At 39.1% G+C, this 72,089-nt stretch overlaps 1 protein-coding gene and 1 long non-coding RNA gene across 2 annotated transcripts; one reads left to right on the forward strand and one right to left on the reverse strand.

Annotated features, from left to right (window-relative positions):
• Positions 1-4,785: 4,785 nt before the first annotated feature.
• Positions 4,786-8,635, reverse strand: LOC110899263. The gene is made up of 2 exons (XR_002570046.2): positions 8,408-8,635; positions 4,786-5,141 (listed from the first exon to the last, which is right to left on the reverse strand). It is a non-coding gene; the product is annotated as an uncharacterized LOC110899263 (long non-coding RNA).
• A 2,120-nt stretch (positions 8,636-10,755) lies between these two features.
• LOC118485946 lies at positions 10,756-13,504 on the forward strand. The gene is made up of 2 exons (XM_035982491.1): positions 10,756-12,669; positions 13,259-13,504. The coding sequence occupies exons 1-2, from the start codon at positions 11,011-11,013 to the stop codon at positions 13,274-13,276; spliced, it is 1,677 nt and encodes a 558-aa protein (XP_035838384.1). The 5' UTR covers positions 10,756-11,010; the 3' UTR covers positions 13,277-13,504.
• Positions 13,505-72,089: the final 58,585 nt, after the last annotated feature.

Below are 72,089 nucleotides of genomic sequence, written 5' to 3' on the forward strand. Positions count from 1 at the left end.
CCTGGTCATTGTTTCGTCGGCTTCAAGTGTCCTTCGTCAGACATGAAGTTTCGTCTACTCCTTTGACAGTTCGTGGAGGACAGGGGCAGAGGTGGAAAATAACAGGCTGAATTGGTTGTTCACTAAAGAAGAAAGAGCTGCTGTTGCTAGGTTATCGAAGAAGAAGAAGAATAAGAGTCCGGCAAATGTTGTTGCCGTTGAAGGTAGCAGCAGGTTGGATTTGATTGGAGTTTGAATCTCTGATGAAGATGTCAGCTGCTGCTTGTCTGGATATCGAAGAAAGGAGAAAAGTTGTCGGCTGCTAATTTTTTATTTGGGGATTTGTTGTTTGGATGTTGAATCATAGAGAGAGAGGAAGACAAATGATGTTAGCGGCTGACATTAGGTGGGGAAGGTGATGATCGATTAGGGTTAAAAGGTGGAATCGCAGGGTTTTGGATGAGGATGATGTTTGATTTCAGAATTTTGGGAGTTTCACTAGAGATATCGGCAGAATGTTGAACTTCTTTTTTAGGGGATTGTTGGATATGTATGTATCGCAGTGATTGTAGATTGTTCTTCGAAGAGAGTGGAGAGATTTGAAAGTGGGTAGGTTGTGGATGTTGTGTGTAGCAGAAGATATGCAACTAATAAAAAAAATCAACACTCACTTTATATGTTTATTTGTCTTATTCTGTGAAGCTTATTGGATAAGTGAGCTGAATATCAAACACTTAGTCCATTTCGTGGGCCTCTATTCTGATCCATCAAGTTGTTCTTTGTTTGGGCTGGAGAAAGATAATTAATTTGTGGAGCCATTTTAGATTATCATTCTTCGTGAGATGTCTTTAGTGGGCTGGAAACAAGTTGACTTGTGAAAGAAAACACATCATATTTTTCGTGGACTTCCATCAGGTGGGAGTAGGGTCGGGTGTTCGTCAAGTTGTTTTGAATTACACTTCTAAATATCAAAGTCAAAATTCGTCTGGGTTTTGGGAGCGCACGGGATGATGCGGAATGTTGAAAAGAAAAGATGATATTTAAAAAAAATTGTGGGGTAGTCACGGTTACCGATGCAAACGTCAAATGTGGTGACTTGACTACTATGGGCCAAAAACCAAAAACGGTATGTTCACTTCCGCACGTCAATGTTTATGATTGTTATCGGTTATTAGTAAATGTTGGAAAGCATTTTGTTTATTGTCATATTCTCGCATTTGAAAACGAACGTATGAACCTGGAATGTCAATACCGGTCCTAATGAGTTCACAAAGGCTTTGGAGGGTTACAAGTCGGATCCTACGGGGTACTAGGGGACGTTCTTATTCAACTAGAATATGCAAAGAAGAAAGTCGTTTTCATGATTTTTCGAAAAACCGAGAACATTCAGTGAAAGATTGACGACAGTTCCGCTCAGTGGAGGGAATTGGTGAACATTTGAAGATAAATTCTACTCAGTGGAGAGAATTTGTTCTGTGAAATTGACGACAGTTTCTTTGAAGTGGAGAGAATCTGTTAAGGTTTAGAAATCTTACCAAAGAAATGGGGGGATAAAAATTTTCATATGTTGAATTTCTTCGGTAAATTTCTAAACGCAATCACAGGTGGTAGAGTTTGTGATTTTCTGGTGATACAAATGGTTCTGCGTGGAATGTTTTGCACAGACACATATTTGAGGATTTTAATTAATTCTCCAGCCAGCGTGAAGGGTTTTGCACGGAAACATACAGGTATCTAAAGTCAACAGTAGTTTCAAAGCTTTGTTCACTGAAGACCTGGGGGAATCTTTATGAAAGCTGATAGTTCAAAGCTGAAGACCTGCAGGATTCGGTTTTGGGTTTGATGTTTCTTTGGGATTTTACAGGGATCTGGGGGTAACTCAATTCGTTGAGTTTGCAAACGATGTACTTAGTCAAGCCGACTTCCTGAATACTGATGCTGAAGATCCGTAGTGCATTACGTGGTCAACTTCACAAAGGCGAGACAATGAGATCTGGATGTAGTTCAACTAAGCGTGCTGTTTGGTTGAGCTTGCAAGGGATACACTTGGTCTAGCTGACTTTCCTGAGTGTTGATGCTAAAGAATAAAGTGCATTACTTGGTTGTTTCCACAAAGACGGTTTACAGAAGACAGTTCACCAGAAATCTCTACCAATGTAGTATGCTTGAATGAAATAGAGTTCTTATGACAGATCAAGACTTGATGCAGTTCTTAAAGAACGGAACCCTTATCAAATGTCGGTTGGAGTATTGGAAGATCAGCGGAAGATCGGTCAATTGAGGAAATTGCACAACACCCAACACGGATACGCGTACTTTGAGGGGGAAATATTATACAAGGAGCGTCAAGATACTACTTACCTGGATCATCGGTCAAGGGGGAATTTGTTAACACAGAGAAGATAAATACTTGACTGAAGATCGATTGCAGTTGCATTTTCAGCATTCGACAGCAACGAACAAGGGGGAATTTGTTGATGCAGATTTTGTGTCCGATGCTTGTCGAATAGATTAGATTTATTTTATGCTGAATATGTAATAGTTAGTGAAACGGTCAAACGAATGTGTATTGACCCGCTCGTTTGAAGTGGTCAAACGAGAGGGTTATGTGTTTGACCATGTGTGTTTGCTAGACAAGTGGGTGTGGGTATAAATACCAACCCCTTGTTCATTTGCAAACCAGAGAGTTAGAGTGAGGGAGCTCATTGTGAGAGTTCTCTGTGAGTTTGTGTGGTTTGAGGGAGAGATCACCACTTGGTCTCTCTCCGGATGTATACTCCTTTGGTATTAGTTCGGTTAGCTTGTAATCAGGCCGATTTTTAAAGTTTTAGTACCGATTAATACAAAGAAGTTGTGTTTATCCATCTCTAATCTCTCCCGTCTTGAACTAATCTCACACTAATCACGGTTTCGGTCCCGAAACACGGTCCTACACAAGTTATTATTATTTACTAAATAATAATACATAATATTTCTACATGTAACTTTCTATAGTTATTCAGGGTCGGAAATACGGGTTGTCACAAGACCGGATGAGAAATGAAGTTTTTAGAAAAAGGTTAGGAGTGGTAGTTATCAGATTAAATAAAGGAAGAGAGATTGAGATGGTTTGGGCATGTAAAGAGGAGGCAGACGACAGTACCATTTAGAGTAATGGAAAACCTCACTGTGGAGGGGGGAGTGTTGGTTGGCAAAAATTGACTTGTGATGGGCAGATTAGGCAAAATTTGCTAGAGTTGAACCTCTCTAAGGATACGATACAGGATGGGAGTTCGTGGAGATGTATGATTTATGTTAAGGACTTTTAGAGGGATGGTACATTTGTGCCTTAGCTTTATTTTAAAAGACTTATATTTTTTCCTCTACTTAAAGTTTTGTTTGTTTAAAGACAGAGGTCTTTTTAGAAGCAGACTCTCTGTCTCAAGAATAGACGTAAGCTTTGTCAAAATCTCATTCTCCTTCCTCACACCCTACCAATATCTTTGCTAATTGTAGGATTTACAAGATAGGGTTGGTGTTTAGGTTTACAATATAACCACCACATAATTATATTTGGTCGGATGCCCGGAGAATGTGGAACATCGTTTTACTTCCTGTACAGTTGCAAATATGGTTTGGTCAGTAATCAGTCAGAGGTGCAAGGTTGCATATGATTGTATTTGGTCGAATGCCTGAAGACTCATCCATCTTTGCCTTCACATATTGGGGTTTGATGGAATATCACAAGTCTGTACACGGGAATGTTACTTGTTGATGCATTCGGACAATGGCGAAGCTTGAGATTTCCGACGGGGGTTCAAAACGTATATACCCAAAAATTTCTATAGAACTAGGGGGTCGAAAACGTATATACCCAAAAATTTCTATACGAAAACCACATATATTACACTACTGAGCGAAAAAATCAGGGGGGGTCCCCCCCCCCCTCTTCTAACTTGCGCCAATGCATTCGGAGATCTAGAAACAATAAGGTGTTCTCAAACTCGCAACCTTCGGTTCACAAAATCATTAAAGAAATAAAGGCTCTTGCTGTCCCACTGGATGAAGTATTTTGATAGATACCAGAAATCTCAAATTGTAAATTGATAGAACTGACAATCAGCATGATTCGAGAAGGGCAATTCTCCGATTACAAGATAAATTCATATAAAGAAATAACCAGACAAGAATTAAAATGCACGAAACCGATATATTAAGCTAAACTTTAGGTGGGAACAGTTATAATATCTTCCTGATTTCTTCTTTACGACAAGAGAGTTTTTCCTTGATATCGTTGGCAGTGCTCATGAGAGATTTTCCATAGATTATAGGCATAAAAATGGCTTTTATGAGCTTACGATCAAGGCGAATGCTGACAATAGCAAATAGATTCCCTTCTATATCATCCGATAATTTCATGAAATCAAACAGCTCTTTGCGGATATGAACATATATATCATTGACATGAGCTGAAACTGTTCCCGCTTCCAGAGCATTCATTAGATTCGTATTATATTTATTCAACTCGTCTAACTAAAACATATATATCATTGACATGAGCTGAAACTGTTCCCGCTTCCAGAGCATTCATTAGATTCGTATTATATTTATTCAACTCGTCTAACTAAAACCTTGATAACCACACACAGGTGATGTTACTATTTAACCGTTTAACCTCAACCTACCCTTTTCGCATTGAAACTTAGGTGTTGAATTCTTTTGGAAATATTCAAGAAACATAAACAACAATTTGTCTAAACAAAGTTAAGCTCACAGCCCACTGCACAAAAGCTATTGAACACAAAAAAAAAATAAATAAAAAAAAAATAAAAAAAATAAACCATGATCTATATTTAACCTTGACTCACAATTTTCTTTACACACAACTCAACAAACGATCCAGTTTATGCAACAACGCAAATGGCAAAGTAATAGAAACACAAGACTCATATGAAAAAATGGAATGTGAATGCAAAAACCCACACGCCCAACTTCACACTATTGACCCTCGTTCAGTTTCATGTAGATGAGTAAAAAACACAACGTTTACCACAAAACAAGACGATCACAACATCATGTTCTGCAAAACAAGATACCAATCATTCAGAGTTGCTTGGAGGCTTCTCCTTTGGATGTTTGGAGCCGTAATGATCACCCAGCTGGTTTTGATTTGCTAATTGCACCTGCAAATCCCAATGCCTCGAGTTAGTATGAGCCAAAAACTAAAAAGAAAAAAACATTATATTGCAACAGTATGCAAGCACAGAAATGAACAGAAGTCAACAGTCAACGACTCAACGCATCGCTAGTTCGAGTGTTTAGCCACAAATCCCCTTCCATCCCAAAAAAATGCCCATATTCAACTTAAAATCGCCAGGTGAAATACTTAATGACTTTTGAAACTGAAATAAATAAAACAGTCACATTTTGGGTATAATAAGCTTTGATTAATAGGCTGATTAAGTGAAGTCTCTATCAAAGCTATTAGTACACATATACACACACAGATATCTAGAGGGTCATTCAACATCAAAATAATTTTAAGAGTAAATTAAAAAAATCGTCCTTTATGTATGTCACTTATTACAAATTGTGTCCTTTGTCTTCGATAATTACAGAAAACGTACTCGATGTTTGCAAACCCTTGCAAGTTATGTCCTTTAGCCCTAACTCAGTTAAATTTTTTGTGGTTAAATCTGACCAAATGGACCCCACATGGGGGTATTTTTGTGGTTAAATCTGACCAAATGGACCCCACATGAGAGTAAAATGACCAAAATACCCTCATGTGGGGTCCATTTGGTCAGATTTAACCACAAAAAATTAACTGAGTCAGGGCTAAAGGACACAACTTGCAAGAGTTTGCAAACATCAAGTACGTTTTCTGTAATTATTGAAGATAAAGGACACAGTTTGCAATAAGTGACATACATAAAGGACAATTTTTGTAATTTACTCTAATTTTAAATACCGAACTACGAGAACCACGCAAACACATGTACGTATTATTATTTTTTTCATTTATAAGGCATTTATGTAGCTGCATAACCACCCCTCTTTTTCTCTCCCATTGTATCTAGCCTGCAGTACGTACGAGTGCTTATACAGTTCTCGTGGTTCTCTACTTAAAATTAATCATGTACTTAACGCGCCTATATAGTTATAGGATAAGCTATTTCACCAAAAAGTAAAAGAAATCATATTCAAATTTATTACCAAAACAATAAAACAAAGAATTATCTCATATTTCCTACATTAATATATAAAACAAACACATGCTCAAATCAAACTTAAGTCCTACCTTGCATTTACATTTATATAGTGCATCGGTCAATCTTAAGTCTAAACCATCAAGTAAAAAGTGTTCCATGAGTCACATCGCCTTCTTCTAGCTCACGAACATAAGATGCAAGCAGTAATCTAGATATTTGTTTCCGTAATTCAAATTTTATAATTTATAAAAATTTCAAATCTCCTGGTTGTTTAAGAAGGATCAAGCTGTCACCTCTCGAGCCCTGATCTGGTACCCGTACCCCATACCCAAGTTCAACAATTAAGCAATAAAATCAATTTAAACCCCGTTTTATATATTCACCCCTGAAGCCCATATCAAAGAGCAAAAGTAAAACCTCAATTGTTTTAACAAAAAAAAATGGTTCCGCTAAACTAATACAAGGCCCGTTTAAATTGCTGCAGATTCACCGATAAACCTTAGATCATCCTTTTTTCAGATGCCGCGTCTAAACCGCTTTGAAAAAAACTTGGAAGCTGGTGTAACACAAGCACGACTTCTTCCTGTTAACTCAAACAAATAGCTCATAAAAAAACCTCGCTCTATGGTGCCCAAACAACTTCCCAAAGGTGCTGCTACACAGTGCCTGTTCCAACCTTATACCTGAGTGACATAAACTTGCCCACGCTTCAGAAGACCAAAAAATATAGTTCTACACTTCAAGAAAAAGACAGTTTCGCATCGGTGCAATGTTATCCTCTACTTTCGGTTTTTAACAGGACTTGTTCAACTTCAATCTCCCAAAAACGGTCACTAAGTTATTGAACCTGACTGGGACGGGTATACTACTAGTTTGTAAATGTTAATAGGTTCTGTTATATATATATAGGGGAAGGTTAACGTACAATAGCTCTTAACGTGCGACCTGGACGACCTATAATTACGCACGTTATAAATTTCAAACCCTAATTATGCATGAAGAAGAAAAATCACGCGTGATTAGGGGAGGAGGGTGGTTCACTAGTGATAGTTTCTATCACTCCCACTATCCAATCAAATCACACCATGTCATCAACCATTTTTTCATCACTCACAACCTTTTTTAGTGGGGGTGGTCATCACTCATCACCACACCCAACAATTTCCCCCCAACCAACAATTAACCTCCCAAAACAAAACATTAACGCGTGATAAAGATAACGAAAGTTGGATTTCGTTGAAGATTAATGCGTTGAACTTGTTGCCGGCGGTGGAGTATAACGCGTGGATGTTGGTGGCCGTGATACTTTAACGCACCGCCCCGGGTGCTCTTAGGGTTCGTTTCAATTAGCCTGGGATTCATCAATTGTTTGATCAATTTCGTCCAATTCGTTTCAATTTTCTTTTCGTTTCAGTTCAAATTGGCCATTGTTCGGTCAATTTCATCGAATTGTGTTCAAATTCATCTTTGATTTTGAAATTTTTCATCAAAATGACGACTCGAAAAACAGCCCGTAGAACAGAGGATGCAGGAGCATGCGTGATTATAGGTTCAATAATTACGCACGTTATTTTTTGACACAAAATCACGCTTGGTTGGTTTTTTACCTAATGACGCATGTTGTATCAATAATTACGCATGTTATCTTTTGGTCGTGTAATGGTCGCACGTTAAGTAATATTGTCGTTTACACTCTCTCTCTCTCTCTCTCTATATATATATATATATATATGTATGTATATATATATATATATATATATATATATATATATGAAGTTTCAATATATTAAAATAAAATAGTAAAATACCAAACTAACACATCGAAATAGAAAGCAAACCAGCGCCAATAGCCCCTTTTGAATAGCAAAACTAAGCCTTTTAAAAACTGACATTCATAGTTATCAAAGTTTTAGGGCAATTGACAGTTCATCCATTCTAATAAACTAACCCTAAAATCCCATAACTTAACATCATAACATACATATATATATTCTTATGACCAATCACAAACCATATATAATAATTCAGCCAAAATTGAATTTTAAATCCAGATACAACATAAAAAAACATTCAATCTAAAACATCAAACATTAAAATTACAACTGTTCATATAAAAAAGATTCATCTTTTACAGATGAAAACTCAAACAAACAACAATAGATTCAGTAAAATCGAAGTTAAACAAGCAATTAATTAATCAATGAAATCATAGAGATCGTGAAAAGGGGGGGACTTACTTTACAGATTGGACAGGTAACTTTGAGAGCAACAGCACGATGTTCTAATTGAGATCCTTTTGATTTCTGATTCTTCTCTGCGTTTTTTCTCTGTGCTTCGATCTTCTGTTTTCCCCTTGTCATCCTTTCTTCTTCTTTCTCTCTAGATTTCTTCTCTCTCTGGATTGCACACACAGGCGCCGGTGTTGAGTGAGTATTTGGAATTATATGCACAAAATACAGAAATAGTACGTCAACTATTTGCATCCTGACATTTTTTGGTCCCCTTAAAATTTAACTTTTGAATAAATTACAGTTTTGTCCTTTATGTTTGTCCCAAATTTCAGACGATGTCCTTTACTTTTAAAATTGATGACTTTTGCACTTAATGTTTCAAAATCTTGCACGTTATGTTCTTTAGGCCAAACCCAGTTAGGCTGGAGGGTATAATCCTCGGTGACTTGATCGGGGAGTGGGTGTCACCGATCGGGGAGTGGGTGTTACCGATCGGTGACCACCCCCACCTGTTTGAGTTGGGTGTTTGATTTGGAGAGAGGGTGGGAAATTCGATGTGTAGTCACCGATTGTGTTGAGAGGAGAGGTGAGACCAATCAAGTCTTTTTTTTTAATTGCGGGGTGTTTGACCATACCTAGTGATTGAGTGTAAAATGGGGAGTAGAATGGGGAGTTGACATGGCATAATATTATTGGGTAGGATTTCAATCAAACACCCTAGGGTGATTGACTATACCCTCCACCCTTATAATTTCCAGTTAAGTTATGTCATGTGCACTGCACATGAGGGTAGCATTATCTTTTCACATCCTAATTTATAAATGATTTTTAGAAAACAAATAAAGGACATCACCTGCCGCCACCACCACTTTCCATCACCTGCCGCCACCACCTCCCACCCTCACCTGCCGTCGACCACCCATTATCACCATCAACAGATTTCTCGTTTCTTTTCAGATTTTATATCTCTAACACCATTGAAGAACAGAAATCACAACTTATAATCCAAACTATGCATCACTATAGTCCTCAAATTCAATAAATAAATCAATAACTTCAACTTCTTCCATTAACATCTCACTCACAAAATAATCAAACTAACTAAAATCAGGAATACGTACATCCCAAAACAGGAATCAATAACTTCAATATCGCACACAATTGACACATTAACGCCTTTTCTGTACTCACCGATGCCCGCAATTTCCTCCACTGCACCAGTTCACACACAATCGACATTCCGGGCACCACACTAGTACCACTCTTGCACCACCGTCATCAGAGCATAACACCTTCTTTGGCACTCCTACACCATCGTCAGAACACCGTAGCACCATCGCCACCGCAACAATCCAATCATCGAGGTTCATCACCCACAGCCACCCCTGTTCAGATCTGAAAATCCGTTCGGATCCGATTCTACCCACCACAACAGTCCGATCATCAAAAAATATGCACCTACCTTCACCATGATCATCGTTGTCGTCGATTCATCTTGAAACCACCACCATCGTCTTTATCGTCGGCTATTCATCTTGAACCACCACCACCGTCATCGTTGTCGTCGATTTTGTTGGAACCTGAAGGTTTATTCATGTAGGTTAACAATGTTTAGGGATTGATTATGTAATTAGTTCTTTATATTTTGGGTTAATCTTTGTGGGTTGGGCTAGATAAGTGTCGCATGGGCCACTAGGTTGATTTCGGTCCAATGTGTTTAGTATATAAACAACCCTAATCATTTGATTAGGGGTTGTTGATTGCGACTAGAGTTGGGCGACACAAGCAAAGGAACCGAGTTCTGATCGAACACTTGTATCAGTCATTGGTAATCTTTGAATGCAAGTTTCGGTTTGTCTATTATCTATTGCTTATTGTTTGATCTTAATATTTATTCTTGGATCACCTTGTGTTTGATTTCCGCGCTCTCACAAGGTTAAGATTGATATCATTGATAGAGATCTTCACGGGTTTTACAATTGGTATCAGAGCCATTGAAGCCATTCAAGGGCTCGGTTTTGATATCAATCGGATTCAAGAAGTTTCATATATTACTGATCCGGTTTTGTTGAGTGTCTTGCAGATTTTTTTTATCAACTGTTCTTGACAGATTTATCGAAAAAATCACTGAATTTGGTTTGTTGATTTCAGTCTTGGTGTTTGCTGATTTTTCAGGAATTCGGTGGTCAACAGATTCAAAGATTACAATATCTTTGAATTTTGGAAATTGCTGAAAAGTAGGGATTGCGAGTAAACAGATCTTATCACTTATTGTTTTTGCAGGTTACGACTCGCAATCACTCAGTTGCGGCTCATCACGCTTAGTTACGACTCGCAACCATTGCTGGTTTCGGTTCATCTTGCCTCAGTTACGACTCGCAACCAGCAGTTTGATCTTCACTCGCAACCGTGGTTTCGGCTCATCCTGTCTTGTTACGACTCGCAACCTCTTCGGTTACGACTCGCATCCACAGTTGACTTGACTCGCAACCATCTCCATTACGACTCGCAACCCCGTTTCGACTCGCAACGACAGTGTGTTACGGACATTTGGACTGTTGACTTTGGACTTAATAAAATCAATTAATTAATTAACTGATTAATTAACCATGTCATCGAACAACAGTGAACTGTCTGCCCTAACTCAACAACAAGAACTGGACTCAAAGCTTGGAACTACAACACGTATTCCGAGATTAACTGATGCTAATGACTTTCCTGAGTGGAAGTGGCGCTTTGAACAGCATCTGAAGGTTAAAGATTACAAGCTATGGCGCAGTATCTTGAGAGGACCTAGGGAGATTATGATGGAAAGTCCTACAGAACCAGATGTTAAAATTAAAAAGCCTCGAGATAAATACACTGAAGATGATTTGCTCATTGTTGAAGAAGATGATCGTGCTCTTTCCTACTTAACTATGGGTTTAGGTCCTGATATTGCTATTGGCTTTCGCTCCTGCAAATCTGCCAAAGAATTGTGGGATTCTCTGATTGAAGTGTATGAAGGAAACGAAGACATGAAAGAGAGCCGAAGAAACTTGCTGCAACAAAACTTCAACAACTTCAACCATATTTATGGTGAAACAATAGATAATCAGATTCAGAGATTCGTGAAGCTAGTCACTCAAATGCAAATGGAAGAGATTCATACAACTAATGCATCCTCCAATCGACAACTTCTCAATGCACTGCCTAAGAGTTGGGATCATCATGTTGCAATGATCAAGAAGACAAAAGACTTAGCTAGATGTACTCTGTCTGAGATGATCTCTCACATCAAGGCATGCGAACTGGATGATAAGCAAAGAGAAACGAATTACAAGAACAGTATGCTAGCTGCCGGTTTCTCCATTGCTCCCGCCTCTTCCAACAACAACAACGCAGCCTTACTGTCTCAAGGAGGTTTTCAGATGTTTCGCAATAATTCATCCGCTCCTCAAACTTCAGCAAAGGTGCACTCACCTGGATCCTCAAATCAAGTTGTTTCTTCAGCGTCTACTGTTACTTCTGCTGGAAATGCTGGAAATGTCTCTACTGTCGCTCCTACTTCTGCCTTCGCTGCAAACAACGAAATGATAGCCTTCTTCGCCAGTCAATCAAAGGAAAAACTGGAAATAGCAGCTTCAGTGATCAACTGTTTGAATGCTTTCATTGCAGGAAAGCTTGATCCACCAAAGTGGAGTCCTAATGATCTGTCTCAGATTCATCCAGATGATGTTGAAGAAATGGATATCACTTGGCAGATGGCAATGGCTGCCTTCAGAGCTCAAAAGTTTGTGAGAAAAACAGGTAAAAACAGGTGGGGAAATGCATGGAATGGAGCTGCTAAAGTGCCCTTTAATCTTCGTTGTTTCAACTGTCATGAGGAAGGACACTATGCTCGTAACTGCCCAAAGCCACTTGTAAACAGAGATCAAGCTTCTGCAGAATTAGCGCAACCAGCAACACCTGGTCAACCTGCAACTCCTAATCGAGAAAGGGCTCTTGTGACCACTACCGGTATAGCAGATGCTGAAACTTCTGGAAGTCCACAGCCGCAAGGATTAGCACAAGCTCTGGTGGTACAGCCCAACATTCATTTTGATTGGTCTTCAGAAATTGAGCGTTTAAACATATCAGCTCCAGAGAATCAAACTGCTACATCCAACATTGCTTTCATGACCTCAAGCGAACATAGCTCTAAGCCAGAGGAAGAGACTGCAGCTGATGATTTTGCATTCATGACTCAAATCCTGTCAGCACCTGTCAAAGGTCTCACGAAAGAAGAGGTAATTTCTGTTTTCTGCACTCCTGAATGTAGAGAACGAGTTGAGTCTTATCGAATTCACAACGCTGAGCTAATCGAAGACTATAATGAAATTAAACGTAAAAATTTTACTTTAACGAAAAACGAAAAACTTTTCAAAGAGAAAATCGAAGCTCAGCGTAAGGACATCGTTCAACTCAAGGACGATGTCAGTGTAGCCGAGGCCCAACTCATGATAGTCAAAGAGAAATTGTGTGAGGTGACTAAAGAACTGGAGGATGTTAGAGATAAATACCAAATAAATGAATTGAACATTAAGAAATTCGATTCCTCCAGTAAATTAGTCAAAAATCTGTGCGATCAGCAATTGGCATATTCCAAAAAGAAAGGGTCAGGTTTGGGCTATAATCAGACTCCTCCTCCATACAATAATAATTATACTTATTTACCAATGACAGAGGAGGAGATACTGAACGAAAGTAAAATGACATATGGTTCAAATAACAACAAATCGTCTGTTCATAACAGACACGTTGAGCCACAAAAGTCCTCACCATTGAATTTTGTTCCTAAAGGAACAATTGATCCTAACGTTTCATTGTCATGTGCAGATGATAGCTCTGAAGTAAAATGTGGTGATGTTCATGGGAGTGAACCAGTCGTAATTTCAAATGTGTCTGAACCTTGTTTTGAACATTATTCTGAACCTACTGCGTCTGACATTGCTTTTACTGATTCTTTGTTTGCTTCGTTTTCTGCTTTTGTTTCGTCTTGTGAGCCTGTTGTTTTGGGCAAAACTGATAATGTTTGTGTGGATGATTTGAAAAATAAGTGTGGTGATGAATGTTTTTCTTCAAGTGTTTGTGATACTAACATACCAAATGTTTCAGCTTGTGAAAATGTTACAGGTGAGGTCCCTCAGGATGCATTCAGTGAAACCACTGAAACGCCTTCTCAAGAAAATCAAGTGTATCCTAATTCTTCTTCTGAATCTGTCTCAGTGGGCGTCCCTAATGTTGAATCTAGTGGGACCCCATTGGAAACTGTGTTAAACAATGAATCTGAATCTGTGTCACAAGATAAATGCTCTGAGGAAATGCATATTGATGAAAATTTTTCAGGATCAGAACAGAAACCTGAATCAGTTTCACATGATAAATGCATTGAGGAAGAGCATATTGTCGAGACTTCTTCTTGTTCGGGAAGTGAACCTGAATCAGCTTCAAATGATAAATGTGTTGCTAAAACGCATTTGGATGAAACTCATACATGTTCAAATTCGGAATCGAGATTAAGTGAAAATGAAAAGAATGTTGGTCAAAACGAGAAATCATCAGAAGAAAATCAGTTAAAAGAAAAACCACAAATCAAACATAGTCAGAAAACTAAGACGTTGAATCACTCGAAATCAAGCAAACAGAGTCCAAATGTCAAAAATATTCAAAGTGTGAAACGTCAAACATGTTTTAACTGTGGCATTGCCGGTCACATTGCCAGAAATTGTGGTAATCTCCCAAGGACACCGAACAAGAAACCATCAGGGCGAAATCAGAAGGCCACGTCCAATCGATATCACTGTTCGGAGTCCATGAAGTCTGCAAGGACTAAGACGATGAAGAACCACCATCATCATAGGACCAGACCTTCTGATCAGGATTGGAATGCAGCCAAACGCCATAATCAATATCAGAATAGACAAACAAATTTTCAGCGTAATCGAAGTAATTCTTTTGGTAACGTTTTTGAAAGTTTAAATTCTAACTGGTCAAGACAGTTTTGGAAACCTAAAGTCAATGGCATGCAATCCAATCCAAGGAAATCATATCATCAAAAGGTCGCCAACAAAAATGTTTCAAAATTTCTGAATAAAGATAACTTAGTTTGGCAGAGGGTAACGTATTTCGATGCTCAAGGAAAACCCAGATCCACTATGGGCTGGGTTCCTAAATCTAACTAATCCCGCTACTCGTGCAGGAACAGCTGTGGAGGACTACCGTGCGCCTCTGGTACATGGATAGTGGCTGTTCCAGGCACATGACAGGAGACTTATCCCAACTTGTGAATGTCAAAGAATTTAATGGCGGATATGTCTCATTTGCGGGAGGTGAATATGGCAGAATCACTTTGAAAGGAACTGTTCAAAACGGTGTTCTCAGCTTTGAAAATGTCAATTATGTTCCAGAACTGAAACACAATCTGTTAAGCATTTCGCAGATTTGTGATAGAGGGAATTCAGTTCATTTTACGAAGAAGGGATGTCATGTTCTGAAGCCTGGGATTGTAATTCCAGAAGACTGGTTCTTGATGACAGCTGAAAGAAAAGGAAATGCTTACGTCATTGATATGAACAAGAAGCCGTGTGAAGAGATCACTTGTTTATTTTCGAAGATTTCAGAGCATGATGGTTTATTGTGGCACCGTCGACTCGGGCATGTGAATATGAAAAATCTGAACCGTCTAGCTAAAGGTCAATTGGTACGAGATCTTCCGATCAAGGATTTCATGTTGGTGGAAAAGTGTGTTGCTTGTGCGAAAGGGAAGGCTCATCGAAAACCTCACAAGGCTAAACCAGTACCCTCGACAAAAGCTGTACTCGAACTACTTCACATGGATCTTTTTGGTCCAGTGAATGTGCTGAGCATCGGGAGGAAAGCTTACTGTCTGGTAATCGTCGATGATTACTCTCGTTACACTTGGGTGTATTTTCTCAGTCACAAAAATGAAACTGCTGCATTGGTGAAACAATTCATTACTTTGGCTGAAAATCAAGCGAGTACTAAGGTGAAGGTTATTCGATCAGACAATGGGACAGAATTCAAGAATGTTACTTTGGATACGTTCTGCGTTGAAAAGGGAATCGATCGACAGTTCAGTGCGCCTCGCACTCCACAACAAAATGGAGTGGCTGAAAGAAGGAATCGTACTCTAATTGAGGCGGCTCGTACCATGCTGGCTGATTCAAAGCTTCCTAGCTTCTTTTGGGCCGAGGCTGTTAGCACGGCTTGTTACGTCCAGAATCATGCTTTAGTAAACAAACGTCACATGAAAACCCCTTATGAGATTCTGGAAGGACGTAAACCTTCGGTTTCACACTTTCGCATCTTTGGTTGTCCATGCGTATTATTACTAATGGACTCCAACGGAAAGTTTGAAGTCAAAGGTGACGAGTGTTACTTTATTGGATATGCTAAAGGCTCTGCTTATAGGGTATACAACAAAGTAACTAAAAAGGTCGTCGAGTCGTGCAACATTGAGTGGCTTGAAGAGAATGCTACGGACGCTAGAGTTGGTCCAGATTGGTTATACGATTATTCTGCTCTGTTTAAATCATTTAACATTTTGTCAAGTGATGTTTCAGTTGCAGGTGTGTCTATTCCCAAACAACCATTGTCATTTGAAGATACAGAAGACGAAGCCCAGATGCAAGACAATGTGAAGCATCATACCGTTGATCCACCGGGAATGGTGTTTACGCAACATCCTACACCGACACCGATGGTCAATCAATTCCCTGAGGGTGCAGCAACTAGTGACTCTGCATTGTTTCCTGATCCAATTCCTGAGGATTGTACTGTCACTTCTCCTGTAGTTCACACTACAACCGCACCTAATGAGGGGGAGTCAAGCAACACCACCACTGAAGAGGAGACTGTACCTGATTTGGCCGTACCGACGAGCGTTCAACGCAATCACCCAATCGAGAATGTGATTGGTCCTGTAAATGCAGGAATTTTGACCCGGAGTCAATCAGGAACCATTAACACTTGCTTATATTCTTGTTATCTTTCTCAAATCGAACCTAAAACCATTGATATAGCTTTGCAGGAACCTGGCTGGGTAGATGCTATGCACGAAGAGCTGAACCAGTTTGAAAAACTTGGAGTATGGAAGCTTGTCAAGTTGCCTGCAGGAAAACGCAAGCTTGGAACTCGATGGGTATTTCGAAACAAGCAGGATTCTGCAGGCGTGATAGTTCGAAATAAAGCAAGGCTGGTGGTTCAGGGATTCAGGCAAATCGAAGGACTGGATTATGATGAAGTATATGCTCCGGTTGCACGACTTGAAGCCATCCGGATCTTTTTGGCTTACGCGTCATACATGGGATTCACTGTTTATCAGATGGATGTCAAGACCGCGTTTCTCTATGGAGACGTGAAGGAGGAAATTTTTGTCGAGCAACCGCCAGGATTTGTGCATCCAGATCATCCTGAGTACGCCTACAAGTTAGACAAGGCGTTGTACGGGTTACACCAGGCTCCTCGAGCTTGGTATGCCACACTAACAGAGCATCTGCTGGCTCATGGGTACACGCGTGGCACCATAGACCAGACTCTGTTTATCAAGAGGGTAGGACGTGATCAAATTTTGGTTCAAATCTACGTTGATGATATCATTTTCGGATCTACAAGCGAGGATCTCTGCAAGGAATTCGAGAGAGTTATGAAGAAAAAGTTTGAAATGAGTGCTCTGGGGGAGATGACACTGTTTTTGGGTTTACAAGTCAAACAGAGTTCACAAGGAATTCTGATTCATCAGGGGAAGTATGTGGATGATGTGCTGGCAAAGTTCAAGTTCACGGACGCAAAGCCTGCTGAGACACCTATGGCTGAGAGACCATTATTGACTGAAGATGAAGAAGGAGAGTCTGTAAATCAACGTCAATATCGGTCCATGATTGGGTCATTGATGTATCTCACAGCTAGCCGTCCGGACATCATGTTTGCTGTTTGCAACTGTGCACGCTATCAGGCTAATCCTAAAACTTCTCATCTTATTGCTGTTAAACGGATCTTTCGGTATCTTAAAGGCCGACCTCGGTTTGGCCTGTGGTATCCGAAAGATTCCAATTTTGACTTGTTTGCTTTCTCTGACAGCAATTTTGGAGGTACTGTCAGTGACAGGAAATCCACTTCTGCGGGATGTCAATTTTTGGGTGATCGGCTCATTTCTTGGCAGTGCAAGAAACAACAAACAGTGGCGATATCCACAGCTGAAGCTGAGTATGTTGCTGCTTCTGCTTCTTGCTCTCAAGTGGTGTGGATGCAACATCAATTGCAGGATTATGGTTTGATTTATCTTAACACTACTATTTACTGCGATAATGATGCTGCAATACAAATTGTTCGAAATCCTGTTTTTCACTCCAAAACCAAGCACATTGACATTAAGGTTCATTTCATTCAAGACTGCTTTGACAGAGGTCTGATTACTCTTGAACAAATCGACACAGATGCAAATGCTGCCGATTTGTTCACCAAACCTGTCAGCAGCTCGAAATTCAGAGTGCTTGTGGATTTTCTAAAAATGATCCGTTTTACTGATTGAGCATGTTTTGTTTTTCATAGGTAAATTTGGTCATAAAGTTTTCTATTCTTAGGTAGTTTTTATTTATGCACAAATTTAGGGGGAGAAAAATTGAAAAATACAAAAACATTGAAAAATTGAAAAAATACAAAAAGAGGTTCAAAAGGAAGTGTGGCTGGACTGGGAAATGAAATGAATTTTCACTTTATGGTCAAGGGCTGACTCATGTAAGACCAGTATCGAAATAGTTTGACTCTAGTGTGATATGTTGGTAGGCTCTATCCTTAAGATTGGAAACAATAGCTGTTTCTGTTCAGAACTAAACTAGTACATGACCTCAGAAAAGAAAATCACTTGGAATTAGCTCATGTCTATTTGAATGTTTGTATGTTTTTCCCGATACACACAATTTTGATCTGATTCTGAAATCTTATCTGAAAAAGTCGTGTACCTCCTCTGCTGCATCCAGATACATGCTGACCTGGAGGTGCTAGGCAACGTCAGCTTCTGCTGCATCCAGATACATGCTGACCTAGCTGTACGTTGTCGATCTGTAGATCAATTAACACCCGAAAGAGGCCCTCTAGTGCCCAAAAGAAACCCAATAAACCTATATCAAATTGAGAAAACTCATTTGATCTGTATATTATATCATCTCAATCTAAGATCTATTCTGTTCTTTTCTCAACCTATTCCCAGTTAAGATTTCAGAAATTTGGATTGGACTTGTGAAATATGTGGTAGGGAAACTGCTTGCATGATAGAGTGAGCTGTGCATAATTCCAGGATTTGATTAGTATTTGTTTGGGTGCTCATTATTAAAAATATCAAAACATGATAAAAAGAGATACAGGCAGTTATATGGAAAAGATCTAGGGAGATGAGTTTAAGAGGACAAATATACTGGCAATCGTCTAGATCATCCTCTAGTAGATCAGTGTTGATAAGTGAAGTCAAGCCCGAGACCTTGTGATTTGATCCCTGAGCATCTCTGCAAATTTCCTGTTTTATTTTGTAAAAAATATTTTATTATTTAATTTTGTTTTAGGTTTTATTTTGCAAATAAATGCTCAAAAGGTTTAATGGGTAATTTTTATTAAATCAGATTTTTGAATTGGGCTTTATTGAAAATATTTATTGAAAATTAATTTGAGCCCAAATCCATAAGGCCCAGCCCATAAGACATGGGCCCATGGAAATCTGTTGAGTATAAAAGGGGTGATTACGAGTCACATTCCATTATTCACTCGCAATCTTCTCTCAAAACTCTCTCATTATTCCGGCCGCAATCACGATTCCGACTCATTTCCGGTTGCGACTCGCAATCCGATTAGATCATCATCAGGTAAAATGACGTCATTGATCAAGTTTTGCAGGAATTTTGAATATCTTTTGAAGATTCCGATGAATTTTTGAAGACTCCGGCGATTATTTGATGATTCCGATGAAGTTTCCGATGAATATTTGAAGTTTCCGATGAAGTTTCAACTCGCAATCAAGAACAATATGACTCGAAACCAGAAATTACGACTCGCAACCTCAAGGTTGCGACTCATGGTTGCGACACATCTTGGTTTGTTGCGACTCATGATTGCGACTCGCAATCTTCTGGTTGCGACTCAGTTTTCCTGGTTGCGACTCATGGTTTCGAGTGAACAGTGCCAGTGTTTGTTTTATTTTTAATTTTTATCACTGTTGTTATTGGAAACTTATATGTTTTGTGTGGTGTGCAGAAAAATGGACTTAAAGTTTATCGCGTCTCACAATCAAGTAGCATATTTGGCACCTCCACCTGTGAAGCATAAGCAGCTGTTCACGTCATTGATCAAAGGCCTAAGTACATGCCGTATTGCTCACGCTCTTCGTGAAAATCCGGTCGTTTATGAAAGCCTCATTCGAGATTTTTGGAAGACTGCAAAGGTGGAAATCATTGAAGGAAAAGGAGCTATAGCTGCTGAGATCGACGGGACGAAGATTATTGTGACGGAGCAGATTATCAGGGATGTGTTGAAGTTCAATGATCAGGAAACGGATCCAATCGAGCTTGCTGCTGGAACCATTGAAGAAATTTTGCCACGACTGAGTTATGAAGGAAAATTTCCTCCCTTGGTTAAGAAGTTTGTTCATCCATACTGGCGTTTATTATTGCACATGTTCCTGTTGTGCATGACAGAAAACCGAGGGGGAATTGATCAATTAAACACAACACAGACGGCTGCATTGATTTGCGTGATTACTAATGAGCCGTTCAACTATTCAAGATATGTTTTGGAAGCGATGAAGAGAAATGCTATTGGGCTTCGAAAGGATAAGTTTCTTATGTATCCTAGATTTGTGCAGATGATTCTCAATGAGCGTTATCCTGAATTGAAGAGATCTGGTGATACTCTGGAGTTAAAGCCTATGGGCCCTTCGTGTTTTGGTGCTCTCACTACGAAGAAGGGAACAGAGAAAAAGTTTGAAGGTTTGATCGAGTTGGAGAAGTTTGGTCAGTTTGCAGAGACCGAAGACATTGTTGAGAATCCAGTCATGGCACAAGCCGTACCTGCACGTGCCATTGTTGCTGAAGAACATGACATTCAAAGGAGAGCTGAAAATGAGCCTGAGCCAGAGCGTATCACTATTAACTCTGACGATGAAGGTGTTGAGATTACGTGTGATTCAGATGATGATAACATAGAACTTCCTCCTGAAGTTAATGCTGATGCTGTTTCTACAGTTAATCCAGTGATTTCTGCTGAGAGTTTGGCAATGCTGATAAAGAAAGTGACTGACACGATGGGAAATCCTCCTCCCAATCTGTCAGTATCTACTGAAGAGCCAGAAGAAAGCCCAAGGGATTCTGATTCTATTCCGTTAAAAAGGAAAAGGAGGGATCCTAGACCCGGAATGTTTATCGAACAAGGAAAAGATCAATCCGTGACTGTTGCTGATGATACCGAAGGTTTGTATGACTTCGATTTTGAAAAGTACGTTGACGATGCTACCACCACCACTACAGAGAATATCTTTGAGTCTGGTGTTCATACTCAAGGTGATGATACAGTTATGACGAATGTTGAAGTTCAAAATGAAGCTGTGCCTAATGTTGAAGCTCACGTAGAAGCTGGGCCCTCTGGAATTGTTAGTGCTGGACCTTCTGGTACTATTCATGAAGAACCGAGCAGTTCAAGTGGTAAAAGGCCTGTAGAACCACTTAGAATGCCTTTTGACAGTGATTCTAGTGATGATGATGAGTTTATAAGCATGAGGGAAATAAAGAAACGTTTGGTTGTGCTTGAACAAGATTCAATTCATAAAGATGCAAAGATCATTCAGCTTGAAGACACAATTGTGAAGAAAGATCAACAAATTGAGCAACTGCAAGGAGACGTTAGCCTATTGTTCAATATTGTTTATGATCTGCGAGGTAAGCTTGAAAAGAAATTCGGACAAGAGTTTTCTGATCCAACAGATGTCGAAAACAGAAAGAAAGCTTTTGAGAAAGATAATGCTGAAAGGAGTGCTGCTATGGAAAAATACTTTGAAAGAGTTACTAATCCAGAAGCAGAGAAAGCTAAAGCAGAGAGGTTGAAGAAGAAAAGAGAGTTTGTGATTCTGAAGAACAAGAATGCAAATCCAGATGATGAAGATGCACATGCTACACATCATTTAATGGATGTTGGTGAAACTCTCTACGATAAGAAAGGAAATCGATCTGGTGTTGTTAGCTGGGGTTATGATCATGATCGTAACAGATGGTGGATCAAAAGGAAAGTTGGACCGGTCGAATGGTACAAACATTCAGGACAATTTCAATCTTTCACTAAGGTAGATTTGACAGATTTGACAAATAAACCTTATGTGGATGATAAGCCTAATGGTCCTGGTTATGCGTTCTTCGAGAGATTGAAAAGAGAAGTTGCTAAAGGTTTTCCCTCGATGCGTACAGCGGATTCTACTGTTAAACCAGCGAAAGGGATCAGGGATCCGTATACGAACAAGCGAATGAAGATTGTGCACTGGCCCGCTACTGACAAAGAGAAGACGATTCCGTTGGTGAGAAAGATTCCAAAAGGGGCGCTGAAGACAATGCACTTTTGGGCGTATGATGAACGTCTTGGTCAAGCAGTGATTGTTTGTGATGGTGATGCAAGTTACTGTTTGGTAGATCAGATCGATTTGTTGAATCTTGCAGTTGAAGATCTTGAAGTCTTGGCAAGCAACCAAATCCGAGCTACTGAAAAATATGAAGAAATTGCTAAGGGTTGGACATCTGCGGTAGCCTCTGTCATGCATATTCATAAGAAGGGTTTTGGTGGATACAAAGACAATATGAGTGGTGGTAATCAAGGCAGCTGAAGTCAGAAGAACCTGTATGCATAAACCTAGGGGGAGATTGTTGGAACCTGAAGGTTTATTCATGTAGGTTAACAATGTTTAGGGATTGATTATGTAATTAGTTCTTTATATTTTGGGTTAATCTTTGTGGGTTGGGCTAGATAAGTGTCGCATGGGCCACTAGGTTGATTTCGGTCCAATGTGTTTAGTATATAAACAACCCTAATCATTTGATTAGGGGTTGTTGATTGCGACTAGAGTTGGGCGACACAAGCAAAGGAACCGAGTTCTGATCGAACACTTGTATCAGTCATTGGTAATCTTTGAATGCAAGTTTCGGTTTGTCTATTATCTATTGCTTATTGTTTGATCTTAATATTTATTCTTGGATCACCTTGTGTTTGATTTCCGCGCTCTCACAAGGTTAAGATTGATATCATTGATAGAGATCTTCACGGGTTTTACAGATTTTAGCAGATTCTTCCAAATCTTTTATACGTATAACTTATTTCTCACTCAATTTCCTTTATTCTAGCAGATTCTTCCGTCGATTTTACCAGTGGGGGTGGTGGGTTTAATGGTCTTTGTTGTTGGTTTGGGTTGTTTCAGGTAGGGGTTAGGGTTCCGGTGGGGGTGGTTATGGTGGAGACGGTGGTGGTGGTTGTGGGAGGTGGCGGCAGGTGAGAGAGGAGGGGGAGAGAAGAGAGAGAGTGGGAATTTAGAGAGAGGAGGCAGAGAACATGAGAGAGAGAGAGAGAGAGAGAGAAAGGGCAGATTTTTTGTATTGATAAATCTTTTTATTTTTTTTACAAACTAGCCCTTAAACATAAGTTGTTTTACACAATAGCCCCTGAAGAGATGAAATGACAAAAATACCCTCATGTGTAAGGCACATGACTAGATTTCACCAAAAAATCTAACTGGGTTTGGCCTAAAGGACATAACGTGCAAGCTTTTGAAACATTAAGTGCAAAAGTCATCAATTTTAAAGGTAAAGAACAGCGCTTGAAATTTGGGAAAAACATAAAGGACAAAACTTATAATTTACTCGTTAGTTTTTAATATGGGTCAAATGCACGGATAGTCCCTGTGGTTTTGCAAAATAACACCTATAGTCTCCAACTTTTGGAAATTACACTGGTGCTCCCTGTGGTTTGACAGTTTGTTACTCGGATAGTCCCTTGAATGGATGTCCGTTAGTTTCTACGTTAACTGGATGTGAAATGACAAAATTATCCTTCATTTTCTCCACTCTATAAAACAAAAACAACCCCACCCTAACCCCACCTTTCTCTCTGTCTCTCCACCATTAACCACCAACCATCACCCACAGCCAACTCAAAAAAATTCGAAATTATTAATTCCTTAACGTAGAAATTCGAAAAACAGTCTCCGACTCAAAAACAATTCTAGTGCCAGGTGATAAATAAAATCAATAGTTGAAAACAAATTCTTAATTCGAAATTATTAATTCCTTAATGTAGAAATTCAATAAGTTGGTTTGGTTCCTCTGTTCGTCCACATTAATTGTCAATACTCGTTCTGTTAATCGGGATTTTGCTAGAAATTTAGAGGTAATTATGAGGATTTTTTTTAAGTATGCTCGCATTTAATAAAAAGGAACAATACCAACGGTTTTTGTTTTTTGAATTTAATTAACAAACGTACACATGTTACGTTTTTGTGTTGAGTTGGTTGTGGGTGGTGGTTGGTGGTTAATGGTGGGGGGAAACAGAGAGAAAAATGTGGGTTGGTGGGGTTGTTTTGTTTTTAGAGTGGAGAAAATGAAGGGTAATTTTGTCATGTCACATCCACTTAACGGAGAAAACTAACGGACATCCACTCCAGGGACTATCCGAGTAACAAATTGTCAAACCACAGGGAGCATCGGTGTAATTTCCAAAAGTTGGGGACTATAGGTGTAATTTTTCAAAACCACAGGGACTATCCGTGCATTTTACTCTTATATATATATATATATTTATTGTAGGGTGCCTGTGCGATGCGGCGGGAACGACACATTGCATTGCAATACTCATTTTTAGTAGTTTTATTATTCATATAATATTTATTGTAGCATCGTTGTGATAGATATACATCAAAAGCGAAGTAATCGGGTAATCCATTTCATTGTAGTGTGCATGGTTCGGTCGGTTCGGTTATTATCCCTAACCGAAGCTGAAACCAAAGTCATCAGTTAGTCTATTTTATAATTTTATTAACGAATTGATTTTCGGTTAATCACTTCGGCTTATTCGGTTAGATTGACGATTTTTGGTTTGGTTCATTTAATTTCAATTAATAGCAAAAAACTAAACTTAGACTAAAATTTTTGTTTAAAAATACATGAAATTGAGATATAAATACATAAAATGAAGGTATAAATATATGAAATGGAGATATAAAATATGATATATATATATATATATATATGAACCTAAGGTATAAAAGCTAAAAATATATGAAAATATGAATGATTCGGTTCGATTCAGCTAATTTTCGTTAAACGAGAGTACAAAAAAGCTAATAACCGGTTTTTGGTTAATTCGAGTTTTGATTTTCAGTTAATTCATATTTTGGTTGATTTCGGTTCGGTTTCGTCTGTTTTCGGTTTGGTTCAAGTTAACGATTTAGTTATTACTCACCGATAATATCGGTTTTGGTTAATAACCGAAGAGTGCCCGCGCGATGCGGCGGGACACACGGTGTGCATTGTTCGGTTGGTTCGATTATTATCCTCAACTGAAATCGAGGTCACCGATTAGTCTATTTTATTAAACAAAACGTTTTCAGTTAATTGGTTTGGTTTATTCAGTTAGATTAGATTGATGATTTTTGGTTTAATTTATTTAATTTCGGCTAATAGTCAAAACCAAACTTTGGCTAAAACTTTTGCTTAGAAATACATGAAATAGAGGTATAAACAAATGAAATGGATGTATAAGTACATGAAATGGAGGTATAAATACATAAAATGGGGGTATAAATATGAAATACATTAACTGGAGGTATAAAAGCTAGAAATATATGAAAATATGAATGGTTCGGTTCGGTTAATTTTGGTTAAATGAGGGTACAAAAAATCGTTAACCGTTTTTGTTAATTCGGGCTTTAGTTTTCAGTTATTGGTTGATTTCGGTTCGGTTTCGTTTGTTTTCGGTTTGATTTTGGTTAACAATTCAGGTATTACTCACCCTTAGACATTGTTAATCACGTAACATACCAAATTTTTAATTAAAAAAACTATAGCAATACTATACTCCAATTAAAAAACTATAGGACAATGCTAGACAGAAAACCCTCATTTAGGTAGAAAACTCTGTAAACCCAAATCTCCCCCCATTTTTACCCAACCTCCCGACATTTTTTTTTTTGAAAAAAAATTACACATGTAATATAGATGTTTTAGAGTGTTTTGGGCCAAAAAAAACAAAAAAGCGCCGAACGGATTTTTTTTAAAAAAATAAACAAATTTCAGTGCCTAACATGTGTTAGGCAAAAAAGACAGAAATTGCTGAAATTTTTTTTTTTAAATTATCCCATCGGCGCTTTTTTGATTTTTTTGGTCCAAAAGTCTTAAAAACATGTATGTTACATGTGTTATTTTTTTCAAAAAAAAAAAAAGTCGGGAGGTTGGGTTTTCTAGGGTTTTTTTATATAGATAGGGTTTTCTATATAGCCCAACCATATATATATATATATATATATATATATATGTATGTATGTATGTATGTATGGTAAGGTTCATGCGAGAACCACCTTTATTGCGAGAACCACGAGAACCAATGTGAACACAACCTAAAATAGCTAAAAAAATGTTGGTGCATACACCTGTCGATTTCGTCTTGTATCGAGTCTTAAACTAGATTGTATAGATCAGGGCTCGTTGTACGAGAAAGTAGCATGTTTAGAGTGGTTAAGAGACTGATTTCGCTCCTACAGCTAATTCCGCTCCAAATGTCATATGGACACTTTCGAGCGGAATCACAAGCTGTTAATTCCGCTCCATCTGGTGATGTGTCATTCCGAGCGGAATCAGGCCCCTATATATAGGTGGTGTCACACCCCGACCACGTAGGACATCAAATCGTGGCAGAAACGTTGGGGAGTGTTGCAATAGAAGCTATTGTTTCACAACCATGGATACAAAATAGTGTTGTTTTATTGATAAAATTAATCATTTCATTTTTCTTATCACATAGAACAAACTAGTTTTATATCGTCTATCATAGTTGTTATGTCACTAAGGCCTTGTCCAGATCCTATGTGACACATGCATCCTAGAAATCAATCAAGCATCAACACCTGAAACATATGTAAAAACTTAGTCAGCAAAGAAATGTTGGCGAGTACATAGGTTTTATAAGAGTATCAGAATCATGGCTCGTTTATATGTTGCAGTACTTTATTAGACTACAAGAGTCAAAATACAAACCTTGTTTTGAAAAGTGTATTGCAACATAGTTAACCAACTCAAATCAAGTGGGTTATAGTTTGTAAAATCCCATAGCCATGCTTCTTAACCCAAAAACATTTGTTTTAGGAAACCAACTTGTAAAACATCTTGTAAAAATTCGTTAAAAACTCGTATGGTATATAACCTTTAGAAAACATCGTTTGTGTGACATCGTTTCAAAAGCGTTTACCCAAGTGAACTAAATAACGCCACGGTATGTAATATATTGAAAACACTTATATATAAGAAGTACCAGCAGCGTATCTACCATGCTTTCACCATATTACACCCGTCCCGTTATCTATACACTAACCAAAAACTAATCGTTTATCCAATTCGTATATCTTGTTCAAATCGTTTCCAAATCGTTAACTCGTTTAAATCGTTTAAAATCATCCTTTTTTTAATTGTGAAAACTTATTTATGGTCGTCTCGCTAACAACATTCAAACCATCGTGACTCGATCACCTCGCTTCTCGCTTCTCGAATTAACAAACCACCAAAGGGTAAGTTAACAAACATCAGATTCAGTCGCTACCCACAACCCCCACACATAACCATGGGTGCAGTGCAATAACGGGATTTGTCAGATCCTATGGTACCACAACCTAATACTGGTCGGCTTGATCAATGCTAATGAATGTCATTTGTTATGTAACTACAACCATCAAGTTTCGTTCACATTATTGAAATCGTTATTAGTTTAGTAAAAATCGTTTTAATCGTTTTTGAAATCATCGTTTAAACCTTGAAAACATTTCGTACATATGAATCACCCCAAACGTTTAAAAACAGTAAAATAGGGGAACTATGTACTCACATGGAGTGAAAAGAATCTTCAATCAATAGAACTCAAGCAAACTCAAGTAAACCAGAGCAATCAAACAGCACCTAGTAATCGAACCACTAGTCAAACAATAGATGCCTAAATCGGAAGATCGGATAGAATGAAGTCTTGTAAACCAAATGAGTGTTGGAACTCATGTGATATGGTTTAACAAAGCTTACATCCTAAAATTGAAACCTATCCTAAGTGCTTTCGACCCATTGCGACCCATTAAGGTAGCTCACTGTGACAACTCGTATTTCGAACCCACTTTGTGTAACGTTACATGCTTATATGAACCTTTATGATTATTGAATGTATGATTGTATGCTTTGTGTATTAACTGTTTGTGTTAAGTGAACCGAATCGCACAACCATTCCCCGATCGCACAAGGCCGTTGGGCCGTATTGTTGTAACCGAAACCAGTAGGCAACCCAAGTGGGCTCGGCCCACCTCTCTAGTCCGAACACATGTCCACACGTATACACACCTTTGGGGTTTTACTTCTCACAATTCACAATCAAGAAAACACACACAAGTTGCAAACCCTAGTTTTCTCTCATTCTCTCTCAAACTCGACGGCAATCACCTCCCATCTCTCGAAGATTATCTCCTTGTTCGGTCCGAGTTTCCTTCTAACCGGTTAGTGTTTGTTATTGTTGATGTTATGCATGATTAGATGATTGAATGATATTATGTGATGATTGGTTAATCGGCCACGTTTGTAAGATGATATAAAGTCCATGTGAATCGGTTTTGATATAGATGTTAACCCGTTATATGTCCATGACCGGATGATGTTGTTGTTGATTAGGATGCATGATAGAAAATCAAGATCATGAACCGAGTGTTAATCGTGATGTGTTTGTTCACGTTGATCAGAGATTATGGTGCATGATAGTTCCTGAATCCGTTAATCATATGATCTGGTTACATGTTCATTAGTGATTTTGGAATTGATATGAATGTTTGACTATTGAAATAATTGTGTTTGATCTGATTGATGAAACTGCCAAAGATGTTAGCTGATATCTCGGAAATCATAAACGGCAACAAAGGCAATCAGTTACAGCATGGATTGCGAGTCGAGAACTCAATGTCTCGACTCGAGACCAACACACCAACACAAAACAGCACAAACCGAGACCACGGTTGCGGGTCCGGTTGCGACTCGAGACCGTGTGATCTCGGCTAGAACATGATGACTCGAGACTACCCTGTTGCGACTCGAGACTGTGAGACCAGTACAACCCGAGACCGTCTAGTCTCGACTCGAGATCTCTGGTCTCGACTCGAGACCACATACACATACACACTGTTGGACTTGCACACTGTTACGAGCCCAGCTGATTGGGCCGCATATTGGACTTTGTTTTGTGAAGCTACTGTTGAACTGCTATGCTTATACGTGAATGCAACTTGTTACAATACGTGTTGAACATACGTGCATAACTTGTATACAAACCTGACTTGTATGATAAACATGCTAGGACGTGGTTGATCACATTGTAGCTTAATTGAACCTTTTCGTGTATCATACCGAGCAATCCCAGGTGAGTTCACTACATTTCTCAAGCATGCGTCCCGGTGGTTTGGGACAACTAGTAAACGTTTGGAAAGGGAATCTTGGGTAAACAATGTAATTGGGTATTGGTTATTGTACATGGGATCGATCATTACCAATGCTTGGTTAGGAGCATTGGGGTTGTTAAGGGGCACACTCCCCGGATTCATATGGGCACATTCCCTAGGGTATCTAGCATGAGCAACATCGTAACGCAACATTGAATCGCATTAACATACATATGGTAACAAAATCCGTTAACAAAACCTTGAACTCACCAGCGTAGTCTGACACACTTGTTTGCATGCTTGTAGGTCGTTAACGTTTGGACATGAACTTGCTATCTGGGAGTGCTGGAGTGGTCATGGATCGAGGCTCTTGGATTGACATACATTTGATACATTGGTTTTAAGTATTATTATGAAACATTTACTAAACGATTATTTACATGCTTCCGCTACACAACACTTTGGGAATTGATATTATGTTTTATTTAAGTATTTACCATTGGTTCAATGTGATTGGTGGCTCGAACTCTGATGCGTAACACGCCTCGCGGGATTTCCGCAGGTGGGATTTTGGGGGTGTTACAGTTTGGTATCAGAGCCACTGGTTATAGTGAACTAGGTTTTAAAACGTTTTGTAAAACCAGACTATAACCAAACAACTTCGAAGATCGATCATGACACTCAGCTCCAGAATGCAAGGTTCGTCTCTCTCTCACTTTATACATTACTTGCTTAGCAGTCACACACTCACAACGTATATGAACTAAAACATTTAACACCATATTGACTTGATAGTGTGACACTACTCTTCGACTCATGCGAACTATAGACCTGTGATACCATCTGTTGTGTTGTCTGAACGGGGGAAGCTTCGAGCGCAAGCTAAGAGGCACTGAGATAAGCATGCAAATTGCCTTATTATTATGGGTGCACACTTAATAATAACGCGGGGTGCATGCAAGTCCCAGTGAGGCTTATCGAGCGTGAGGAGGGTTCTGCCTTACTATGTGTGAACTTGGTAGTGCGTAAATATCAGTATGATACTTGACCCCCATCTCGTTTCGATTTCTAAATCGGTTTATTCCCAACTATAGAAACATGAGTGGACGAGGACACGGACGTGGAAACATCAACATGACTCAGGCTGAGTTGACTGACCTAATCAATACCCGCGTGGCTGAGGCTTTAGCAGCCTATCAAGCTGGTACGGAATGTACCAAGTACTCTTACTCTCATACCGCGTACACATCTTTTCACTTCTATAACGTGTTTCCTTCCATCATTTAGGTCAGCAAGCGCAACCCCAACCCAACCAACCTGCTTATACATTCAAAATGTTTATGGACTGTAAGCCACAGACCTTCACCGGGACTGAAGGGGCTGTGGGACTTCTGAGATGGTTCGAGAAAGCAGAGTCTGTGTTTGCTATCTGTAACTGTCCCGCTGGGGACAGGGTGAAATATGCTGCGGGTACCTTGGCAGATGGTGCCCTAACATGGTGGAACGCCCAAGTTCAGTTGTTGGGCATCGAGGCAGCGAATGCCACAACTTGGGAAGACTTTAAAGAACTGATCAGGGAGGAGTACTGTCCTCGGGATGAAGTCCAGAAGTTGGAAAACGAGTACTACGACTTGAAGATGGTTGGATCTGAAGTCGAAGCATATGTGAAGCGATCGTATGAATTGGCCGACATGTGTCCGAACTTGTCCCGGCCTATGTCTCGGAGGATTGAGTTATTCATCAAAGGGTTGCCTCCGCGTGTGAAGAGTTTGGTCACTACAGCCCATCTCAACGATTTGACACAGATTGTACGTCTGACTCATAAGATTGTGGACCAAGAGGTAGAGAGTAATTCGTTACCCCCGCGCATTCCAGCCACTACTGCTGCGGCACCCACTGCTACTACATCTGCTAATGATAACAAACGGAAGTGGAGCGACTACGACAAAGCATCCAGTGCTAGTCAGACTCAGAAAAGGCCAGACAACAACACCAACCGCAACATCAGCCAGTCGTTTTATGTCAATCAAGGCCAGGGAAGTGGCCAAAGTCAGGGTTCGTATGCAGGGAGGAAGCCACGATGTAACAAATGTGGCTATCACCATTTCGGGCAGTGTGGACGGACATGTAACAGGTGTAGTAAGGCGGGCCATGAGGCCAGGGATTGTAGGGCCTCCCAGCCCAAACACCAGCAGCAACAGAACCAGCAAAACCAGAGACAACAGGGACAACCACCTCAGCAGAACCAGGGTTTCAGGAAGGGGTGCTATCAGTGTGGTGACGAGGGCCACTTTAAGCGGGACTGCCCTCAGCTAAACCAGAACGCTAACGACAACAACCGCCCGAATGATAACAATGCTGGGAACAACAACAACAACGGCAACAACGGGGGTAATGGTGCTCGAGGCAGAGTGTTCCAGCTTGGAGCAGGAGATGCCAGGAATGACGGCAACGTTGTAACTGGTACGTTTCCTGTTAACAATCGTATTGCTTCTGTATTATTTGATTCGGGGGCCGATTGGAGTTACGTGTCCCTAGAGTTTAGTCAATGATTAGGGATAACCCCAACACCTTTAGAAGTTAAACAAGTAGTAGAACTAGCAGATGGTAAAACGATAGAAGCCTCGAACGTCCTTTTTGGATGCAAACTAGATCTCGTGGGTCAAGTGTTTGATATTGATCTCCTTCCCGTTACGCTCGGTAGTTTCGATATAGTGGTAGGCATGGATTGGTTGTCCAAGCACCAAGCGGAGATTCTGTGTAAGGAGAAGATTGTGCGTATTCCTCTCCCTGATGGAGAGTCATTATTAGTTCAAGGGCATCGTAGTGGGACGATGGTTGGTATTATCTCGGCCATGCGTGCACAACAGTACCTACAAAAGGGGTACCTTGCAATGTTAGCGTTAGTCACTAACGCTCAGTCTGAGGAGAGAAAGATCGAAGACTTGCCAGTGGTGCGAGACTTCGCTGATGTGTTTCCAGAAGAGCTACCAGGGTTACCTCCTCACCGTCAAGTAGAATTTCAGATTGATCTTGCGCCGGGAGCGGCTCCAATTGCTCGAGCTCCTTACCGGCTAGCACCTGGAGAGTTACAGGAGCTGTCTAATCAGCTACAGGAGTTGTTGGATAGGGGTTTCATTCGACCCAGTTCTTCGCCCTGGGGAGCCCCAGTACTATTTGTAAAGAAGAAAGATGGGTCATTCCGTATGTGTATTGATTATCGAGAGCTCAACAATGTGACCATTAAGAACCGCTATCCGTTACCACGCATCGACGACTTGTTTGACCAGCTGCAAGGGTCAAGTTTCTATTCCAAGATCGACTTAAGATCGGGGTATCACCAGGTAAGGGTTAGAGAAGAGGATGTTCCCAAGACGGCTTTTCGAACGCGCTACGGACACTATGAGTTTTTGGTCATGCCGTTCGGATTGACCAATGCACCAGCGGTTTTCATGGATCTCATGAACCGCGTATGTAAGCCATATCTCGACGAGTTTGTTATAGTGTTTATTGATGACATCTTAGTCTATTCGAAGAACAGGGAGGATCACGAGCGTCACCTACGTCTCATCTTGGAACTTTTGAGAAGGGAACAACTGTATGCGAAATTTTCTAAGTGCGACTTTTGGATTCGAGAAGTGCATTTCCTTGGGCACGTTGTTAAGAAGGGATACATGTGGATCCTGCGAAGGTGGATGCAGTTAAGAATTGGGCGGCACCGAAGACTCCGTCTGAAGTGCGACAATTTCTTGGTCTCGCAGGGTATTATCGAAGGTTCATTAAAGACTTCTCGAAAATCGCGCAACCCCTCACCTCGCTGACACAGAAGAACACGGCGTACTTTTGGGGAACGAAGCAGGAAGAGGCCTTCCAGTTGTTAAAACAGAAACTTTGCAGTGCACCGATCTTGTCGTTACCAGAGGGTACCGAAGATTTTGTGGTTTATTGTGACGCTTTGATTCAGGGTCTCGGTTGCGTGTTGATGCAACGCGAGAAGGTGATAGCTTATGCTTCTCGTCAGCTGAAGGTGCACGAGAAGAACTACACGACACACGACTTGGAGTTAGGAGCGGTGGTATTTGCGTTGAAGATCTGGAGGCACTATCTGTACGGTACCAAATGCACCATCTACACCGACCATAGGAGTCTCCAGCACATCTTCGACCAGAAAGAACTGAATATGCGACAACGACGATGGGTGGAATTATTGAACGATTATGAATGTGCCATCAAGTACCATCCGGGCAAGGCAAACGTCGTAGCCGACGCCCTCAGCAGAAAGGATAATGCACCTAGGCGTGTACGAGCATTGCAACTCAAGATCCAGTCCAACCTTCCTTCCCAGATACGAGACGCTCAGTTAGAAGCGTTGAAACCAGAGAACGTTCGAGCTGAAGCTTTACGTGGCTTGAGGCAACGATTAGAACGAAAGGGAGACGGTGCTTACTACGTAACTGGACGCATTTGGGTCCCATTCTTTGGCAACTTACGAGAACTTGTAATGGAAGAGGCACATAAATCACGCTACTCTGTACATCCTGGATCAGATAAGATGTACCACGACTTGAAAACTACCTACTGGTGGCCCAGCATGAAGGCGCATATAGCAACCTACGTCAGCAAATGTTTGACTTGTGCTAAAGTCAAAGGAGAACATCAAAAGCCCTCAGGTCTACTTCAACAGCCAGAAATACCCACATGGAAGTGGGAACAGATCGCCATGGATTTCGTGACAGGACTACCAAGAACTCAGGCTGGGAATGACACCATTTGGGTGATTGTTGATCGCCTCACGAAGTCAGCACATTTCTTGGCAATCAAGGAAACAGACAAATTCTCTCAGCTGGCAGCAGTGTATCTTAAGGAGGTGGTTTCTAGGCACGGGGTGCCAACTTCTATCATTTCAGATCGAGATCCGCGTTTCACTTCAGAGTTATGGCAGTCAATGCATAAATCATTCGGTTCCCAACTCGACATGAGTACCGCTTATCACCCGCAGACGGATGGTCAAAGCGAGCGCACCATCCAGACACTTGAAGACATGTTGCGGGCGTGTGTGATTGACTTTGGGAAAGGATGGGAGAAACACTTGCCATTGATAGAGTTCTCCTACAACAACAGCTACCATACAAGTATTAAGGCAGCTCCATTCGAAGCATTGTACGGACGGAAATGTCGTTCACCTCTCTGCTGGCTTGAGGTGGGTGATAGTCAGATCACAGGCCCTGAGTTTGTGCTTGAGGCATCAGAAAGCATTGTGCAGATCCGAAACCATATGGCCGCAGCTCGCGACCGTCGCAAAAGTTACGCTGACAAGCGTAGTAAACCGCTGGAATTTGAAGTTAATGACCGCGTTATGTTAAAGGTTTCACCCTGGAAGGGTGTGGTGCGTTTTGGGAAACGCGGCAAACTAAACCCTCGTTATGTAGGACCATTCAAAATTATAGAACGGATTGGAAAGGTGGCCTACAGGTTGGAATTACCGGCTGAGTTGGGTAATGTCCATGATGTATTTCACGTATCGCAGCTAAAGAAGTGTTTGGTTGATGAAACACTAGTTGTACCATTTCAAGAGCTGAAGATAGACGACAAATTGCAGTTTGTCGAAGAACCAATTGAGATTATGGATCGGGAAGTTAAAGTTCGTAAACACAACCGTATACCGATTGTGAGAGTTCGTTGGAACTAAAGATGTGGTCCAGAGTTCACGTGGGAACGCGAAACTTAAGTATCCACATTTGTTCCCCAAAGACCAGGCAAAACCTAGCAAACTTAATGTTGATGCAACTAGTGAATTTCGGGACGAAATTCCCATTCAAGTTGGGGAGGATGTGACACCCCAGGAAAACCAGCAAACGATATAACTTACCTAGCTTTAACTTACCTAGTTTTCTCAGTGAGTGCGTACCAAATTTCGGGACGAAATTTCTTTTTAGTTGGGGATACTGTGACAACTCGTATTTCGAACCCACTTTGTGTAACGTTACTTGCTTATATGAACCTTTATGATTATTGAATGTATGATTGTATGCTTTGTGTATTAACTGTTTGTGTTAAGTGAACCGAATCGCACAACCATTCCCCGATCGCACAAGGCCGTTGGGCCGTATTGTTGTAACCGAAAAACCCAAGTGGGCTCGGCCCACCTCTCTAGTCCGAACACATGTCCACACGTATACACACCTTTGGGGTTTTACTTCTCACAATTCACAATCAAGAAAACACACACAAGTTGCAAACCCTAGTTTTCTCTCATTCTCTCTCAAACTCGACGGCAATCACCTCCCATCTCTCGAAGATTATCTCCTTGTTCGGTCCGAGTTTCCTTCTAACCGGTTAGTGTTTGTTATTGTTGATGTTATGCATGATTAGATGATTGAATGATATTATGTGATGATTGGTTAATCGGCCACGTTTGTAAGATGATATAAAGTCCATGTGAATCGGTTTTGATATAGATGTTAACCCGTTATATGTCCATGACCGGATGATGTTGTTGTTGATTAGGATGCATGCTAGAAAATCAAGATCATGAACCGAGTGTTAATCGTGATGTGTTTGTTCACGTTGATCAGAGATTAGGGTGCATGATAGTTCCTGAATCCGTTAATCATATGATCTGGTTACATGTTCATTAGTGATTTTGGAATTGATATGAATGTTTGACTATTGAAATAATTGTGTTTGATCTGATTGATGAAACTGCCAAAGATGTTAGCTGATATCTCGGAAATCATAAACGGCAACAAAGGCAATCAGTTACAGCATGGATTGCGAGTCGAGAACTCAATGTCTCGACTCGAGACCAACACACCAACACAAAACAGCACAAACCGAGACCACGGTTGCGGGTCCGGTTGCGACTCGAGACCGTGTGATCTCGGCTAGAACATGATGACTCGAGACTACCCTGTTGCGACTCGAGACTGTGAGACCAGTACAACCCGAGACCGTCTAGTCTCGACTCGAGATCTCTGGTCTCGACTCGAGACCACATACACATACACACTGTTGGACTTGCACACTGTTACGAGCCCAGCTGATTGGGCCGCATATTGGACTTTGTTTTGTGAAGCTACTGTTGAACTGCTATGCTTATACGTGAATGCAACTTGTTACAATACGTGTAGAACATACGTGCATAACTTGTATACAAACCTGACTTGTATGATAAACATGCTAGGACGTGGTTGATCACATTGTAGCTTAATTGAACCTTTTCATGTATCATACCGAGCAATCCCAGGTGAGTTCACTGCATTTCTCAAGCATGCGTCCCGGTGGTTTAGGACAACTAGTAAACGTTTGGAAAGGGAATCTTGGGTAAACAATGTAATTGGGTCTTGGTTATTGTACATGGGATCGATCATTACCAATGCTTGGTTAGGAGCATTGGGGTTGTTAAGGGGCACACTCCCCGGATACATATGGGCACATTCCCTAGGGTATCTAGCATGAGCAACATCGTAACGCAACATTGAATCGCATTAACATACATATGGTAACAAAATCCGTTAACAAAACCTTGAACTCACCAGCGTAGTCTGACACACTTGTTTGCATGCTTGTAGGTCGTTAACGTTTGGACATGAACTTGCTATCTGGGAGTGCTGGAGTGGTCATGGATCGAGGCTCTTGGATTGACATACATTTGATACATTGGTTTTAAGTATTATTATGAAACATTTACTAAACGATTATTTACATGCTTCCGCAACACAACACTTTGGGAATTGATATTATGTTTTATTTAAGTATTTACCATTGGTTCAATGTGATTGGTGGCTCGAACTCTGATGCGTAACACGCCTCGCGGGATTTCCGCAGGTGGGTAATTTACCAAAGGCATATAAACTACTTATCATGCGACTACCTAAACTAGGTGACCATAAGGTATAACCTCGGAAGGTTATTCCCTATGATACTATGGTCACTAAACATGTTTGGTCGGATCCTAAAGATCGATCAAACGGGTCGTGTTCGAAAGTCTAGGCGGGTGTTTAGTCCGCTTGACTTACGACTCTACATAAGCACTAATCTAAAAAGTGACGAGCTAAACATGCTAGAACATATTTAGTTAAGTTAGAAAACAGGTTTTGATATCAAAACAAACGGTTTTGATATCCTAGAGTAGTTTGGTTACAAAATACGCGAGAAAACGCATTTTGGCCGAAACTACGACTCGTCACTGAGTCTAGATAACGTGGTAATCAGTAGGTATAGTCACTAGGGACTCTGACCATCGTGATTACGCTCACGTTATGAAGTTCAAACGAACTTCGCATTGACCATAAACTGGTTAATGCAGAAAGTCAAACGCAGTTTGACTTTAACGATAGAAACGAACGAAAAACGCGAAAGAATACTTACAGAGGGTCCCCGCAAGATTGAATTCCAAGTATTTCTTAGGTATGAAGTGATAATCACTCCAACTTAGAGAAAATCTCAAAATTCAAGTGAGGAATGAATGAAATGAAGGTGGGTATTTATAGGAGAGCTAGAACCGTTAGGATCGTTTATCGGGAAACGAGCTTCGATCTAGACCCTCCACTTGGGCCCATGGTATTGCTAAACAATGGGGCACAAGAAAACCATCAAATTTAGCCCATGGTATTGCAAAAATTGCATTAAAACCCCTGAATTCGACCCAGATTGCAAAATCTGAAGTTTCTGTCTGACAGGCTCTCGCGCCCCGCGTAAGAATTAAGCTTGGCTTACGCGGGCCGCCTGGCCAACTTTGGCAGATTGTCAAAACAGGTCCCTGCACATCAGAAACTTTCATTTCGGCTCATTTTTGACACGTTTAAGCCCCGTTAACCTCATTTCAAGGCTCTAAAATGATGTTAAAGTATAGGGAACCCAAAACATGCTCAAAAATATCTCGGATGTCGGTTTGTTTGGTCGTACGATCACGTTGTTCGGTTAATTACGACGGGAGTCGTAACGAACGCAAAAATGATCCAAATTAAGCGACGAATGGAATTTTATCATGCCAAACACTAAAATAAAATATTTTAATACTTACATAAATTTTTTGATGTCCGGATATATTCAGAACGCAAAATATGCGCGAAAATGCAAACTTGTGCACTTTTTGACGCTTTTAGTCCCTATTGATCAAATAAAGTTTATTTTAGCAAACTTGTGCACTTCTAAGCTATGTAAAGGTTATTTAGGGTATGTCTAACTTATGATCAAGTTCCGGAATGTTCGTTACTATACAAATCGGTATAGTTTCATAGTTTGACACAAATAGTCCCTGCGATCGAACAAACTTGATTTCAACACACCAAACCATCCAAAACTTATTTCTAAGTTATGTGGAGGTTATTTAAGGTATGTTAAGCCTATTTCACTATTCCGGAGTGTTTGTTGCATTAAACTGGTTATATTAACTGTAGGATCGTTCTCGGACCTGTTTGAGTCGTTCAGAGAAGTTCGTATCCGAATTAAGAGGCGGAAACTAATAATTCGGTGCTATTGAAGCTGAATTCACTTTAATATTGCTGTTTTATTGATCTTCAACTCGATTACAAGGTTTGACAGCACTTCGGCAGCACTTCTGTGACAACCCGAACCTTTAAGGTTAGTAACGCCTAATTTTTCTAAATAACATTCTTTCTTATTCCACTCCGGATGTGTTATGCGTTCCGCGTTTATGTTTGCCTGTTAAATTGCTTAAGGTGCGTGACAATTGCCTGTTAATTTGCTTAGTGTGTGTGTCAACTTTACCGGACTAATATTATTAGCATTGCGCTTGGGGCCGCAAATTATCGGGCCATGTTAGCAATTGTGTTACACTTTATTCCGACCCGAACAAACTTAGCCGAGCCCAACTTAGCTGCGTAGAATAAATTACTAGAATCGGCCCAATCTCCTCAACATCATTAGACTCGGCCCAACTGTTTCTTTGGGTTTATGTATACGTACATTAGAGGAGTTATACACAACTCCTATGATATTTTCGCAAACCCTAGGCAAGAGGTTAACGGCAGTGGCAAAAACCCCCGGTTGGGATCACCATTACTGGTTAGTGTTATTCCCTATCTGTCTAATTTGTTAACTGTTGATGTGGAATATATGTGATGTCAGATTGTTATGATTATTGTTTGCTTGTGAAGTCATGATAATGCAACCAAGTGATAAGGATCACTACAGAATTGTCGACCAATGTGCGTGTAGGTTACATGGGAATTTTGATTGGCATGTGACTGTATTACAACCTATGATTTAATTGATAAAAGCACATGACTGATGATGTCGCATATGAATATGTAAATATGTCTAAATGATGATTTGAATGAGGATTCTGATGATTTCGGTCCAATGGTATTAAGTCTAAGTGTATGGTCGACGGCTACTATGTAAATTCTTTTGACTATTGGTGATGTTATTCATGTGCAAATCAAATAAATAAAAGAAGTAATAGGTGTCGGCTATCATGTCAAATTTTGGCCCAATAATCTCTTGAGGTAATGAAAGTTGTCGGCCATTGTTCCCATATTAGCCATGTGATTGCTCATTGGAATGTGTAACTTGATAAAGTTTCTATCAACAGTGTTTTACTATATTGAGTTGAATGTGGCTTTGAATTTGGTCCAATGGGAAAACTTGGCTGTGCATTTTTGGTCAAATAGCAACATGAGAACAATAACCTATGTCAGTCATTGTTGGGAGTTTTGATAGGTATTTATTTGAATATTATATATATAAGGGTGGCATTACTTGTCTACATGTTTAATTGATTTATTAGTTAAAATGTGTAACCACTAGATGATTTAGATTTGTTGATTGGTTGATTTGGACGGCACAACATGAACCAAGCGATCAAACTGTGCGCGTCGTAATGATTGCTTAGGGTTGTTTGGTCCGACTTTTCTAATAAACAAGGGGTCCGACCTTTATAAGTTATAAGGAGTCTGAGTTTTGATTTAATGGACTTAGTCCGAGCTTTGTGATAGTGTGAGTGTTATCCGACTTTTTAATCCAAGCTACTAGTTCGACTTTTATTCTTGTAAAGGTAGTTGTCCGAATTTCAAACATATGATCTTGCCCGACTTTTGGTGATGAATTGGTCCACTGATAGGCCTGTTTAGTGGTTAAGCATGTTAAGTTGTTAACCTTGTTAAGTCGCATATAACTCTGTTAAACATGTAACTATGATTAACCTATTAACTGAGTTAAGCTTATTAACTCAGTTAACCGTATTAACTCTGCTGGTATGTTAACCCTGTTAAGTGTATTGATGCGATTAACTGTTCGTGTTGCATGATGATTAATTGCCAAACACACTATGTGACATTAGAATATGTGTGAATCGTTACGAACCTAAACTGATTGAGTATATGTGCACACTATAGGACTTGACTGATTTCTTGTGAGTGCATAACCTAGCATACCGAGCAAACCAAGGTGAGTTCACACTCTTACCAAGGCATGGGATTCCCGGGGTGTTGGGAATGGGATTGAAAGGTTGATTAGATACTCTATTGACACTATGACTAGACTACTACTTTACTATCCTCGGTTGTGAAGGATACCTATAGTTACGAGTAGTCTAGTGGTTATACAACGTGGAACACCACCACCAGTAACGTGGAACACCACCACCAGTAACGTGGAACACCACCACCAGTAACGTGGAACACCACCACCAGTAACGTGGAACACCACCACCAGTAACGTGGAACACCACCACCAGTAACGTGGAACACCACCACCAGTAACGTGGAACACCACCACCAGTAACGTGGAACACCACCACCAATAGAACATACAATCGGCCCAGTAGAGCCACCTGTTACAAACGAACTTACTATTACGCATTTACTTTCTGTGAACTCGCTCAACTAGTTTGTTGATCATTCTGTTACATGCCTTGCAGATCGTTAGGTACTTGGAGCTTGCACTGGAGAAGCGGGTCGTTGTGGACAAGGATCGTGACTTTTCTGTTAAACTATTATGACACTTAAAACTGTTAACTACTACTGGTTTATTTACTATGCTTCCGCTACATTTTGAAACGATGATTTGTTTGATCACCTTTTGTATTGAATGGATGGTTTTCAGTTATTTTACTTAATATTAAATGCATGTTCAATATGATTGGTGGCTTGATCCTGGTCAGTCACGCTCCCAAGCGGTGATACTCCGCAGGTGGATTTTGGGGGTGTGACAACTTCGTGGCTCAACCGGAAGATTACACCATTAACTATGTGTTAGGATCGCTCCACTATATATAGACAAGCTGGTCCGCTCATACGACATGTACGTATGAGCGGTCCAACATCTTGACACAAGAGCGGTCCAATCTAGTGTACATATGAGCGGTCCTGAACACTACTCATGACATAAAAGCGGTCTTAGACTAGTGATATATAAGCGATCCTATACAAAACATCTAGTTCTAGATTTCCGTGCCATGTCCGATCTGTTCAACCTCAAGACTCGATGGAAGACGTAGTCAGCAGACGTAAGTGTACTAACAGACTCCCCCTCGGATGTTGACGGAGTCTTCATAGAGTCTTTGCACATGTCTATCTACTATCTTCATCAGTCGAAAATCTGCCTCTGAAATATCTGTCGTTCCAAGAATCCTCGTTCTCGATCTTCATTATCAACAAACTCTTCTCTCTTGAATGTTGACTAGGTGTCTTCAGACTCCCCCTCTCACACAGCTGGGATCGTAGTCTGGAATTCAAACTTTCACTGGTTCTAAGATCGTTAACAGGCTCCAATCAGGTTCCAGATCGATACCTGGCTCCATTCTCTCTCAGGATCAATATCTGTCTCAAGTCCTGCACAATCTCTACCGAAACATAAGTTTCTACAAAGATTAATATTTTCGACAATTTAGAAACTATGTTGAACCAAAACAGTAATGATTTTGCATTCAAGAATTTATTACTGGTTCTTATCAAAACAACTTTACCATCTACACATAAACACTCCCCAAACCAGTTCTTCAAGTTTAGCTCTTTGAATTTCAAAAATCAGCATCTCAACACCAGTTGTCGAAAATCTTTTTAACTTTTCAAAATTTATGCTAAAACACACCAAAAATCTTTTTGAATTTTCTGAATGAAAATAAATGCAGAAATGAAATATTTACAAACAATATTTTTGTGAGTTTGTGCAAGAGGATCATATCAGTTATAAAACATATCACAAACACCGTTAAGCTTGATTACATGTTAAGTTCTAAACAATTTACCTAGATTGTCAGTATGTTTGTCCATTTAAATTTTCACACAGATTTCAATTGATTCGAGATACGATATTAATGTTTTAAAGACTTAAACTTAATTGTGTATCACTCCACTTGAATATACTCCCGTATCCAGATCCCAAATATTCAGTCTTACAGGTGAGTATACCACAGATGATATCTGTAAAGGGGTAAATGCGAAACCGTGAGAGCTCAGGTCAGAACTTCCGTTCAGCAGAGAGATGACGGCTCGACTTTTGGTGGGTCCCCTTTAGAGGATCTTTTATTACAACAGCAATGACTATCAATTTTATTGTTTAATCAGATTGCTGAGGGCGAGCTTATGTTTCAAAGCTTTTAGCAGAAAGTATTATTCGGGGACTAGGTCAGTATTTCCATACAGCAGAAGTCCCGGAATAATACCCCAGATATCACTGAGCATAAAGACCTAGTATCTCAGAATACGGGACCTTTCAAACAAGATTTCGGGGGTTACCCATATATTTAAGAATAGTTACCCACGAATTAAGTAAGTTTGATTTAGGTTTATATCTCGTTTCAATTTACTAGATGTGCGAAAATCTACTGACACATCCGCAATAAGATTGTTTATCACATTTTGATTTTACAAATCTTTAGCGTGCTGTGATAGTCCACTGATGTACTATCATTTCCTCTTTTATGCAACAAAAACTCATTTTTCAATTTTATCATGTTTTTGTCTTTTTCAAATTTTCTGATGTTTTTGGATTTTCTAAAAAAATTCTTACTCCCCCTAAAATTCAAATACATCTAAAGAAAATTGAAAACAAACTGTACAGAACATGACAACTGATATCGAAACATTTCAATTCTCCATCCGTTTTGGCTTAAACAATCAGAACTCCCCCTCACAACAAACTATTTTCCCATTGTGCTCTCAAAACACTTAAGTTTGTTTTAATCAAAATGGTTTTTCCGGAAAATAAGTTTAGTTGCTTTTACCTTTGGTAAAAATGGGGCATAATCATCACATTGTTTACCAATTTCATGAATGATAGTTAATTCAAGTTCAATTTAATGACCTTGATTTAACCACTTGTAAGAGCAACAACATTTCACAACTAAAAACTTTCAAACCTGTTTTTCAACCAATTACCATCTTTTGGTTGAAATCTCAAGGTGCCGATACCTACTCCTCGCTTACAAACCTGGGAGTTCTGGCAAGTCCGCAAAACCTCAAACACAGATTAAGAAGGATGCCGATTCATGATCCACAATACCATCTTGGGATCTCCGGCAAGTCAGGTTTTTATTCTTGGAAAAATATATCCACCCAAGCCTGACCTTCCTTGGGTGTAACCTCATCGTTTTCATCGTTCCTTTCAACCGACTTGTAAACCCATCCTTTGGAAGCATAAAAATCCTTAATGCTTTGGGCCTTACCACTGACCATTTTTCCAAAGATGCGTTTTACATTTCCGTTGAATGTTTTTTCAACATCAATTTTCTTCTTGTCAGAATAAAACTGATTTGAAATTTCAACTTTTCCGATTTTAGATTTGTAATTTTTAGCATTCAGTGGCGGAAAATTCACATCATCCACTTTCGGAACTTTTCTTACAATTTCTTTCTCAACATGTGGCTCCTCTGATTTTATGGAATCAGATTCATCACCAGAACCGTTACCTTAACCTTTCACAACCCATTTCTGATTTGGCACATTTTCTTTCCTTTTTGAAGCACTCTTTGAACATTCTCCTTTTTCGAAAGTTGAATTTTCAAACCCAGTAAACTTCCGGGTTAATAGTTCAGTCTTTTCAACAACTTTTTCTTTCATTTTTCTTGAGACTTCTTGTTTTGGTCGAAATGTCTTTGGACAATCTTTCGCAACATGACCCACAGCTTTACACTGAAAACAAGATCTCTTTTCAACCTTCTTCGGATCTTCCTTCTTCTTCAAGTCCTCTTGCTTCTTAGCAAGGAATTCTTGATTTGTCTGATTTCTAAATGATTTTTCTTTTTCAGCTTCAGTTGTTTTTCCTGCAACAAACATTGTTTTTGGTTTATAAATTTTTTCATTTTTATAGTTTTTCTGTGGAACAAAACCAAGACCTTTCTTTTTGAAATTACGATTATGGTTTGGTTTCTGTTGGAAACTATAACCACAATTGTAACCCTTTTCTTGTTGATTCTCTGTTGATCTCTTGAAGTGTATTGTTTTGGTTTTCCATTAAGATTTAAATCTTTTATTTCAGAAATATTAATTTCTGTTATTTTGAAAACCTTTTGAATCATTTCAAGTCTGACACTTCTTATTGGAAAACTCTCATCAGAATATAATTTGTCAGAACCTTTCAAAGTATATGCCACTTTGACTGATTCATTATTCAAATTAGATTTCGAAAGTAAAAACTCTTTATCATAAACCCGTTTGTCCTTTTTGACTGTTTGCTTTGACGCACTGGACCCAGACTTTGACTCGGGTTTTGATTCCTCACTGTCATCTGTGTCTAACACCTGATCAACTACACTTTTTATCAACTTTGACTCATGATCAGTGTCGGATGACGTATATGTGACATCGATATTTTCTGGCAAGTTATCCGATGGCCCAGACTCCCATTTCAAATTGATTGCTTTATTGACTCTTTCGGAATTTGGATTTCGAGGTGAATATCCATTTTCGACTGGGGGCGGACATCTGTTATAGACCACACTTGATTTCTTACCAGAAGTCTTCAATAATTCTTCATCTTTTGTCACGGATTTTTCTTCTTCAAATATCTTCACTTCTTCAAATGTCTTCAAATCTTTCACAACTGGATAAATCCTGTCAACAACAAAAGTAGAACATGAGTAACTATCTAATAATTTCTTGACTTTCTCAGTTTCTATCTTTTGTGTTGCCAATTCCAGTTCGAGATCTGCACATTTCTTTATGTTAAAATTCGCTGTATCAAGCTGTCTCAGATAAGCTATCTTCAAAGTATTCATGGCTTCAGCTTGTTCACCATCAGAATCTGTGTATTTATTGATTTCTCTGTTCATAGTATCATACAATTCTTTCAACTTGTGAATATTGTGCAGCAACTCATTGTTCTGCTTAATCAGCGAATCACAGTTCATGCACTTTTCTTGGACCATGACCGGTTCAGCATCCACTTTGATCTCAAATTCAGGAACTTCTTTCACTGTCCTGCTTGAATTTAAAAATTTAGCTCTTCTCAATTTTTCAGCTTTCGCTTCTTCCTTCAATCTCTCTTCCTCTTCTGCCTCCTCTCTGTTTTTTCTTTGTCTCTCTTCAGCAGCTTCCATGACTTTTCTACATCTTTCTGCACATTTCAAATCATAAGCATTAGCATAGAAAGCATGAGAAGTGTTTTTAGACATCTCTTTGGCCATAAGAGTTTGATCTGGACAAAAATCATCCCATGTAAAGCCTTCCACCAACTTCTCATCATCTTGTTCAGCCAAACACACTTTGCTGTCTTTCGGAAGATACTTTTCCCAGGTAAAATTATCATATTTTCCCTGACTAACAACACATGCTCTTTTATCAACCACATCTCTCCCATGAGCTGTTTGTGTCTGCTGCTGTGCTGGTGGTGTGATTTGATGATAAATGGCCTTCTTGTGATAATCATTGTTTCCAAAAGGATTCTGGGCACCGGTATCTTCACGATTTTTTCATTCTCTCTTGAAATGTCCCTTCTCCCTGCAACGAAAACACGTAACTTTAGATTTATCAAAACCTAAAGCTGAAACGTTTGCATCACGAAAATCATCACGGCCGGTAATTTGTTTAAATTTTTCAGCGCATCTCATCACACTCGCCATACACCATTTTATATCCATCAATTCCATTTCTTCAGCATCAATTTGATCATAATCCTCTTTCGTGAGCATTGGATTTCTGATCTTTCCTGCAACAAAACAACTATAAGACTCTAAAATCATCCCTAACAAAGACATTTGATTTTTTGCAATATCTTCAGTGTAGTCTTGATCATTTTCAAGGCTTAACACAATGTTACACCGAAGTTTTCTACCATTCTTTGTTACAGAGATATTAGGATCGAAAGATGAGAATCTTGTGCTGTTGCTTGATCCTTGAGATGTCTTCTTTTCAGGAGAATCTTTAACGCTGTAAGCAGTTTCGATCTTAGGAGAAAACTTTGTTGAATCAGTAACACCATGCTTGTAGTACAGACTGATATCCTGCTCTCCATCATAGTTCTTCATCCTAGCGATCTTTCTCTGCTCCATCTCTTGAGCTTCCAAATGCTTTATGAAGTCTCCTAGCTTCATCTTTTTATATTCTGCTTTGTTGGACTTCAGCATCATCAAAAATGTTCCCCATGTTTCATATGGAAGCGCATCTGCAAGTTTTTCAATCAACTCATCAGTATCTTTCTTAATACCTAACTTTGTCATATTTCTCACCAAGTTACAATATCTATCAATAATTTGCTTGGTGTTTTCATTTTTCAATCCCCGAAACAAATCGAATTCTTTCTTCATGAGAGACATTTTGTTCTTTAACATATCATCACTTCCCGTAAACTTTGCTTCCAATTCTGTCCACATTGAATATGCAGTTCCGTCATGTTGAAGCAGTATCAAAATATCTTCTTTTATCGCTTACTGAAGTAAACTCACCATCAGTTTCTCATCACGATATTTCTTTTTATCTGCAGTACTCATCTCTCTAAGTGTTAGCGGAGTACCATTCACAACATCATTCTTTGTGGGTTTAACATATGGTTCCTCAGTGTGTTCCCATGCATCAAGATGATAAGCTTCGACCCAATTGCCAAAGCGTTCAGACCACACGTTATAATCGTCAATATCCATGAGTTTCGGTGGTTTCTGAGATGTTCCGGTTTCGTTTTCAATCAAAGCACTTTGAGTAATCGAGGCCGGGGTAGCAAAAGCGTTATAAAACTCAGTATCCATCGTTCACAAATTGTTTTCAAATTTACAACAATTTTCTAACTTTGACAAATTGTTCAAATAAGCGGACTGTTTCACAAGCGAGCCAAAACAGTAATTTGATCAATAAGTGGACCAGTCAACTTGGCCAGATGAGCGGACCAAGCACAATGTTTGTTCAAGCGGACTGTCTTTCGAGCGAACCAATTAATTGCCAAATAAGCGGTCAAAACTATTCAGATAAGCGGCCCAGACAGTGTTCGTTTGAGCGGTCCAGAAAAGTTAGTTTGGAGCGGTCCAGAAATCTTAATTCGAGCGGTTCATAAATTGTCAATTCGAGCGGTTCAGACAGTGTCAATTCGAGCGGTTCAGACAGTAATTTGGAGCGGTCCAAATGCTGACGTCACTTTTTGCGCGAATCTGTATGAACGAACCACCTAAAATCTTGGTTTCTACGTTGATTTTAGATCTGAAAACTTCAAGGACTTGTTAATTCATGATTCCGAGTGCACTGTGTGATTTTGAGCCGTTTTTACCGTGAAAAATTTTGAAATAGTGAAGAAAGTGTAGAACACTAGAAGAATTGCAGCTAAAATGGCAAGAACTCCTCCTCCTGAGCTCTGATACCACTTGTAGGATCGTTCTCGGACCTGTTTGAGTCGTTCAGAGAAGTTCGTATCCGAATTAAGAGGCGGAAACTAATAATTCGGTGCTATTGAAGCTGAATTCACTTTAATATTGCTGTTTTATTGATCTTCAACTCGATTACAAGGTTTGACAGCACTTCGGCAGCACTTCGTGGCTCAACCGGAAGATTACACCATTAACTATGTGTTAGGATCGCTCCACTATATATAGACAAGCTGGTCCGCTCATACGACATGTACGTATGAGCGGTCCAACATCTTGACACAAGAGCGGTCCAATCTAGGGTACATATGAGCGGTCCTGAACACTACTCATGACATAAAAGCGGTCCTAGACTAGTGATATATAAGCGATCCTATACAAAACATCTAGTTCTAGATTTCCGTGCCATGTCCGATCTGTTCAACCTCAAGACTCGATGGAAGACGTAGTCAGCAGACGTAAGTGTACTAACATTAACGCATCCGTGCGCATATAACCTTCCAGAAAGCGATTTAGAGCTTGAAATTGGAATCGAATCGAATTGAAAACTTACCAAACACAAACACACACACATAATAGCACAAAAACACATATAGTAGCACAAAAACACATATAATAACACCAAGGCACATTGTTTTGATGATAACCAACATTGTTTCATATCGAACCACGACTACAGAACACAGTTGTCACAATCTCCCCTACTTCAGGAAATTTCGTCCCGAAATTTTTAACTAGAGGAAGCTTGTGAAAACAATTGCGGATATTTCGCCTTCATCTAGTCCTCACGTTCCCAAGTAAACTCTGGGCCACGTTTGGATTCCCAGCGAATTTTTTTACCAATAGAATCCGTTTGTTCTTCAACTGTTTGAAAGCACGGTCCATGATCTCCACGGGTTTCTCGATAAAGTGCATCGTTTCATCGATTCGGATCTCGTCGAGAGAAATGTGAAGATCAGCGTCGGCTAAACACTTTCGCAAATTGGACACGTGAAAAGTCGGGTGAATATCCCAAGCTCTGAACATATCCTCCAAAGTTGAATCGTTCGCTCAGATTGACTATCTGTTTGGGGATGATAAGCAGTGCTTAGATTTAGTTGGGTTCCCAAAGCAGATTGCATGGTCTTCCAGTAATGAGATGAAAACCGAGCATCACGATCAGAAATGATATCCTAGGGAGCACCATGTCGTGATACAATCTCCTCAACATAAATCTTTGCAAGTTTATCAGCAGATAGATCTTCGCGAATCGGAATAAAATGAGCTGATTTCGTTAATCGATCAATAACAATCCAAATAGCATCATGACCTTTAGATATACGCGGTAACTTAGTGATGAGATCCATCGCAAGGATCTCCCACTTCCAAACTGGTATCTCTGGTTGTACAAGCAAACCAGAAGGTCGTTGATGTTCAGCCTTGACTTTAAGACCAGTTAGGCATTTTGATACATACAAGGCAACATCCTTTTTCATACCAGGCCACTAGCACTGAGTACGAAGATCCTTGTACACTTTATCAGCACCAGGATGGATAGAATATTGAGACTTGCGAGATTCGTCCATTACTAAGGTGCGAAGGTCGTCTTGTTTTGGAATCCACAAACGATCCTTGAAATAGAGCAACCCATCGTCCTTCATTTCGAGTTTAAGCTCAAGCTGATGTGGTAATTTCGTACCCATCAAATTTTGTGAAACACAAAATTGCTGAGCTTGAAGAACACGAGTTTGAAGATTCAATAGCGTTTGGAGCGCTTCTTCTTGTTTGGGTCTCCACTCAAAAGGCTTATTCTTTTGAGTCAAAGCAGTGAGTGGAACCGCAATTTTTAAGAAGTTGAAATGATTCGATGATAATATCCAGCAAGACCAAGAGAAGATTGAATCTCTGTTGGTGTTGTTGGTGTATTCTAGTCTTTAATAGCAACAATCTTGGATGGATCCACATGAATACCCTGCTCATTAACTATATGACCCAAGAATTTGAACTTCTTTAAGCCAGAATTCACACTTGGAGAATTTAGCGAAAAGTTGTTCCTTCTTCAGGAGTTCCAATGTTAAGCGAAGGTGTTGCTCGTGCTCGGCTCGAGACTTCGAATAGACCAGAATATCGTCGATGAACACAATGATGAACTTGTCTAAATAAGGTTTATAGACCCTATTCATTAAGTCCATAAAGATGGCTGGAGCATTTGTCAAACCAAAGGGCATGACAGAGAACTCATAATGCCCATACCATGTGCGGAAAGCAGTTTTGGGAATATCTTCTTCGAGAACACGAAGTTGATGATACCCAGAACGCAGGTCGATCTTTGAAAAGCAGGAAGCACCTTGCAGCTGATCAAAGAGATTATCAACTCGAGGTAGGGGATATCGATTTTTTTGACGGTAAGCTTATCAAGCCCACGATAATCGATACACATTCAAAAAGACCCATCTTTCTTTTTCAAGAAGAGGACAGGAGTTCCCCAGGGTGAAAACTTCGGACGGATGAATCCTTTATTAGATAACTCTTGAAGCTGTTTCGATAACTCTTGCATCTCTGACGGTGCAAGACGATAAGGCGCTTTTGCAATCGGGTTGGCATTGGGTATAAGGTTAAAATGAAACAGGACTTGACGAACTGGAGGCAAACCAGGCAGTTTGTCAGGAAACATGTCTGGATAATCCCAAACAGTTGGAATATCCTGAATACTCTTGCTCTTGACTTTCTCCTTGGTGACATGTGCTAGGAAAGCAACATATCCTTTTCGTAGATAGCTTTGGGCTTTTGTTTCTTAAAAGAAACGGGCGTTTAAGGTTCTAGGGGAGATCACAAGTGATTATAAAAAAATGACAGAACCACACGAGTGGTTTGTCTTTGTATTGACATCATGAGGTTGAATCAAACATTCATACAATTGCATTGGTTCACAAAAAATAAAAACCATAAATTTTTATTTATATAACAACCGCATTGTGTTTAAATGTTAAAAGATAACAACCAGACGAAATAAAATACTAATCGTTCACTGCTGCATCATTGATTGCCTCATTGATGTTATACACTCGTCCACGTGGTGGATTCACATTGACTTTGACGTTCGCATTCGGATTAGCATTCGCGTTTGCATTCATTAGTCTTGGACAGTTGTTGCGGAAGTGACCAAACTCTCCATAGTTGAAACATGAACCTGGTGGGAATCTAGCAGCATTCCCTTGTACCGGAGCTTGAACCTGGGCACCCTGATTTTGTCCTAAACGACAAACATTGGCCAAATGCCCAAGTTTACCACACGTCGTGCACTGCTTACAAGCTTGTTGTACAACATGATGACCGTTGCAGCGAGCACAATGGGGTGCGGTACCAGCATACGCCTTCTTCGCAGGAGGCTGAGCTGGTGGGTTCTGATTAGTCTGTGTTGTAACAGCGAAATTCTGGGCATCCTTCCGCTTCCTCGACTTCTTCGACGTCTCACCTTCCTTACCCTTACCCTTACTCTTTTTCTTGTCTTTTTCAGAATCAGCCGCCTTCTTTTTATCACCCTTGCGGGTGAGTTTACCCTTCCTGACTTGAGATTCAGTCAGGGTAGCAGACAACTCGATCGCTTGACGAAGGGTAGTAGGATTGACACCGGTTACAATATCCAGCATAGAATCGGGTAGACCATCGATATATCTCTCGATTGCCTTGTCTGGTGGGGTAACCATGGTGGGACACAATAGACTGAGTTCCTCAAAGTGATCCGTGTACGCACGGTGTTCAGCCCCATCTTGGTTTAGAACGTCAAACTCTCGTTCCAAAGCTCGAATCTCGTGACGGGGACAAAACTCTTTCATCATGAGAGCTCGAAGCTCTTCCCATGTTTGTGCCAATGCCACCTCGGCACCCCTATCGCGCATAATACCATTCCACCAGGTAAGCGCTCGCTTCTCAAACACGCTCGAAGTTACGCGCATTCGGACACTGCACATGCCTGAATGTGCTCTCGATACTCTGAAACCACTGCAGGAGCGCAGTTGCTCCTTGCGACCCAGAAAACTTTAGAGGCTTAGCAGAATTGAAGCTCTTGAAGTTACACGGCGCATTGTTGTTGTTATTATTGTTGTTGAATATCTCGTGGACTTGAGTCACAACACCGGGAAGCACAGCAGCCAGTTGCTGAGAAACCAAGGCTGCGATTTCTTCAATAGTGAAAGATTGTGCTTCACGTCGAGGAGGCATTGTCTAATAAGGACATAAGAGAAACGAGTGAGGTTGAAAAGCAAAAGAGGTATTGAAAATACCGTCAAAACACCAGAAAGGCGATCATTTGTTCGTTACCTCGAACAAACAAATGACACGGAGAGACTAATCAAAGTAAATGGATCAAAAATAATGTATCGCCGAAGACATGCTCACCTATAAGTGGACACTCACCCCAAGAGTTCCAAGGTAAGAGTGACTGGTCCGATACTACGGATTTATATGAACACTCTAGCCTTAGACAGAAAACTCAGAGTACAGGCACCCACTCTTCCAGTTTGCACGTGTTCACACTATTTAGACCCAAACTCTGACGAGATTTGAAAACTTAAAGGGTTCAAAACCTTATAACAAAGGGTTCAAAACCTAGTAATCAATCACCCTAGAACAGATGATTAGTTTTCAAAGCGGATTCGAACTTAGCGTTCTCATTGTGGTTATCACCTAAGGATAGGTGACGGTATTGTTTTAAAATCTAAACGCAAGTAAACTTGCGTTGGGGTCCTAAAAGTTATAGTCTAGGTCAAAGCATTACTAATAACCTAATTCCCTATAACCATTGGCTCTGATACCAACTTCTTCTGTCACACCCCGACCACGTAGGACATCAAACCGTGGCGGAAACGTCGGGGAGTGTTGCAACAGAAGCTATTGTTTCACAACCATGGATACAAAATAGTGTTGTTTTATTGATAAAATTAATCATTTCATTTGTCTTAACACATAGAACAAACTAGTTTTATATCGTCTATCATAGTTGTTATGTCACTAAGGCCTTGTCCAGATCCTATGTGACGCATGCATCCTAGAAATCAATCAAGCATCAACACCTGAAACATATGTAAAAACTTAGTCAGCAAAGAAATGCTGGCGAGTACATAGGTTTTATAAGAGTATCAGAATCATGGCTCGTTTATATGTTGTAGTACTTTATTAGACTACAAGAGTCAAAATACAAACCTTGTTTTGAAAAGTGTATTGCAACAAAGTTAACCAACTCAAATCAAGTGGGTTATAGTTTGTAAAATCCCATAGCCATGCTTCTTAACCCAAAAACATTTGTTTTAGAAAACCAACTTGTAAAACATCTTGTAAAAATTCGTTAAAAACTCGTATGGTATATAACCTTTAAAAACATCGTTTGTGTGCATCGTTTCAAAATCGTTTACCCAAGTGAACTAAATAACGCCACGGTATGTAATATATTGAAAACACTTATATATAAGAAGTACCAGCAGCGTATCTACCATGCTTTCACCATATTACACCCGTCCCGTTATCTATACACTAACCAAAAACCAATCGTTTATCCAATTCGTATATCTTGTTCAAATCGTTTTCAAATCGTTTCCAAGTCGTTAACTCGTTTAAATCGTTTAAAATCATCCTCGTTTTAATTGTGAAAACTTATTTATGGCCGTCTCGCTAACAACATTCAAACCTTCGTGACTCGATCACCTCGCTTCTCGCTTCTCGAATTAACAAACCACCAAAGGGTAAGTTAACAAACATCAGATTCAGTCGCTACCCACAACCCCCACACATAACCATGGGTGCAGTGCAATAACGGGATTTGTCAGATCCTATGGTACCATAACCTAATACTGGTCGGCTTGATCAATGCTAATGAATGTCATTTGTTATGTAACTACAACCATCAAGTTTCGTTCACATTATTGAAATCGTTATTAGTTTAGTAAAAATCGTTTTAATCGTTTTTGAAATCATCGTTTAAACCTTGAAAACATTTTGTACATATGAATCACCCCAAACGTTTAAAAACAGTAAAATAGGGGAACTATGTACTCACATGGAGTGCAAAGTATCTTCAATCAATAGAACTCAAGCAAACTCAAGTAAACCAGAGCAATCAAACAGCACCTAGTAATCGAACCACTAGTCAAACAATAGATGCCTAAATCGGAAGATCGGATAGAATGAAGTCTTGTAAACCAAATGAGTGTTGGAACTCATGTGATATGGTTTAACAAAGCTTACATCCTAAAATTGAAACCTATCCTAAGTGCTTTCGACCCATTGCGACCCATTAAGGTAGCTCACGCTACTTTAACGCGTCGTGTGCGCAAAAGCGCATTCGAGACGTCTAACTAGTCCTATGACAAGTATTATATGCCAAGAAATGTTTAATTATGTTATATAATCAGTTACGTGACAAAAGTTTAGGTTACATATGCTTAATTACCAATTATGTATGAAAAGGGCATTTTCGTAATTTACCAAAGGCATATAAACTACTTATCATGCGACTACCTAAACTAGGTGACCATAAGGTATAACCTCGGAAGGTTATTCCCTATGATACTATGGTCACTAAACATGTTTGGTCGGATCCTAAAGATCGATCAAACGGGTCGTGTTCGAAAGTCTAGGCGGGTGTTTAGTCCGCTTGACTTACGACTCTACATAAGCACTAATCTAAAAAGTGACGAGCTAAACATGCTAGAACATGTTTAGTTAAGTTAGAAAACAGGTTTTGATATCAAAACAAACGGTTTTGATATCCTAGAGTAGTTTGGTTAGAAAATACGCGAGAAAACACATTTTGGCCGAAACTACGACTCGTCACTGAGTCTAGATAACATGGTAATCAGTAGGTATAGTCACTAGGGACTATGACCATCGTGATTACGCTCACGTTATGAAGTTCAAACGAACTTCGCATTGACCATAAACTGGTTAATGCAGAAAGTCAAACGCAGTTTGACTTTAACGATAGAAACGAACGAAAAACGCGAAAGAATACTTACAGAGGGTCCCCGCAAGATTGAATTCCAAGTATTTCTTAGGTATGAAGTGATAATCACTCCAACTTAGAGAAAATCTCAGAATTCAAGTGAGGAATGAATGAAATGAGGGTGGGTATTTGTAGGAGAGCTAGAACCGTTAGGATCGTTTATCGGGAAACGAGCTTCGATCTAGACCCTCCACTTGTGCCCATGGTATTGCTAAACAATGGGGCACAAGAAAACCATCAAATTTAGCCCATGGTATTGCAAAAATTGCATTAAAACCCCTGAATTCGACCCAGATTGCAAAATCTGAAGTTTCTGTCTGACAGGCTCTCGCGCCCTGCATAAGAATTAGGCTTGGCTTACGCGGGCCGCCTGGCCAACTTTGGCAGATTGTCAAAACAGGTCCCTGCACATCAGAAACTTGCATTTCGGCTCATTTTTTGACACGTTTAAGCCCCGTTAACCTCATTTCAAGGCTCTAAAATGATGTTAAAGTATAGGGAACTCAAAACATGCTCAAAAATATCTCGGATGTCGGTTTGTTTGGTCGTACGATCGCGTTGTTCGGTTAATTACGACGGGAGTCGTAACGAACGCAAAAATGATCCAAATTAAGCGACGAATGGAATTTTATCATGCCAAACACTAAAATAAAATATTTTAATGCTTACATAATTTTTTGGATGTCCGGATATATTCAGAACGCAAAATATGCGCGAAAATGCAAATTGTGCACTTTTTGACGCTTTTAGTCTCTATTGATCAAATAAAGTTTATTTTAACATACCGAACACCTCAAAGCCTATTTCTAAGCTATGTAAAGGTTATTTAGGGTATGTCTAACTTATGATCAAGTTCCGGAATGTTCGTTACTATACAAATCGGTATAGTTTCGTAGTTTGACACAAATAGTCCCTACGATCGAACAAACTTGATTTCAACACACCAAACCATCCAAAACTTATTTCTAAGTTATGTGGAGGTTATTTAAGGTATGTTAAGCCTATTTCACTATTCCGGAGTGTTTGTTGAATTAAACTGGTTATATTTACGCATTCGTGCGCATATAACCTTCCAGAAAGCGATTTAGAGCTTGAAATCGGAATCGAATCGAATTGAAAACTTACCAAACACAAACACACACATAATAACACAAAAACAAATATAGTAGCACAAAAACACATATAATAACACCAAGGCACATTGTTTTGTTGATAACCAACATTGTTTCATATCGAACCACGACTACAGAACACAGTTGTCACAGGTGGCCTGGAGTGAAATCAGCAATCGAGTCCTTGTATTCCATACCGAAGTGCTGCCAATGTGAAGACTGATTGTATTCGTTGTTAGATCAATATAATCAGCAGTTAAAGTGAATTGCAAGATGTTTCTACCTTTGTTTCTTGTTTTCCGCACCTGAAACAAAGTAAAACTCCTCTGAACGACTCATTCGGGTCAATCGCACGATCCTACAATTGGTATCAGAGCTCAGGAGGAGTTCTGCAGAGATTAGCTGGATTTCAGTGAGATTTCTTACTTCTACATCTTCTTTATTCAACAGAACGAGATTTAACGGTCAAAACTAGTTCAAATTTTCACAGACTGTTTAAAATTGGACATAGACAAACCCTTGAAAGTTTCACGCTAAAATTCGGACTAAAAGTGGACTAAATGGACCCTCGAACTAATTCTGCTCGAACTGGACATTTTCTGATTTCGCTCGAAATAGTGTGTTGATTCCGCTCCAGGATACAGTTTCTGAGATTCCGCTCCAAATATTGTGTTGATTTCGCTCCTGGACTACCTAATTTCAGATTCCGCTCCAATTTCTAAGTAGTGATTCCGCTCCAGATTAACAATTTAGAGATTCCACTCCAGATTAACAAATCAGAGATTCCGCTCCTACATACTTGTTGATTCCGCTCCAGACCACAAAATTTCTGATTTCGCTCCTGTGTGCATTGTGATTTCGCTCTAAACTGCAAAATTGTTGATTTCGCTCCAAATTATTTGTTGATTCCGCTCCAGAGATTGTTTGTTATTTCGCTCCAAAAAGCATCTGGGTTAATTTCGTTCGAAAGATACTGTTTTTAAAAAACGTGACACGTAATCCTGAGTAAAGAGTTTTACAACGCGTTCGCTTCATCTCCGACTACTCCGGCTTCCATTGCTCAGAATATGAACCTGGAAAACGAGAGCGGAACGTTACAAAAGCCCCTGAAACTGATGAGTATAGAAGAGTATTACAGGTGGAAAGAAAGATTTGAAAACTGGGTTCAGGCAAACCATCTTAGGTCTTGGGAATGTATACTGAAGAAATATGTGTTACCACACACAAATTTGCAGGTTATCAAAGAGTTATCAGAGTTTACTGATCAAGAACGGGAAATGTACAAAGCTGAGAAGATGATGATCAGTCTGCTTCAGCAAGCTATCAAAGAAGACATCCTCATACTGCTTCAGAATGACAAAACATCAAAATCAATTTGGGATGCACTCAGAGTCAAGTTTGAGGGTAGTGAGAATATGATCAAGAGCAGGAAAGCGTTGCTCAAGAAAGAGTTTGATCTGTTCAGCAGTTTACCCGGTGAAGATACGAAGAAGCTGATCGAACAATACTGCCACTTGGTGCGATCCATGTCAATGCTGAGTATTACAAAAGATCGTGAAGAGTGGGTAGACAAATTAGCAGACGCCTTACGACAAAAGGAATGGGGTACATATTTGATGATCTTGAAGAATACGGGTGTTTATGATGGATTAACTATTTCTCAGTTCATTGAGAAGATTGAAAGTCAGGATCTCGAACAGCAAAAGATCACGAGGATGAACAGTCCAAGTGGTCAACAGGATGTAAAAATGTATTACAAAGGCACTGTTCCGGAAGCTGAAAGAAGCCCGAAGATCCAAACTGCTTTTAGTGCTGGGGATTCAACAGAGAAAGTTGAACAAAGTTCAACCAAAATCAGTAGTTTCTCCTCATATCCAAGCGTCAATCCAAAAGATTCAACTACAAGTTTTCATTCTCAAAGCACAAAGACAGGAGATGGTTATGTGATCCAGTGCAACATAGCTTTGAATCTTCCAGAGGGTCAAAGTTTTCGGAAGAAACGGCGAAAGATCACATGGCATTGCTTGGTTCTGTGTTACTCTCTTATGAAGGTCTAGTTGCAGGGCGGATCGGGAATCCTATGCTCACAAAGGAGGATTACGATCAGATAGACGCCGAAGAGATGGAATTAATGGATATCAAATGGTGTCTAGCCAGTGTTCTCAGAAGAGCTGAAAAGTTCAAGCTTATTACTGGGAGAAATGACTTTCTTGGTGCACATGTATCTACTTTAGGTTTTGATAAATCTAAAGTTACTTGTTTCCGATGCAGGGAGAAAGGTCATTTCAAGAGGGAATGCAAGAACAGGGAAGCTAGTGGAGCTCAGAATCCATTCGGAAAAGATGATTACTACCGGAAAGCCATTTATCAACAGGTTGGTCAACAACAACAACAAGAACCGCAGGTGGCTCATGGTAGAAGAATTGAGGATTCAAAGAGAGCATGTGTGGTGGATTTTAACTGGAACGAATACATATCACCTGAAAGCAAAGTCTGTTTAGTCAATCAGGATGATGAAAGACTACCTGAAGGCTTTAGCTGGGATATGTTTGTAGATGAAAAAGGAGATTTTAAAGCTTTCATTGCAAAGATAGTTAAAGAACCAGATATGTTTGCCACATGGATGAAGTCTATTGGTGAGACAGTGAAGAATGTGAAAGAAGAGTCTGTTACATCTGATGAAAGCTCCCTGAGTGCAGATGAAAGTTCACAGAGCGATACAAGTTCAGAAAAGGAAGTTGTTTTTGATCAAACACCATCAGATTCTGGTCCATCAGATGTTATGTCTGAAAAATCAATCGAGTTTGATCAGTCACCAACTGATGACACTAGTGATGATGAGGAAGAAAAACATATCAATATTGCTAAATCTCATCTCTCTCCTGAAAGTTTTCATTTTTATTTTGCAGATCGCTTGTAGAAGCTGAAAGAGAAACAAGTTGCAAAAGAACAAAAGAAAATGAAGACTGAAAGTGTTGCTAGGAAAGATGAGATAGTTGAAAACGAAGATGTTAATGTTGCTGCTGAGGAGGTTGCTGAGTCAGAAAAGGTAACTGAAACAGAGAAAGATGTAACAACTCTCATTAAAATCCGTAATTAGAATGATAATTACTCAATAAGGAAACCCTAATTGAGACACACAAGTAATTCTACACTAACCCTAAAAATTTCATAACAATCGGAATCAGGATCAGGGCCCCTAAAACTAAGGGGGATTAAACCCTAGGTATAGTTATCTACTAAAAACGTTGTCAAAAATTCGAAATATCACGAAACCAACTCAGCAAGCCTAACTGGGACACAAGGCTACCCTAGGGTAGATTGTTACCCCAGGCGAGTCGCGACAGGACCAGGGACATCTTCCGCGACACGCGGGAGGTGCAAATTTAGGGTATAAATACAGGGGCTTGGGACTTGATTCCTGGCTTCAATTCGACGTTGAAATTCTTTACGTATACAAAGTTAGACACTGTTTACTACAAAAACACACACTGATCACGAAGTGCTGCCGCAAAACAGGGTAATAACTCGATCGCTATTACGATTCATTTTCCGACTGATCAATATATCCAATGGATATTTAAGTGCCGCCCACATTAGGGTGATACTTTGTCGTTCGTCGTTAAATCGATGGATGTTTAAGTATCGCACTTTGTCATTCGTTGTGAGAATTTGATCTCGTGAGTTATCGTAACTGCTGTATTGATCACTAACCCGGTTTTGTGTGCATTATTATTAAATTAGGTTAACAAGGCTAATCCATATTCTGTCCGTGTTAAATCTGCAATGTGAGTCATTCTCTTTTTATCAAATGTTTTACAATACTCCAAATTATTTTCAGAATTATAAATTACAGTGATTAAGTTTATGTAATCACCAAATTACAGCCAGTATGTGGGGTATTGTGCACATTACTACTGTTTTAATCACTTTAGGTGGGCGAACCTAAAATTAAGTGATATACGTCATTCATTGGGGCAGCCAATGGTGATATGACCACAGTCACAGATCCGGTCGAGTGACAAATACTGTGGGTAGTTGGTAGATATCAGAAACATATGTAAAAACTCTTAATACTGTAAATTATAATAAACGAGTCATTTCAGTAAACTGAATGATTCACTCAGTATTTCCCGCTGACAAAACCTTTTTCAAACATGTTTCAGGTGATCTATTGTAATTCAGGAAAAAGTGCTGGGGAGCATTTCAAGCTTAAGATAGTGGCTCATTATAAAATAAAGAAATATGTTTTGTAAAAATAAAGAGTTCTCAGTAAAAATCTTGTTGTTGTAAATTATCGGGGTTTTATCCCGAATTGTGAAATAAAATAATCGGGAAAAGTTTTTAGCTTTAAAACGATCCTGATGATAAAATTCCGCTGTTAAACTCAATTAAATAAATATCACGGGATTTCTGTCCCGCGGCTCTTGGAACGGGTCAAACCGGGTCGGGGGCCGTGACAGAAATGAGGTGGTATCAGAGCCACTGAGTTAAGCTAATTAAGTATTTAGAAATACTTAATTTTTTTCCTGATTACTATTATGTGATTATGTGTTTTATTAAACTGACTATTTGTTAGTTACAGTATGGGTAAACAAAAGCTGCAAAATATTTATCTTAAATTAGATAGATCAGTTAATGAAGAGGGAAGTTCATCCCAAACCAAATCTTCAAAACTCCCTACAATTCCTGAAGAAGGAATATTTGTGCGAAAAGCACAATATGAGAAACCGCTTTCTCCTAGAAAAAGGAGTATGATTATTAAGAAAAGTAAAGAGCAAATCCGAGAAAAGAGGATTAAAAAGGAAACCCAGGAATTAATCAATAAATCACCTTGGGAAGACAAGCTAGATGAGAAATGGGCAAATTTGTATATGCTAGCTACAGTAACGGAACATGCAGATCTTTAAAAACCCTAAAGTCTAGTAATAGCACTTCCCAGTAAATAAATAAATAAATCCGAGTGTGTTCTTTCCTGTTATTTTGTACAAATAGTGTGCAATAAAACTTCAATGTTTATTTGTTAAACTTTGTTCCAAAGTTTTAACTTAGTATTTTGTGCATTTTTGCATATATGCTACACAGCATGAATGAGATATCTGAAGCCTTTCAGAACCTCGATCTTTACCCGGTGAATGTAGAAGTTTCCAAAGATTTCACTGGATACTTTGCTGATGTGGAACAACCCGTAGAATTCAATGCTCCACCTTTGACAAAGCCAAAACGAAAGAAAAGAAAGAATTATGTATGGGGTAGTCGTATCCGTAGGAAAAAGCCAGCCACGAAACTTCCTAAAATAAACAACCCTTTAGGAAAAGGAAAAGAAATTGTAATCAAAGAAAGTACTAAACAGCAAGAGACGGAAACTGAAGTCAAGAGAGACTCTAGGCAAATGGAAGAACAGTTTGAGGAATATGCTAAAGATATAGAAATGGAAGTAAGACAAGGTTCTAGAACAACTCAGATAGAAATTGGAGAGAGCTCCAACCAAAACCAGGGAATAACTTTTCAGGAGGAAATAGATTTCCTATTGGCAAGCTGTGAAACTATTCAGCCTGTCAATACTAATGTTTTTACCTATCCTAGTAAAAATCCACTCCCTATAAACCTTGAACCAGCAATCCCAGAACCAATAGTCCACTCTCAACCTGTAGAAATGGACGAATGGTGGACGAATGATTGGCAATTTCAAAATATTGTCAATGATCCTTATTCCTTTCTTCCACCATTCGATCCAGAACCCCTACCTAATCCACCAATGAGTAACGAAAATATGGCTGAACTTCGCCATTACGGTGAAGAATTGATGGATGCAGGAAATAGAATCAGGGAGATAGGGGGACAAATTGCCTGGAAGTATGATGAAAGGGAATTTCGTTTTTAGGACGATAAGTGGCGAGAGATAGGAGGGTGGTAAAACTATAGTTGTGTAATAGTAAAAGTAAATAGTAAAATCAGTCTGTAACATAACTACGAATAAAACTTTGTAATATATTGGTGTGTATTGATGCATACTATAACAGATATAAAATGGAATCGAGAAATCGATAGTTTTGACTATACGTGTATTGTAAATTGTCTGATTGTTTGTGGATAATTGCTATTTATCATATACTAATAAAAAATGATATATATTCAGATGGCAAATATTGGTAATGAACCGGTAAATGAGGTTAATCAGTCGGAGCAACATCCAGGGGATCAATATATGACTAGACAAGATATTGAAAATATTGTTGCTCAAGGGATAGCCAATGCTATTCCAGCATTCGTTGCTGCTGTAAAAAGTCCAATCGAACCGCAACATATCGTTCCTAGTAAACGTACTTCTGAAGATAACTTCAGTAATAGTATAAACGAGGGTAATAATCATGGTAATCATGATAATGAATCCCAGCACACGCCGCTCCCTAAGAAACTGAAAGCTGCAACATCTGGTTGCACTTTCAAAGAATTCCTTGCTTGTAAACCCACTGAATTTGCAGGCAATGAAGGGGCAACTGCATCACTACGTTGGTTAGAGAAAACTGAAGCAGTAATTGCAATAAGTAAGTGTGCCAAAGATGATCAGGTCATGTACGCATCAAATCTATTTAAAGAAGGAGCACTCGAATGGTGGAACACTGTGTTACAAGCTAAAGGAAGAAATAGGGCTTATGCTATGACTTGGAAAGAATTTAAGAATCTTCTAGAAAGAAAATTCTGTCCTGAGTATGAAAAGGAACAAATGGCAAATAAGTTCCTAAATCATCGGATGTTAGGTGTGGATTGTCGTGGTTATACTTCGACATTCTTTGAATATGCTAGAGTGGTACCAACACTGGCTTCGCCAGAACCGGTACTCATTTCTTGCTATATTTGGGGATTAATTAGCGAAATTCGCAATATCGTTAAGGCTGCGAGACCTCGCACTATTGACGATGCTGTAGAATTAGCTAACACCTTAACTGATGAACATCAACGCACAAGAGATGAAGATAAGAAGAAGGAACTAGCTCAGAAAATTACCCAAGGATTTAGGGTGGGTAATAGTAGTAATTTCAAGAAAAGAGGAGCAGGGCAATCTTCAACTTTGCCATTCTGCAAAATTTGCAAAAAGAAACATTTTGGAAAATGTAATAAAATTTGCAATTTTTGCAAAACGATAGGACATCATGAAGAAAACTGCAGAAAGAAATCCATAATTTGTTACAATTGTGGAGAAGCCGGACATTTCAAAACAGAATGTCCTAAGTTAGTCAAACCAGTAGACAACAAACCCAAGGCGACCGAAGGAGCTACTAAGAAGAATGCCAGAGCATTCCAGCTAACCACTCAAGAAGCAGAGCTCATCCCGGATGTGATAGCCGGTACGTTTTTAGTTCATGACGTTTATGCAAAAGTATTATTTGACTCTGGTGCAAACCAAAGTTTTATAAATACTTCATTCTGCCAAGCTCTTAAGTTACCCTTAACTACCATTAGGCAAATTTTTACAGTCGAAACTGTAGATGGGAATTCAGTAAAAATCAATCAGGTTTTGCAAAAAGTAGAAATAGAACTTTCAGGTCATAAATTTGTTGCAAACCTATTGCCTATGAAATTAGCTGAATTTGATATTGTGTTAGGAATGGATTGGTTAATAGCCAACCATGCTCAAATCATTTGTGATAAAAACTCTATAGAAATTCAAGCACCTACTGGAGAAGCAATCATGATTACAGGAGATAAACCTCGAAAGCCACTGAAGTTCATATCAGTGATGAAAGTTGCTAATTATGAACGAAAACAAGGAATAGTATATATGATTTCAGTAATCATTAGTACTAAAGGTAAAGAACTTAAGGAAATTCCTGTAGTCTCAGAATACCCAGATATATTCCCAGAAGATTTACCTGGATTACCACCAGATAGGGAGGTAGAATTTAGGATTCATCTAATTCCAGGAACTACACCGATAGCCAAGGCACCCTATCGATTAGCTCCTACCGAAATGCTAGAATTGAAAAAGCAGTTAGATGAATTACTAAGCAAAGGATTTATACAACCTAGTTCATCCCCTTGGGGTGCACCAGTGTTGTTTGTGAAAAAGAAAGATGGATCAATGAGAATGTGTATCGATTATAGAGAGCTAAATAAGGTTACAATTAAGAATCGATACCCATTACCCTGGATTGATGATCTTTTCGATCAATTACAAGGTGCTAGGTACTTTTCTAAAATAGACTTGCGCTCCGGATATCATCAATTAAAGGTTCAAGAAGAAGACATACCTAAAACTGCTTTTAGAACTAGGTATGGACACTATGAGTTTACAGTCATGCCCTTCGGATTAACTAATGCACCTGCAGCATTCATGGACATGATGAACAGGATCTGTAAACCATATTTGGATAAATTTGTAATTGTTTTCATAGACGATATACTTATTTATTCAAAAAGTCAGGACGAACATTGTCAGCACTTGCATGCACTCTTAACCTTGTTAAGAAAAGAAAAGTTGTATGCCAAATTTTCGAAGTGTGAATTTTGGCTACAAGAAGTGCAATTCCTAGGACACATGGTGAATCATGAAGGTATTCACGTAGATCCTGCTAAGATAGAAGCAATTACCAATTGGAAGGTTCCGCAAACCGCAATGGAAATTAGAAGTTTTATAGGTTTAGCCGGATATTATAGACGGTTTATTAAGGATTTTTCCAAGATAGCTGTACCATTAACTAAGCTAACCTGTAAAACCACTAAGTTTGAATGGGGAACTAAACAAGAAGAAGCCTTTAGAATCTTGAAGCAGAAATTAACCAATGCTCCAATCTTAGCCTTACCAGAAGGAACAGAAGATTTTGAAGTATATTGTGATGCTTCAAAATTAGGATTTGGATGTGTGTTAATGCAACGCAAGAAGGTAATTGCATATGCTTCCAGACAATTGAAGAAGCACGAGGAAAACTATACGACTCATGATTTAGAATTAGGAGCTATAGTTTTTGCCCTTAAGATATGGAGACATTATCTGTATGGAAGTAAGTTTACTGTTTATACAGATCATAAAAGTCTAAGGTATATATTTGGGCAAAAAGAGTTAAATATGAGGCAAAGAAGATGGATGGAAATCCTGAGTGATTACGACTGTGATATTCAATATCACGAAGGAAAGGCAAACGTAGTCGCAGATGCCTTAAGTCGTAAGTATCACGAGAAGCAAAGGCGAGTCCGTGCTCTTAGAATAAATCTACAAGTAGATTTAATGGAACAATTAAAGGAAATTCAGGAAACAACAATCGAGGACGATGCCGAAGGAATGAAAGGTTACCTAAAAGAATTGGGACAAGGAAATGATGGAATTTGGGAATTCCACAAAAGCAGAATTTGGGTACCTAAGCAGGGAAATTTAAGATCAAAGATTTTAGAGGAAGCTCATAAATCGAGGTATACTATACACCCAGGAAACAATAAGATGTACCAAGATTTAAGAAAGAATTTCTGGTGGATAGGAATGAAAAAGGATATAGCCGAATACGTATCTAAGTGTCTAACCTGTTCACAAGTTAAAGCCGAACACCAAAAACCTTCAGGACTACTACAACAGTTAGAAATGCCTGTATGGAAATGGGAACTCATAACAATGGATTTTGTTACAAAGTTACCCAAAACCAGAAAAGGTAATGATGCAATTTGGGTAATTGTGGATCGATTAACCAAATCTGCTCACTTTCTACCTATGAAAGAAACCTTTAGCATGGAAAGGTTAGCCAAGTTGTATGTGGATGAAGTAGTATCCTTACATGGAGTTCCACTCTCCATCGTATCGGATAGAGATAGTTGTTTCACTTCCCATTTCTGGACAAGCTTCCAAGAAGCAATGGGAACCCGACTCAATTTAAGTACTGCATATCATCCACAAACAGACGGACAAAGTGAAAGGACGATCCAAACTCTAGAAGACGTGCTTCGAGCATGTGTAATTGACTTTGGTGGTAATTGGGATAACTATTTACCATTAATCGAATTCTCCTATAACAATAGTTATCACTCAAGCATCGAAGCCGCTCCATTCGAAGCACTGTATGGACGCAAGTGCAGAACTCCCGTATGTTGGGCAGAAATAGGAGAAAGTCAATTATCAGGTCCAGAGATTGTGCAAGAAACCACAGACAAGATAACCCAAATCAAGGAAAGATTGAAGACAGCTAGAGATCGTTAGAAGAGCTATGCAGACAATCGTCGAAGCCACTAGAATTCCAGATAGGAGACAAAGTACTATTGAAAGTCTCTCCTTGGAAAGGAGTAGTACGATTCGGTAAGAAAGGAAAACTGAGTCCAAGATATGTTGGACCATTCCCAGTGATCCAACGAATAGGACCAGTAGCTTATCGCTTACAACTACCAGAAGCACTAGCTGGAGTACATGATGTATTTCATGTATCTAATCTCAAGAAATGTCTATCAGACGAATCCCTGGTAGTACCTCTTCAAGATGTAGAGGTAAACGAAAAACTGAAATTTGTTGAGAAACCTCTTCAAATTGAGGATCGAAAGATCAAGTTTCTCAAACACAAACGACTAGTTTTAGTCAAAGTCAGATGGAATTCAAAGAGAGGAGCTGAATATACTTGGGAGCTAGAATCAGAAATGAAGCGGAAATACCCTCATCTATTTCAGTGAATCTCGAGGACGAGATTTTTCTTAAGGTAGGGAGGATGTAACAACTCTCATTAAAATCCGTAATTAGAATGATAATTACTCAATAAGGAAACCCTAATTGAGACACCCAAGTAATTCTACACTAACCCTAAAAATTTCATAACAATCGGAATCAGGATCAAGGCCCCTAAAACTAAGGGGATTAAACCCTAGTTATAGTTATCTACTAAAAACGTTGTCAAAAATTCGAAATATCACGAAACCAACTCAGCAAGCCTAACTGGGACACAAGGCTACCCTAGGGTAGATTGTTACCCCAGGCGAGTCGCGACAGGACCAGGGACATCTTCCGCGACACGCGGGAGGTGCAAATTTAGGGTATAAATACAGGGGCTTGGGACTTGATTCCTGGCTTCAATTCGACGTTGAAATTCTTTACGTATACAAAGTTAGACACTGTTTACTACAAAAACACACACTGATCACGAAGTGCTGCCGCAAAACAGGGTAATAACTCGATCGCTATTACGATTCATTTTCCGACTGATCAATATATCCAATGGATGTTTAAGTGCCGCCCACATTAGGGTGATACTTTGTCGTTCGTCGTTAAATCGATGGATGTTTAAGTATCGCACTTTGTCATTCGTTGTGAGAATTTGATCTCGTGAGTTATCGTAACTGCTGTATTGATCACTAACCTGGTTTTGTGTGCATTATTATTAAATTAGGTTAACAAGGCTAATCCATATTCTGTCCGTGTTAAATCTGCAATGTGAGTCATTCTCTTTTTATCAAATGTTTTACAATACTCCAAATTATTTTCAGAATTATAAATTACAGTGATTAAGTTTATGTAATCACCAAATTACAGCCAGTATGTGGGGTATTGTGCACATTACTACTGTTTTAATCACTTTAGGTGGGCGAACCTAAAATTAAGTGATATACGTCATTCATTGGGGCAGCCAATGGTGATATGACCACAGTCACAGATCCGGTCGAGTGACAAATACTGTGGGTAGTTGGTAGATATCAGAAACATATGTAAAAACTCTTAATACTGTAAATTATAATAAACGAGTCATTTCAGTAAACTGAATGATTCACTCAGTATTTCCCGCTGACAAAACCTTTTTCAAACATGTTTCAGGTGATCTATTGTAATTCAGGAAAAGTGTTGGGGAGCATTTCAAGCTTAAGATAGTGGCTCATTATAAAATAAAGAAATATGTTTTGTAAAAATAAAGATTTCTCAGTAAAAATCTTGTTGTTGTAAATTATCGGGGTTTTATCCCGAATTGTGAAATAAAATAATCGGGAAAAGTTTTTAGCTTTAAAACGATCCTGATGATAAAATTCCGCTGTTAAACTCAATTAAATAAATATCACGGGATTTCTGTCCCGCGGCTCCTGGAACGGGTCAAACCGGGTCGGGGGCCGTGACAAAAGTGGTTGAAGTGGAGAAAATCATTGAAGTTGAGAAGATTATAGAAGTCGAAAAGATGGTGGAAGTCATCAAGCCTTGCGAAAAGTGTTTGGAAGCTTGCAAAGAATGTGCAGCCAAAGACGAAAAACTGGCTGAGTATGAGAAGAAGAAGGAACAGTTGCTGTTCAATTTCAATTATGTGAAAGAATCTTATGATGTCTTGAACAAAACAGTAACTGATCTTCAAAAGACAAATTATGAGAGAGAACAAGCTCTAACAATGATGAATGCTGTGATGATGTCGAAGCAGAAAGCTATCAACTTCTACATCGAAGAGAGTGCTAAGTGAAAGCAAGAGTTGGAGACAGAAAAGATTGAAAATGAGAGAATCAGAAGATTGTTACAAAGTTATTCTAGTTTTGGTTATCTTATTGATCGAATTTATCTGACTGCTGCAGGTATGGAAGCTTTCCAAGACGACAAGCCAAAGAAGAAGGATACTGGTAAGAAACCGACTGTTAGCTATAACAAGTGTCCGCCTCCGATCTGGGAAGGGTATTCTCTCAGGAAACCAAATAAGGAGCAACTTGAAAAAGCAGTCAATATAAAGTTAAAAACCGATACAACTGATGAATTACCAGAAAACATTAATGTCACTTTCACATAGTCTGACACTGATCATGAGTCTGAGTTAATCAAAAAGGTGGTTGATCAGGTGTTGGATACTGATGAGGAGTCTGAGTCGAAGTCTGAGTATGGAGGTTCAAGTTCGTCAGTCAACAGTCAAAAGTTGTCGGTTAAACGGTCTTACAGTAAAGAATTTGTGTTATCAAAAGCAAATTTGGATGATGAAACATTTGAAGTTGCATACACTTTAAATGATTCTGACAAATTATACTTTGACAAAGAGTTTCCAATAAGAAGTGTTAGGTTTGACATGATCAAAAAGGTTTTCAAAATGACAGAAATTAATATTTCTGAAATAAAAAATTTAACTCTTACTAGAAAACCTAAAAAATACACTTCAAGAGTTTAACAACGTTTAAACAAGAAAAAGGGTTACAATCCTGGTTCTGGTTTTCAAAAGAAACCAAACCATAATGGTAGCTACAAAAAGAAAGGTTTAGGTTTTATTCCACCAGAAAATTATAAAAATAAGAAAAATTCTAAAACAAAAACAGAATTTGTTTTAGGTGGAAGTGCCGAGGTAGAACAGAAGAAACCGTTCTTGAGACAATTAAATCAGGAGTTTCTTGCTGAAAAGAAAAGGAATGGAACTGGAAGGTTTCATCCAAGAGAGACTCGAACCTGTTTCAAATGCAATGAAGCTGGTCACATTGCATGGAACTGTCCGAAAAATGCCAAGACAAAACAGGGAGTTTCTAAAAAGATGAAAGAAGTGGTTGTTGATGTTGAGCCACCAACCGAAAAATTTAAAATTTTTGAAAATTCTACTTATGAGGTTGGTGAGTGGTCTAACAAAAATTTTTACAAAAAGAATGCAAACAACAACCAAGTGTGGGTTGTTAAGAAGTGTGATGAGAAAATCGGCGATGATTCTGGTTCCACAAAGCCAGAGGAGCCACAAGGTGAGATAAAAGAGGTAAATTCTATGTTTTCAGTGAGTGATGATGAATTTCCATCACTGGAGTTTGAAGAGATTAAACAGAAAGTTGGTAATATTGAAATCTCGAATCAATTTTACTCCGAGAAAAGTGAGTTTGATGTCGAGAAAACATTCAATGGGAATGTTAAGAAAATTTTTGGGAAAATGCTTAATGGGAAAGCAAAAGGGGTTAAAGATTTTTACGTAACAAAGAAAGCAACTTTTAACCCTACTGAGCAAGAACTAAAAGAGCTAAAAACACCCAAGGTTGGTCAGACTTGGGTGGAAATTCTTTTCCCATGAAACATCTGACTATGCCGGAGATCCCAAGTTTGTAATCGTGGATCAGGAATCGGCATCATTCTTGTAAAGTGTTTTTGTGAAAGATTTGAAAAATTGTTGAAATTTTTACAGGTTGAAGGACTATGCCAGAGATCCCAAGTTTGTAATCGTGGATCAGGAATCGGCATCATTCTTGTAAAGTGTTTTTGTGAAAGATTTGAAAAATTGTTGAAATTTTTACAGGTTGAAGGACTACGCCGGAGCTTCAAGGTTGGTAAGTGAGAAGCAGGAATCGGCATCTTTGATTGGTAAATGATCGTGTGTAGATGTTTGTTTACTACACATGGTACAGGTGTTTGTGTTTTTACGATTGGTACAGAGGGTGCATACTTACATATGGTAAATCAGGGACATTAATTTGTACTTGATCTACTACAAGTGATTGATGAACAATATGATGAACCATACCCCTAACTTACAAGTGAACCTACAAGTGGTAAAAACAAACTTATTTTCCGGAAAAATCATTTTAATTAAAACAAACTTAAGTGTTTTGAAATCTAAATGAGAAAATAGTTTGTTGAAAGGGGGAGTTCTGATTGTTTATGCCTAGTGGATGGCGAATTGATGTGATTCGATATTGGTTGTCACTTTATTTGTACAGTTTGTTTTTGAGTTTTCTGTAATTGGGTCAAGAGTCTAGTTAGTTTTTCAAATTTCTTTTAAATGTGCTTGCATTTTAGGGGGAGTAGAAAAATTTCAGAAAATCCAAAAACATTAAAAAATTTGAAAAAGCCGAAAACATGATAAAATTCAAAATTTGAGTTTCGTTGAGAAAAAGAGGAAATGATAGTACATCAGTGGACTGTCACAACATGCTAAAGAATTGGATAGATAAAATGTGATAAACAATCTCACTGCGGATATGTCAGTAGGTTTTTACACTTTTAGTAGATTGTGACGAGATATAAACTAAATTTCAAATTTGCTTAATTCGTGGGGTACAACTTCTTGGATATATAGGTAACCCCTGAAATCTTGTTTGAAAGGTCTCTTATTCTGAGATACTAGGTCTTTATACTCAGTGATATCTGGGGTATTATCCTGGGACTTCTGCTATATGGAAATACTAACCTAGTCCCCGTATAATACTTTCCGCAAATGAGCGTAGCCCTCAGCAAATTGATGAAACAATAAAATTGATAGTCATTGCTGTTGTAACAAAAGATCCTCTAAAGGGGACACACCAAAAGTCAAGCCGCCATCTCTCTGCTGAACGGAAGTTCTGACCTGAGCTCTCACGGTTTCGCACCTAACCCCTTACAGATATCATCTAGGTATACTCACCTGTAAGACTGAATATTGGGATCTAGATACAGGAGTATATTCAAGTAGTGGGACACGCGAATTAGTTTAAGTCTTTAAGACATTAATATCATATCTTGGATCAATTGAAATTTGTGTGAAAATTTAAGTGGACAAATATACTGACAATCTAGGTGAATTGTTTAGAACTTAAAATGAAATGAAGCTTAACGGTGTTGGTGACGTGTCTTAAAAACTGATATGATCCTCTTACACAAACTCACAAAAATAGTGTCTGTAAATATTTCTTTACTGCATTACATTTCCTTTATTACAAAATCCAAAAAGATTTTTAGTGTGTTTTAGCATAAACTTTTGAAAACTCAAATAGATTTTCGACAACTGATATTGGAGAGCTGATTTTCAAAATTCCAAGTGCTAAACATGATGGCCATGTAATGAGGGGGAGTTTGTGCTTGAAATCAGAATGTTTTCAAAATATAATCTTGCAATTGGTTCATCAAAAATCTTTGTTTGATCTGAGGGAGAGTCAGTATCTGTTGGTGCATGCTTTAATATTTGAAGTATTTTAAAAATGTGTGAAATTTATTATGAGGTAGAGATTGTGCAGGTGCTAGTTTGAGCCAGGTGGATCGATCCTGAAAAGCTTATGTTTTAGAGAGTCAGGTTATGATACCTGAGGATACTGTGGATAGAACATGTGCCAGGTTTTGATTCTGTGGACAAAGTTAAAGCCAGGTAACTATCATGAACCTGTAAAAGCCAGACAACGATCCTGAAGCAGATGATGCTGAAGAACTAAAGGAATGCCAGCATATCGTTAGGGGGAGTCTGAAGTCATACAAGAGAAGATAGAGA

Source organism: Helianthus annuus, chromosome 13 (assembly GCF_002127325.2).
Source record: "Helianthus annuus cultivar XRQ/B chromosome 13, HanXRQr2.0-SUNRISE, whole genome shotgun sequence".
Lineage (NCBI taxonomy): Eukaryota > Viridiplantae > Streptophyta > Magnoliopsida > Asterales > Asteraceae > Helianthus > Helianthus annuus.

Coding starts and splice junctions, on each gene's coding strand:
- LOC118485946 (XM_035982491.1), top strand. CDS start 11,011: ATGTCATCGAACAACAGTGAACTGTCTGCCCTAACTCAACAACAAGAA.